General features: G+C 36.7%; 3 protein-coding genes and 2 long non-coding RNA genes across 10 annotated transcripts; 4 read left to right on the top strand and 1 right to left on the bottom strand.

Moving 5' to 3' along the window:
- Positions 1-4,909: 4,909 nt before the first annotated feature.
- On the top strand, positions 4,910-12,199 carry LOC126722140 (probable LRR receptor-like serine/threonine-protein kinase At1g06840). The gene is made up of 10 exons (XM_050425295.1): positions 4,910-5,004; positions 5,365-5,451; positions 7,484-7,552; positions 7,766-8,247; positions 8,871-9,029; positions 9,502-9,791; positions 10,340-10,391; positions 10,502-10,752; positions 11,159-11,293; positions 11,674-12,199. The coding sequence occupies exons 1-10, from the start codon at positions 4,925-4,927 to the stop codon at positions 12,016-12,018; spliced, it is 1,950 nt and encodes a 649-aa protein (XP_050281252.1). The 5' UTR covers positions 4,910-4,924; the 3' UTR covers positions 12,019-12,199.
- A 282-nt stretch (positions 12,200-12,481) lies between these two features.
- Positions 12,482-13,856, top strand: LOC126722906 (uncharacterized). The gene is made up of 2 exons (XR_007654066.1): positions 12,482-12,871; positions 13,200-13,856. It is a non-coding gene; the product is annotated as an uncharacterized LOC126722906 (long non-coding RNA).
- Positions 13,857-22,701: 8,845 nt separating this feature from the next.
- Positions 22,702-45,458, top strand: LOC126722903 (probable LRR receptor-like serine/threonine-protein kinase At1g06840). 6 transcript variants are annotated; one of them, XM_050426058.1, is made up of 21 exons: positions 22,702-22,842; positions 22,997-23,189; positions 26,161-26,311; positions 26,742-26,813; positions 26,988-27,059; positions 27,331-27,474; positions 27,555-27,626; positions 27,720-27,791; positions 28,010-28,084; positions 30,140-30,208; positions 30,379-30,447; positions 30,618-30,689; positions 31,050-31,136; positions 31,391-31,459; positions 31,675-32,156; positions 42,290-42,448; positions 42,837-43,120; positions 43,615-43,666; positions 43,777-44,027; positions 44,418-44,552; positions 44,933-45,458. In XM_050426058.1, the coding sequence occupies exons 2-21, from the start codon at positions 23,081-23,083 to the stop codon at positions 45,275-45,277; spliced, it is 2,841 nt and encodes a 946-aa protein (XP_050282015.1). In that variant the 5' UTR covers positions 22,702-22,842; positions 22,997-23,080; the 3' UTR covers positions 45,278-45,458. The 6 variants fall into 6 exon arrangements, with proteins under 6 accessions (XP_050282015.1, XP_050282013.1, XP_050282016.1 ...); XM_050426056.1 differs by having other exon boundaries at positions 42,831-43,120; XM_050426057.1 differs by having other exon boundaries at positions 22,739-22,846; positions 42,831-43,120.
- Positions 32,562-34,716, top strand: LOC126722905 (uncharacterized). Its single transcript, XR_007654065.1, has 3 exons — positions 32,562-32,820; positions 33,423-33,476; positions 34,449-34,716. It is a non-coding gene; the product is annotated as an uncharacterized LOC126722905 (long non-coding RNA).
- A 4,615-nt stretch (positions 45,459-50,073) lies between the features above and the next one.
- On the bottom strand, positions 50,074-51,198 carry LOC126722138 (uncharacterized). Its single transcript, XM_050425292.1, has one exon. It carries the CDS (start codon positions 51,196-51,198, stop codon positions 50,074-50,076), a length of 1,125 nt encoding a protein of 374 aa, XP_050281249.1.
- Positions 51,199-59,827: the final 8,629 nt, after the last annotated feature.

Below are 59,827 nucleotides of genomic sequence, written 5' to 3'. Positions count from 1 at the left end.
GTTGGTGAGATATTAATTATTTTTTAGTGGAATGTGTATTGTGATTTGTGATTGTGAAATTTTTAATTGGCAGCTGGCTCTTGTGATTAGAGCATCAAGCATGAGGCTTATCTGTTGGGTGGGGTAAGAGGTGGATGGGCACATGGGGCCGGGTAAACAATAATTAAAGCAGTGTAATGTGCACATGGGATGTGTAAATTGTAATGTGCACATGGCTAGCTCTTTTAGTGTAGTGTGCACATGGGATGTGTGCTAGTGCAACTAATAAACAATAATTTAATTAACACTTGTTTTGAAAGAGAATAAGTTAGCATTTTAATTTTGAAATGGTCTAGTAATATGCAAGGTGATATTAATGGTTTCAAAAATTTAATTTTGAAAGAGAATAAATCAGCATTTTATGTCCATTGTTTTGCTCATCAACTTCAATTGACACTTGTTGCCGTTGCTAAAAATCACATTAACATTGCTGAATTTTTTTATGTAGTTAGTAATTTAGTAACTATTGTTAGATGCTCTTGTAAGAAACGAGATGCTCTTCGAGATGCACAATTTGGCAAAATTAAAGAAGATTTAGAGAATGGTATACGTAGAAGTAGATAAGTTTTGAATCAAGAGACAAATCTTAAACGTCCTAGTGATACACGTTGGGGATCATATTATGAGACTATTCTCAACTTGATTTTAATGTTCTTTGCTATTGTTGATGTACTTGAGATTACTGAAGAAGATGGCCTCTCCAACCAAAAAGTTCAAGCTCGATCTATTATGAGGTCAATTCTATCTTTTGAATTTGTCTTTGCTTTGCACTTGATGAAAAACATTTAAAGGATCACAAATGAATTGTCAACAGCATTGCAAAAAAAAAATCAAGATATAGTAAATGCTATGGATCTTGTTAAAGTGTCTAAGCAATGATTCCAAGTGATGAGAGATGATGAATGGATATCTTTATTGACTGAAGTATCTTTATTTTGTACCATACGTGATATTCCTATCTTGAACATAGATGAAATATTTGTTGTTAGAGAGAGGCCGTGATGCAACACCCAACAAAATACAAATTTACATCATTATCGTGTTGAGCTATTCTACACAGTCATAGATATGCAATTTCAAGATCTTAACAACCATTTTTCAGAGGCGAATACTGATTTGCTACTTTGTATGGTTTGCTTGAATCCAAGTGATTTATTTGTGGATTTTGATAAGGAAAAGTTGATACATCTAGCAAAGTTCTATACATATGATTTTCTTAGGACTGATATCTTGGCACTTGACTCTCAACTTCAAAATTACATTTTTGATAGTGCAACAATGACTTGCTTTTAGAGTTTCAAGGAGTTAGTGAACTTGTTGAAAAGTTAGTGAGCACAGGAAAGTATGAGACTTATCCATTAGTCTATTTGCTTGTGAAGTTAGTTTTGACCATTCCTGTCGCTACTACAGCAGTAAAAAGAAGTTTTAGCAATTAAATATATAAAGAATGAACTGCACAATCAAATGGGAGATCAGTGGATGAATGATTGCTTGATTGTGTATATCGAAAGAGATGTAGCTTGTAGCATTGATAATGAGACTATCGTGCAACGATTTCAAAATATGAAAACTCGTAGAAGGCAATTGTAAACTTTATGTATTTATGTGTTTTTTGATTGTTGTTGTTGTCAATATATTAATCTCTTTTTAGTAGATTGTGTAATTTATGCTTCTTAAGGAATACCCTAGGAAAAATTCTTGGAGTTGCCACTGGCCGATACAAACCACTTTCAAATATTGACATATCATCAATCGTGCCGAACATTGGTTGATTCCAAGAGCTTGATGGCATGTTGTTTGTAGGATAATTGGTCATTCTCCCATCCGATGGATACCAAAGTGGATATGTTTCTTGTTCGGAGGGTTGCCCCCCGATACATGGTTATCCATGAACACTACTTTTTTGGTTTAAAAAAACAAAATTGAGAGGAATAAAGAAAAACCGAGATTGAGACTTTTTTTTTTTCTTTTTTTTTTTTTGGAGAAGAAAGATTGAGACTTGAGAGAACTAAAGAATGAGATTGGACTTTGGTGAAAGTATAGCAAAGAGCTCAATAGGTTTGGTTTTGATATGTGGCTTTGGTTTCTTTGGTCTGATGAAAAAGTTGATAAATTGGGATATTTACAAGGGTGAGATGTTGGAAAACTTGTTGGCTAATTCCAAATCAAACTTGAAATTAGATTAAGCTAAGTTATTATGTGGTCATTACTCCAAGCTACGTGTTTTTGACTAAAAAATAGTAATTTCAAGGATAATATTGGCTATAGTGACTTCTTCTTATGACAGCCTAGTTGAGGCTTCATTAATTCGAGGGTTTCATGATATTTTGCGATAATAGGACTAGCTTGTCACGCAGTATTTTAATAAAGCTGTCATGACTCATGATAGCTTTCTTGGAGAAACAGATCACTTGCATATGTTGGGCTTTATGGAGCCTAGTTATGTTTGATCTAGTTGACGACCCGACCCGATCTGAATAATGTTGCATGATTTTTAATGGGAGATTTTCTAAAGCTTAGTCCATGGAGCGGAGGCTTGGGCCAATAGGCTTTAGCTAGAGCGCTCATGGACAAGCTTCCTAGGGCTCCAAGGGCAAGACATTGTGAATCCTATACGCAAGATGTAAAACCGTTTTTTGGTGATTTGGGTTTTGTATTGTCGTTGTTCTTAAGAGATTGAAATATTGTACTACCGCACTTTATATTTTTCCCTGATAATAGTGAAATCCCTATAACTCCGTGGACAGGCAAATTGCCGAATCACGTAAATATTGTCTTGTGTGTGTGATTGTTTTCTCTTTGGCGTGTGTTTTCTCTATTTTTTGTCTCTCATAGGTTGGAAATTTCAGCTTAGTTCCCTACAATTGGTATCAGAGCCTAGGTTTAGGTTTGAGTGGGAGCAATGGCAGAGGAAGTAGGAAAGGCATTTGGAATAGAAAAGTTCGATGGCACAGATTTTGGATTTTGGAGGATGCAAATTGAGGATTATCTTTATGGGAAGAAGTTGCATCTACCGCTTCTAGGGTCAAAACTTAAGACTGTGAAGGCTAAGGAATGAGTTTTTCTTGATAGACAGGTACTGGGAGTTATCAGGTTAACTCTGTGTAGGTCTGTTGCACTTAATGTTGTAAAGGAGAAGATCACAACAGATCTAATGAAGACTTTGTCTAGTATGTATGAAAAGCCATCATCAAACAATAAAGTGCACTTGATGAGGAAACTGTTCAATCTGAAGATGGCAGAGAATGCATCAGTAGCACAACATCTCAACGAATTTAACACTATCCCAAATCAATTGTCGTATGTAGAAATTGACGTTGATGATGAGATTCGTTCACGGATTGTTTTGGCTTCTTTGCCAAACAATTCAGAGGCAATGAGGATGGCAGTAAGCAATTCTATAGGAAAGGAAAAGTTGAAGTACAATAACATACAAGATTTAATTATGGTTGAGGAGATTCGCAGAAAAGATGTAGGTGAAACCTCAGGATCTAGTTCTACCTAAACCTTGAGACAAGAGTCAAAAGCAATGACAGAAATTCAAATTGGGGCAGATCAAAATCTAGAAATTCTAATGGAAGAATGAAGAATGAAGAATGAAGATGATTCTGTTAATGCTATAATAGAAGAGACACAAGATGCACTACTTCTTGCAGTAGACAGTCCACTTGATGATTGGATTTTGGACTCAAGAGTTTTGTTTCATACCACTCCACACCGAGAAATCATTCAGAATTTTTTTGCAGGTGATTTTGGTAAGGTGTATTTGGCTGATTGGATGTTGTAGGTATGGGAGACGTGCGGATATTGTTGCCTAATGGATTTGTTTGGTTACTGGAGAAGGTTCGACATATTCCTAACCTAAGAAGGAATCTAATTTCTATTGGACAACTTGATGATGAAGGGCATGCAACACTATTTGTTGGTGGTACTTGGCAAGCTACAAAGGGAGCCAGAGTACTGGCTCGTGGAAAGAAGACCAATACTCTATATATGACCTCAAGTCCAAGAGAAACAATTGCAGTTGCTAAAGAAGTACTTATACAAGCTTATGGCACCGTAGACTTGGTCACATGAGTGAGAAAGGGATGAAGATGCTGCTGCCAAAAGGGAAACAACCAGAATTGAAATTCGTTCATTTTGACATGTGTGAAAGTTGCATCTTAGGAAAGCAGAAAAAGGTGAGCTTCTTGAAAACTGGCAGGACACCGAAGGCTAAAAAATTGGAGTTAGTACACACTAATTTATGGGGACCTTCTCCGGTTGCATCCCTTGGAGGTTTAAGGTATTACATCACTTTCATTGATGACTCAAGCAGAAAGGTATGAGTTTATTTTTTGAAAAATAAATCTAATATATTTGAAACTTTTAAGATGTAGAAGGCCATGGTTGAGACAAATTCAGGTTTGAAAGTAAAATGTTTGAGGTCAGATAATGGAGGAGAGTACATAGATGGTGGGTTCAATGAGTATTGTGCTACATAGGGAATTAGGATGGAGAAGACCATTCTTTGGACACCACAGTAGAATGGTGTGGCTGAGTGCATGAACAAAACTCTCAGTGAGCATGCTAGGAGTATAAAATTTTCTCTTTACTTTATCAAAGATCAATTTGCTAGCTACTTATACTTTGATTTTAATTTACATAAATTTCAGAGATCTCAGTTCTAATAAGCTAAATGGAACCATACCTCAAAACAGACTTTCTTCGAGTATCACAACTATGTAAGATTCTCCATCTTTTGAATGACATGTCTCTGCTGGTTTTTGTGTTTTGTTTAAAATTATTTACCAAATTTACAAAATATTTGGAAACATCTTTCAGTTTCTGAACATAATTTATGCAAACAATTCCCTTGACTTCTGATATCTATTATTCAAACAATATGCTCAGTGATTTATCTAACAACAATCTTACAGGAACAATTCCGACAAACTTTTCGGGTCTTCCTTTTCTTCAGAAATTGTGAGTAGTCTTCCACTTGCTTTTTTCCTCCTTCCGTAGTTTTAGTTGTTAAATTACCGATTGTTCCAAAATTTTAAGCTTTTGGCGCATCAGAATGAGGAAGATAGTGATCAAACTAACGATCTCCTGTTTTTATACCATGTTAAATTACTGATTATCCCAAAAGCTTAAGCTTTCGGAACAATCAGTAATTTAACAAATTCTATTGTTCAATGTTATAGTAAATCATTTCATATCTTTCTAAATTTGAATTTCCACTTATATCAACAGTTACTTATAAAGTTACCAGTTGATATTAGTCAACAAATTAAACTGTTAATTAATAAATTGCTTTATTTGGTAAATTATTCCCCATGGCAGGTCACTTGCAAATACTTCATTGAACGGTTCAGTTCCATCTGCCATTTGGGACAGTAGGACTTCGAATGCAAAGGGAAACCTTACAATGTAAAATCTGAGTGACAATGTTTCTATTTCCCTTGGTTAAAGGCATTGTTGAATATTAGCATAGAGATGTGTTATATCATGTTGTATATGCTAGAGTGGATGCGAAAGAGGAAGCATAGAGGAGGAACACTGAGAACACGAAGGTTACGTGGTTCAGCCTTACGGCCTACATCCACGGAGGAATCCCTTAAGGGCTACATCTTTATTGTATGAGAGTGTAGTACAATAACTCCTGTATTACAATGAACCCTAACATGAGTATATATAGGCGACTAAACCCTAGACTACTAGTACAAGCAGGAATGGGCTTGGGCCTATTATATTTGGCTAATATGTCTAATATATATCTCTAACACCCTCCCTTAAACTCAAGGCGGAAGCTCGATGAAGGCTTGAGGTTGGATAAGCATGAGAAGATCACTTGAATATGCCTTGTAGAATGCCTTTGAAGAAACCACAATGAAGAATGTGCCAATTGTCCAATTTCGAAGCTTCAAATGAAGAAACGGAGGCCAAAATCGGAATCTACGCGAAAAACTGAGCAAGATAGGCCCTTTTTGGAAATTTTGACTTTTGGTCAAAGGTCAAACCAAAAAGTCAAAGTCAACTAGTCCAGGTCAAAGTCAACAATCAAAGTGCTCATGGGTCAGATCCGGGTGGTCCGGGTCGGGTCGGTCCGGGTCAACGGTCAGCTAGGTGACGTGGTGCTGACGTGGACGACACTGCTGACGTGGCTGATGACGTGTCGCTGACGTGGACTAGGGCTGATGTGGCATGCTGACGTGGATAGGTGACGTCATCCGGTGACGTCACACGTCATTAGCAGCAGCTCTTCGGCGCGTGTTCTATTCCACCGGAGCGTGTTTGGAACTTCCGAAGGCGCGTGGAGGCGCGTGCAAGGGAGATTGATGCTCGGACTTCGATGGTTTGGCAGATCGGCGAGCTACGAGTCCGTCATGGCGGCGCGTGTAACCATAGGAGAATCTGACCCTGTGAAATCGGCGGCGGCGCGTGGAGAAGTCGCTAGAAACTGCGCTAGCGCGTGGTGGCGCGTGCAGCGTCGTATGACCACCAGATTCTCATGCCAAGTGGATCGGTGGACGACAAGGCCGGATTGGCGGCGCGTGTGACTGAGATCCGAGTTGGGAGTCGAGAATCTGCGGCGGCGCGTGTGAGTGTTCCAGGAGCCATTGTCGGCGCGTGGTGGCGCGTGCGGCTGCCGTTGGAGGTCGGGTTTCTGGGTTTTGGTCACGATATGCCGTGGAGCACGTCTGTGGTGTTGGCTTCATCAGGCGAGGCTTGGATTTGCGCAGATCTGATAAGGAGAGGCACGGATTGCTTGGGATTTGGACACAGCAGGGAGCCATGGCGGCTGCGAGATGATGTGGAGTCTAGATCCAGCAGACAAGCATGTGTGACTTCTGTTGGCGGTGTGCACGTGAGAATCTTCTTTGCTTGCTAGAGATGATTTGTTTGATGCCAAGAACGAAGTTTGGCTCTGATACCATGTTGAATATTAGCATAGAGATGTGTTATATCATGTTGTATATGCTAGAGTGGATGCGAAAGAGGAAGCATAGAGGAGGAACACTGAGAACACGAAGGTTACGTGGTTCAGCCTTACGGCCTACATCCACGGAGGAATCCCTTAAGGGCTACATCTTTATTGTATGAGAGTGTAGTACAATAACTCCTGTATTACAATGAACCCTAACATGAGTATATATAGGCGACTAAACCCTAGACTACTAGTACAAGCAGGAATGGGCTTGGGCCTATTATATTTGGCTAATATGTCTAATATATATCTCTAACAGGCATAATTTTCTGTTGGGTGTGTGTGTGTGTGCACGTGCATGCTCTCAGACATCTTGTGCTAATATTGGTACAAATATATTTGATTCGTTTTCCTGATTACAGTACACTCTTTTGTAAAATTCCAAAGTGTAACATCTTGGATTGACTAAATAAGTTTACAAGCATCTAATACTGGATTTTCTAAGCGATTGCTTGTGGCCCTTTGGTATTGCAGGGAGTTGCAGAATAATAATCTTTCAAATATTACTGGCAGTACTGTTCTACCTTCAAATGTCACTGTCTGGTTTGCTTCTATACTTGCTCCCCAATTTGCACTTGCTAATTAGCTTCATGTAGAATTTCATGAGTAAAAGAATGCATCTTAAATTAACATAATTACTTGTTAAGATGTGCACCTTTTGGTTTTAATAATTAAAAAAAAATAAAAATTGGAGGTGTAACAGACATGCACATTGATACAATTAACTTGTCACTTGTTTTGATAATTAATTTTCAGGCTTCAAGGGAATCCCTTATGCAACGGCAATGTAAATCTTCAGTTCTGTCAACCTGAAAATGACACTCAGAGTTTAACAAATTCCACTTCTGTTCCGATCCCTACAGTATGCCCACCATCTTACGAATGTTCCACCACATCCAGTCAAAGTTGTATCTGTGCTGCCCCTTTGATAGTTGAATATCGGTTGAAAAGTCCTGGATTCACAGATTTTCGTCCATACATAGATGACTTTGAAGTGTACATGACAGAAGGTCTTAATTTATATCTTAATCAGCTGGACTTTAAAAATTTATGGGCATGGGAAGTAGGACCTCGACTGAAGATAACCTTGAAGTTTTTTCCTGAGAACACCTCCGTATTCAATAGTAGTGAGGTTCAGCGAATCACGAGCAACTTCACATCATGGAAAATTCCTCTTAGTTACGTATTTGGACCTTATGAACTTCTCGGCCTCGATCTCCTGGATGTTTATAAATCTGGTTTGTCTTGAAACCCCTGTTCGATATGTTTTGCAACAGAGCTTTGTTGAAGTTGGAACTTATGCTTATTTACCAGTTGAAGAATGTACAACTGTCTTCTCTAATGTATTTGACCTACACCTTGAAGTCCTCTATACTAAATAGATAATCTTAGGTTTGTGGCATTATGTTCTGTTAGTGGTTATACCTGTGTTTGAATCCATACAGAGCTGGCCTATGCCTGTCACTCTAAGCAATTGTGTGTCTGTGGGTGGCACATTTTAGTGGAGATCACTTTTTTTTTTTTTTTGCTGCCAACCATTTTAATTTGATCTAGGCAGTTTAGTGCTTTCACCATAGTGATGCTATGTTCAGTGGTATTGTAGATACAGTTGCACTCACAAGTGAATAACTGCAATATCCTCAGCTCAAGAGGTTTTATATTTTTTTCTGGGCAATTAAGTTGTGTTCTATATTGGCCAGGAAGGAAGCTTCTAATTCACACCTGATGTTTCTTATGTCTTCACTCCAAGCATAGATGAACTGTGTCAGGCACATGTTAATTTCATATGTTCATATATGAGATAAAAATTGTTGGATGGTTTTTAAATTTTTTATGCTAATAATTTTCACTAATGTCACAGAGGTTGGCAACTCTCCAAGCTCTGGTATAAGCAAAGGTGCATTGGCTGGCATAGTGGTGGGGACCATTGCAGGTGCAGTTACATTGTCTGTAATTGTTTCTCTTCTGATACTGAGAGTGCACATGAGGAAGCACCATGCAGTTTCAAAACGACGTCATGGTGAGTATCTTATGTTTATGAAGTTAGGATGTTTAGGTTGACATATCACGATTTTTCACTTTCCCTGTATTTGTTTTAATTAGGCCTGTCAAGCTTGCCAGGCTGACGCTTGTCCAAGCTCAGCATGAGGTACAAAGGCCTCAAACTGGCCTGAAATGGTCAATATTATAGCCTCTCTCAACTATTGGTATGGGAAAGCTTCAGCCAAGTTCTGGCTGGCCCATGAATGGAAACATCATTTTGGGATGAAATGTTTTAATGAAAAATACCATTAGACTTGGTAGCATGCTGGCTCGAACCAACCCTAAAATAAATAATAACCACTCAGCCTTTCACTTATAAAGTGAAACACATACACACACAACATATATGTATACAATAAAGCATTCTGATAGTATGCATAATTGTATTAGTTATTTTAAAACAAATGGGCACAGCATCTTTCATTTTTAACATTTGACCTGTATTTAAGTTACAGCGTCTTGGACCACCATGAAAATTGATGGTGTGAAGGATTTCACTTATGGAGAAATGGCTCTGGCGACAAACAACTTTAACAGCTCTTCTCAGGTTGGCCAAGGAGGGTATGGGATGGTTTATAAAGGCATTCTAGCTGATGGTACACTTGTGGCCATAAAACGTGCCCAAGAGGGATCTTTACAGGGTGAGAGGGAGTTCTTGACAGAGATAGAATTGTTGTCAAGGTTACATCATCGAAACCTTGTGTCTTTGATTGGACTGTGTGATGAAGAAGGTGAACAGGTGCTTATTCTTATCTTGATTGGACATATAGAATTTTTTTTACAATAGATTGGATTATCCATCATTCTCATAGTGGAATACACGAACACAAGTTGATGATTCCCATCAACTTAGGAAGTTGATACAATGAAATCATAAGGTCATGAAAGTGGTCAAAGAAAAAATAAATAATAATAATAATGATAATAAGAACAATAGAATAAATCTAACTCAATCTAGAGACATTATATATGAGATGCTGCCAACTTTTTTTTTCCTCTTCTTCTTCTTCATTTCTATATATATATATATATATATATATATATTTTTTGGCAGAGATCTTTATAAATTAAGGATGATTTGATTAAAAAAAAAATGTATCAATAACTTATTATCTCCTTTCACAATGAACTTTCTATAGTACTATTCTTCATGAGCAGTATGTTTCTCCTGCAAAATTGTTTGGCTTCCACACCAAGGACTGTTTTTTTTTCATTCTCTGTGTCTGATTTTGTTTAAAAATATTGCCTGGGAATAAGAGCTTCATGTTAGTATTGTTGTGGATGCAGATGTTGGTCTATGAGTTCATGTCAAATGGTACTCTGAGGGATCACCTTTCTGGTACACCATACGTACACCCTTTAAGTTTGCTTCCCCTAACAAATTTACTTTTCAAACTCTACATCACATTCAAATGAGCTTATTTGTGGTTCATGTATGCAATAATACAGTTAAGTCTAAAGAACCTCTGAGTTTTGCTATGAGATTGAAAATTGCCCTAGAATCATCTAAGGGCATCCTCTACTTACATACGGAAGCTAATCCCCCAATATTTCATCGAGATATCAAGGCCAGCAACATATTATTGGACTCTAAGTATACAGCAAAAGTTGCTGATTTTGGACTTTCCCGACTTGCACCAGTTCCTGATATTGAAGGGGATTTGCCTAGTCATGTATCCACAGTTGTGAAGGGAACACCAGTAAGACACTTATTTATGACATTTTCCAAAATAGAATTATAAACTTTATGAGTCTAGGTTGATGAGTGAATTTTTCCACCTCCTATCATTGATTTCATCATTAGTGTTCTCTTTATTGTGGCACCAGTGCCATATGTTTAGTGTCTATAAGTTTTATATGTTTCTTCATTTGACAATCTAGCCTGGGCTTCCAACCCTTCTTGGTAAAACAAATAAAAATGAAATGATAATAGCATCTTCCATTTCCATTTTTGTTTAAATTATAAATTTATACAATTTGTTTTTTTTTTTAATTAAAATAAATATGTCAAACTCAAACAAGATGAAATAGACTTAATATTGTGTGGTAGTAGATATAACTGATATCTATTTCTTTATTCTCTCATTCTCTACATTAAATTTGCAGGGTTACCTAGATCCGGAGTATTTCTTAACTCATACACTGACAGACAAGAGTGATGTCTATAGCCTTGGTGTTGTATTTCTAGAACTCCTGACGGGGATGTATCCGATCTCACATGGCAAAAACATTGTTAGAGAGGTAAAACATTATAGACTTGTTTGCCTTAGATTTGATAGGAGCCCAATGGTACAATAATTAGGTGATTGGGCATGAAGGAAATTGTTGTTCAGTAATTTATTTTACCCTTGCAATTTAATCCATAATGAAAATTCTCCTCAGCCATATGTCATTTTATACTAGGTGTAATAGTCAAGAGTGAGATCTTCAGTTGCAAGTTTCAGTTTTAACTTCAAAAAAACATTGAAATCTTTTTACAATCCTATGCCAAATAGAATTTTATACAGTGAAGATCACTTTGTCATAATGTTGTTATCATATCATCCTCTAGGCAACCGTGGCTTAAATTTGGTGTAATAAAATGAGCACTTGTATTTTTTGACTGTCTTTATCCATTCCAGGTTAATGTCGCATATCAATCTGGTATGATCTTTTCAGTTATTGATGATCGAATGGGATCTTATCCTTCTGAATGTGTGGTGAAATTTTTGACTTTGGCTCTCAAGTGTTGTGAATATGAGACATATGCTAGACCTTCAATGGCAAAGGTGGTCCGAGAACTTGAAAATATATGGCTTCTGATGCCTGATTCTGACATTAAAACAACAAATCCAATGCTCTCAGGTTCTGAAAAGGCAATGGCTTCACCATCATCATCCTCTAATGTGATGAATCCTTTTGTGTCATCAGATGTACCTGGCAATGACCATGTTAGTGGAGTCATTCCATCCATCACACCTAGATAGGAAACGTTTGGAAAACTGGTTGCATTTGAACCTGAGATTGCCAATGTCTTGAAAATTTGAACTGGGAAATGGTCTTTATGTTCCTCTCAGTTGTTGATGTTGTGGAAAGTCTCTCTCTTAAATCTTCCTTACAGTTTGTTTTGGAAAACTAATGTACTTAGAGCAGTAGATGGTTTAATAATATTGGTAGTGGCGGCACCATGTGCAACTCAAGGTGTTCGTCAGGGTGTTCCTGACTTGAAAAAAAAAATTATATATAATAATTAATTTTTTATTTATTTGTTTACCCTTAGAAAAAAATTAGGAACACCCTCAAATTAAAAAAAAAAAAATATATATATATATATATATTTGTTCTACTTTCAAGGTAAAAAAAAAAAAAAAAAAAACCCAAAAAAAAAGAACTAAAATCTGAAAAGAAAAAAAAAAAAAAAAAAAAAAAAAAAAAACAATGAATGGCAAGCCCAACATCAAGCCCAACAGATTACAAAGGTAGCAAACCCATGGATTCTCAAAAGACAAACAAAAAAAAAAAAAAAAACCCAATACAGAGCAAATCACTTACGCAAACCTAAAGACAAAAACGTCAACAGAGCAACGCCTTACGCCTCAGGCTCAAGCCAACAGATGGAGATCAATCACGTCGCTCGCTCATATTTGGAGATTGATCACATCATTGGAGATCGATCTTGTCCAGAGCACATCACTGCATCAGAGATCGGTCATGACACTTGCTCGTCGTCGTTGCTCGCTCGCTGATCGGAGATCGCTCGTCGCTCACCCCTCATTGGAGATCGCTCGTCACTACCTTAGCCTCAGCCTTCAGGCCTCCCTGCTCCGATGCTCCCTCAAGGTATTTCACTTTACTAACTTCTCTCTCTTTTACTATCTAACTCTCTCTCAGTCTCTCTCTCTCTTTATCTGAAATCATTGAAATGAAATGAATGAGACTTTCTCTCTCTCTCTCTCTCTCTCTCTCTCTCTTTATTCTTTAAGACTAACTTTATCTGATTTTTTTGAACTGTGATTGGCTGAAGCTTTAACTTTATTATATTTTGCCTATTTTTTGACTTTTTGGCTTTATCTTATCCATTGGTGTTAGTGTGTGGTGAGATATTGTCTTTTAGTATAATGTGTATTGTGTATTGTGATTTGTGATTGTGAAATTTTCTAATTGGCAGCTGGCTCTTATGATTGGAGGCATCAGGCATGAAGCTTGTCCATTGAGTGGGGTGGGGGGTGGATGGGCACATGGGGCCAGGTAAACAATAACTAAAGCAGTGTAATGTGCACATGGGATGTGTGCTAGTGCAACTAATAAACAATAATTTAATTGACACTTGTTTTGAAAGAGAATAAGTCAACATTTTAATTTTGAAATGGTCTAGTAATATGCAAGGTGATATCAATGGTCTCAAAACTTTAATTTTGAAAAAGAATAAGTCAGCATTTTATGTCCATTATTTTGCTCATCAACTTCAATTGACACTTGTTGCCATTGCTAAAAATCACATTAACATTGTTGAATTTTTTTATGTGGTTAGTAATTTAGTAACTGTTGTTGGATGCTCTTGTAAGAGACGAGAGGCTCTTCGAGATGCACAATTTGCCAAAATTAAAGAAGATTTAGAGAATGGTGTACGTAGAAGTGGGCAAGGTTTGAATCAAGAGACAAATCTTAAACGTCCTAGTGATACACGTTGGGGATCATATTATGGGACTATTCTCAACTTGATTTTGATTTTCTCTGCTGTTGTTGATGTACTTGAGATTATTGAATAAGATGGTCTCTCTAACCAAAAAGTTGAAGCTTGATCTATTATGAGGTCAATTCTATCTTTTAAATTTGTCTTTGCTCTACACTTGATGAAAAACATTTTAGGGATCACAAATGAGTTGTCAATAGCATTGCCATAAAAAAAAAAAAAAAAAAAAAAAAAAAAGATATAATAAATGCTATGGATCTTGTTAAAATGTCAAAATATCGATTGCAAGTGATGAGAGATGATGAATGGATATCTTTATTGATTGAAGTGCCTTTATTTTGTACCACATATGATATTCCAATCTTGAACATGGATGAAATATTTATAATTATTGAGAGGTCGCAATGCAACACCCAACAAAATACAAATTTACATCATTATCGTGTTGAGCTATTCTACACAGTCATAAATATGCAACTTCAAGAGCTTAACAACCGTTTTTCAAAGGCGGATACTGATTTGCTACTTTGTATGGCTTGCTTGAATCCAAGTGATTCATTTATGACTTTTGATAAGGAAAAGTTGATACATCTAGCAAAGTTCTATCCATTTGATTTTCTTGAGACAGATATTTTGGCACTTAACTCTCAACTTCAGAATTACATTTTTGATATGCGTAATATTGACTTGTTTTTAGAGCTTCGAGGAGTTAGTGAACTTGCTGAAAAGTTAGTGAACACAGGGAAGTATGAGACTTATCCATTAATTTATTTGCTTGTGAAGTTAGTTTTGACCCTTTTTGTTGCTATTACAACAGTAGAAAGAAGTTTTTCAGCAATGAAATATATAAAAAATGAACTACGTAATCAAATAAGAGATTAGTGGATGAATGATTGCTTGATTGTGTATATTGAAAGAAATGTAACTTGTAGCATTGATAATGAGACTATCATGCAACGATTTCAAAATATGAAAACTTGTAGAAGACAACTGTAAACTTTATGTATTTGCATGTTTTTTTTATGGTTGTTGTTGCCAATATATGAATTTATCTTTTTATTAGATTGTGTAATTTATGCTTCTTAAGGAACATCCTGGAGAAAATTCCTAGAGCCGTCACTAGCCGATACAAACCACTTTCAAATATTGACATATGTTAGTTTTTAGACCCTTTAAAACACAATTGGATTAACCTAGTTAATTAGCCAAATTGTTACTTAGTCCAAATTCCAAGTCTAGGTTATCACAATCAAACAATCATATCATGCATAGCAGCGGAAAATAAATAAGACAATGATATGATCACCCAAGAAAACCAAACTGGTAAAAAACTTGGGGAGGATTTAACCTAGCTATCCTCAAGGTAAAAAGCAAATCCACTAGAAAGAATCGAAGTTCATACAATAAGACTTACAAGCCCCCACGCTCGACTTCTTATTGCTACCAACTAGTAGACCTTACTGACACGACCACATGCAAGCTCCGAATCCACGGATTCCTTCTTTCTTTGGCCTTTGCAAAACACAAACACCCCCGTTTGTGACTTTGAGATCCCACTCAAAGGTTTAGCAACACAAACACTCCTGTTTGTAACTCCAAGACCACCCTTGAAGGTTTAGATCATCAACACCTTTGATGACAAGAGAAGGCAGCAATTTCTACAATACCGGATCTTGAGATTCTTCAAAGAATAGCACCGGTAGAAAACATAAGAGAGCTTTTTAGGAACAAAACCCTAAATACAAAAGAGGCACACTCTTTTCTCTCTGAAAAGCCACATAAAAATATGCTTACGGTTTCCTTTATATACTAGGAGAAGTAGATTAGAAACCCTAATCCTAAATGGGCTTGAACTGCTGTTTGGGCTTAATTAAAATTCTGCATAAACGACTTTCGATCGATCGAGCCTGTCTTTCGATTGATCGAACCAGACAGATTATGAAATCTCTTTCCTATAGCTTGTATGTTCTTGAATCTTGACTTGAATCACCTTGAGTATTGTCTAATAATACCTATAGACTCTAAGATCTATATCTAGACAAGTTTGTGTTCACGATTTGCCAATTGTTCTAAACATTTAGAACCTAACAACATATCATCAATCGTGTCGAAAATTGGTTGATTCCAAGAGCTTGATGGCATGTTGTTTGTAGGATAATTGGTCATTCTCTCATCCGATGGATACCAAAGTGGATATATTTCTTCTTCGTAGGGTTGCCCCCATGGTGCATGGTTATCCATGAACACTACTTTTTTGGTTTAAAAAACAAAATTGAGAGGAATAAAGAAAACCAAGATTGAGACTTTTTTTTTTTTTTTGGGAGAAGAAAGATTGAGACTTAAGAGAACTAAAGAATGAGATTGGACTTTGGTGAAAGTACAGCGAAGAGCTTAATAGGTTTGGTTTTGATATGTGGCTTTGGTTTCTATTACAACCAGTGAGCCACAGGTACTTGCGCACTCGATATAGCACCTGTACAACACAAAAGAGAAGACCTTGCAGAGAGCACCAGTGTGGTGTTGGTCAAGTACCCTTTGAAGGTCAAGTTAGAACTTCTTACAACTCTAGAATGCTAGAGAGGAGTGAATTATGCGTATCTTGATTAGTGAGGGTATTGGGGTTTTTATAGTAGTAATGGGTTGACATCTCTTCCTTGGTGCGGAAGTCTTTTCCTTATAAGAGTCTTCTTGGGCGTATTTGGTGGAATCCTTTCCTTATAGGGATCCTTTGAGTAGCATCAAACGTGGAGGGCAAGACATTTCCTTATATATGCAATCGTGGGTAGCAAGTAAACTTGCATCAGGGTCATCAGCATATTTATTTCCTTCAGCCTTACTAGCGTCAGTTTGTTGATGTCGCCAGCCTTTAGATGTACCTCGCAGACTTCCTTCATTCCCTCAATCTAGAACATCATCCGTTGACTCCTACATGAGGAAGATGACGGTTGTAACTGTACCCGTCAGCTTGTGCCTGATGGCTTACCTAAAATGGTCAGCTTTATACCTTGTATGAATAAATACTATTTATCCTCATCATGGTGGATCCCAAAGTGGATATGTTTCTTGTTCGTAGGGTTGCCCCCATGGTGCATGGTTATCCATGAACACTACTTTTTTAGTTTAAAAAACAAAATTAAGAGGAATAAAGAAAAACCGAGATTGAGACTTTTTTTTTGGAGAAGAAAGATTGAGACTTGAGAGAAGTAAAGAATGAGATTGGACTTCGGTGAAAGTACAGCAAAGAGCTCAATTGATTTGGTTTTGATATGTAGCTTTGGTTTGTTTGGTGACCAAACTTATCGACTTTTTCATCAGACCAAACTTTGGTCTGATGAAAAAGTCGATAAGTTGGGATATTTATAAGGGTGAGATGTTGGAAAACTTGTTGGCTAATTCAAAATCAAACTTGAAATTAGATTAAGCTAAGTTATTATGTGGTCATTACTCCAAGCTACGTGTTTTTGACTAAAAAATAGCAATTTCAAGGATAATATTGGCAAGAGCGACTTCTTCTTATGACAGCCCAGTTGAGGCTTCATTAATTCGAGGGTTTCAGGATGTTAGTGTATAGCTTAGACTAGTTTAGCCCATTGGGCTTAGCCCAGTATACTGTACTAGTAGTTTGCTCCTTTTACTTGTATTGCACACATACCTAGCCTATATAAGGCTCTCTATTGTACATTATTATACATATATCAATATACAGACTATTCAGTCTTTCTCTTTCACTTTATATTGTTAACATGGTATCAGAGCCATTCCTCTAACTTTCTGGTTCCTGTGGACATCTTCGGCATTCTTCTGCTGCCCTCGTCTTCATCCAGTAGTCACTGTTAGAAGTGAGTCACCACCGTCACGCCCACAGTCCCTGCAACTCTCGGATATCGTCGTTCTGCTCATCCAACTGCCAAAGTAAAGGCATAGAGAGACAGAACAGCCAATCCCAAGCAAAACCCAACCAAGAACGGCCAGAAACTACATCACACGCGCCTCACGCGCCGGCTAAAGTTTCTGCCTCACGAGCACGCGCTCCACGCACCTCCACATGTCGTCAGTGTCTCTCACGCACCAGCCCCATGCGCTCCATGCGCCTACTCTGCTTCATGTACTGCCACGTCAGCCCTAGGGTAACGTCACACTGCCACGTCAGTCGTTGACCGTTGACTTTGACCAGATCATTGACCGTTGACTTTGACTGTTGATCGTTGACTTTGACCAAAGTCAAAATTTTTCAACAGGACCTGTTTTGCTCAATTTTTCGTGTAGATTCCAATTTCGAGCTCTGTTTCTGCATTTGAGGTCTCTAAATCTCACTTTTTGGTCATTTTCTTCATTATGGCTCAACAAAATGAACGAGATATCATACATCTTATCACTATTATGTTGGATGGTCCTTCTAGTTATCATGCGTGGTCTCAGAATATAACTGTCTTTCTCAAGGGTCGTAAACTGTAGAGAAATGTGACTAGTTCAATTCCTAAGCTAGTACCAAACTCTAAGTCCAAAGCCACAGCTGCTGAAGAGTCTTCCAAGACTGCTGTTACAATAGATGATTATGAAGAACGTCTAGAGGAATAAGAGAGTATTCAGAGTAAGATCTTGTCTGGGTTTATCAATACCTCTATTTCCTCCATTCATAATCTTCTTCCTCGTCTTGAAACTGCTGAGGCTGCTTGGAAATTTTTGGCCGATCGCTATAATTGCACTAATGATTCAAGCTTGGAGTTCCACATTGAATCAAAGCTCTATCAAATGCGCTAAGAGACAGGTCAGTCTATTTCTGATTTTTATTCTCAGACTTCTACTATGTGGGAACAACTCTTTGCTACAGATCCTCCACTGGTGTGTTCTAAGGACATTGAGCTCTTTGTCAAATATCGGGATCGCCGTAAATTTATGCACTTCATGATGGGTTTACGTGAGGATTTTGAGCCTACTAGGGCTTCTCTACTTAGCTGGTCTCCTACTCCTTCTTTTGATGCTGCAGTCAAGGATTTCATTTTTGAGGAGAACTGTTAACCTACTTATCACATGTCATCATCTGATCATGTATTGGCTATACCCTCTCCACAGCCTCCCATTGCTGCATTCACTGCTCCTCCATGAATAAACTCTGGGCGTCCCAATTCTCAGTCTTCCAAAGGTACTCGCTACAAGTTTTGCCATACCAAAGGCCATGACATCTTTGTTTGTCACAAACTGCAGAAATTTGTGCAAGAGCATAATAAAGCTTCTCTTCCTCGGGCAGCTACTGTATGTCCTTTAGATCCATCGGTTCCTACAGGTCCATCTTTGGCTTCCTCACTTACTATGGCTGATATTAAGGCAGTTGTTTAACAGGTTTTATCCTGCACTTCCACTGCCCTTTCTGTCACCTCAGGTAAACAACCTTGGTTTTTTGATACTGCATGTTGTAACCATATGACTCCTGATGAATCCCAATTTTCTAATAAGGCACCCTTAGAACATCCAATCACCATTTACACTGCTGATGGAACTCCTATTCCTGTTAGTCATAAAGGAACAATCTCTTCTCCTTGTTTATCCCTTAGTGACACTTTTCATATTCCAAAGTTGACCAACAGAAAGTTATCCCTCAATTTGCTTTCTGTTGGTCAACTTTGTGAATTAGGCGTAGATCTTCTATTTACTAATCATGGTGTGGATGTGCAGGATCCCCGGACGGGTCAAGTGCTTGGAACAGGCCATAAAGTTGGTCACATGATTGAGGTTCATGACTTAAAGATTCCTTCACAAGTTGTTTCTACAGCTGCTACCACTGCCACCTCCTCACCTGATCTATGGCATGCTCGTCTTGGTCATCCATCCTTATATCATCTTCAGTTGTTAGCTTCTCAAGGTCATTTAGGTTCAGTTTAGTTTCAAAAATTTGATTGTACTTCCTGTCATTTTGGTAAACAAACAAAATTGTCCTTTAATAAAAGTGACTCTTTTTCTTCTCCCCCTTTTGATCTTATACATTCTGATATTTGGGGTCCTACACCTGTTCCCACTGAGGGGGGATCTAAATATTTTGTCATATTTGTGGATGATTTTTCTCGATATACTTGGATTTATCTGCTTCACCATAGGTCTGAACTTGTGTCTATTTACCAAACATTTCATAAAATGATTGGAACACAGTTCAATCGTACTATCAAAGTCTTTCGATTAGATAATGCTCAAGAATATAATGATAAATATTTCTTATCCTTTTTAGACAATCATGGTACTCTTTCTCAGCGGTCTTGTCTTTACACCTCTCAACAAAATGGTCATGCAGAACGAAAACGTTATCACATTCTTGATGTTGTCCGCACCCTTCTCATTTTTGCCTCTCTTCCTGAGTGTTTTTGGAGTGAGGCCGCACTCACTGCCGTGTACACCATTAATCGTATTCCTTCACCAACTACATATAACAAATCACTATTTGAGCTTCTCTATGGTCAAACTCCTGACTACTCCTCTCTTCAGGTTTTTGGTTGTGCTTGCTTTGTCTCTCTTCCTCCTCATGAACGAACAAAGCTCCAGCCTCGTACTCGTCTTTGTTGTTTCCTTGGTTATGGTGTGTCTCAAAAGGGGTTTCGCTGCTATGATCCCATTTCTCGTCGCCTTCGTGTCTCCCGTCATGTTGAGTTTTAGGAACATCGTCCTTTCACGAGTCTTCAGTAGTTTCCTGCATCTTCTTCCTCAGAGTCTCCCATTTTTACTGATCTTTTCCTCCCTCTCTATCCTGAACTTGTGGAGGATTCTTTAACATTGGCAGCCTCTCTAGATGACTCATCTCCGGTTTTGTCTCCAGCATATGACCTACCTGTCTTGGATCCTGTGGCACCACCCTTTCTTGAGTCTCCTTTTGGTCCTGAACTTCGTCGTTCCACTCGGGTAAGCATTCCTCCCCCTTATCTCACTGATTATCACTGCTCTTTTGCTTTTGCCACCCTCTATGAACCTGACACCTATCGTGAGGCCCATATTAACCCTCTTTGGCAACAAGCTATGAATGAAGAACTAAATGCCCTTCATAAGAATCAGATGCCCTTTATAAGAATCACACTTGGGATATGGTTGATTTGCCTCCTGGTCAGTCTGTAGTAGGTTGTAGGTGGGTTTACAAGATCAAGACCAAGGCTGATGGATCTGTTGAACGATACAAGGCTCGCCTAGTTGCCAAGGGCTTTACTTAGGAGTATAGTATTGACTATGAAGAAACATTTGCTCCTGTTGTTCGCCTTACATCTATCAGGCTCCTCGAGCTTGGTTTGAAAAGTTTAGCTTAGTTGTTGCTCAGCAGGGTTTCACTTCGAGTCCTCATGACATTGCTCTGTTTGTCCGAAGATCCTCTGCTGGTATCACTCTTATTCTTCTTTATGTTGATGATATGATTATTACTGGAGATGATTCTGTAGGTATCCGCTCTCTTCAGCACTTCCTAAGTCAGTATTTTGAGATGAAAGATCTGGGCACTCTCAGCTATTTTCTTGGGCTTGAGGTTACCTCATCCTCTGATGGATACTATCTGTCCCAGGCTAAATACGCTTCTGATCTTTTCTCTAAAGCTGGTATCACCGATAACAAGACTGTTTCCACTCCTTTAGAATACAATGCAAAGCTCAAACCTTTGGATGGTGAACCTATATCTGATGCTACTCGCTATCGTCAGTTGGTTGGCAGTTTGATCTATCTCACTGTTACTCGTCCGGATATTTCACATGCTGTGGGTATGGTTAGTAAGTTCATGGATGCACCTCGTTCTGTCCATTATGCTGCTGTTCTTCGGATTCTCTGATATGTCAAAGGCACACTTTATCATGGTCTGCATTACTCCTCTCGATCTTCTCTCGAGCTTCATGCTTATTCAGATGTTGACTGGGCAGGTGATCCGACTGATCGATGCTCTATCACAGGTTTCTGTTTCCTGTTAGGTACTTCTCTTGTCTCGTGGCGCAGCAAGAAGCAGGATGTGGTTTCCCGTTCCAGTACTGAGGCTGAGTATCGTGCCCTTGCCGACACCACTTGCGAGCTTGTTTGGCTAAGTTGGCTCTTTGCTGACATGGATGCTCCATAGCCCACTGCCACTCCTCTTTATTGTGATAATGGTAGTGCTATTTACATTGCTCATAATGATGTCTTCCACGAACGCACCAAGCATATTGAGATCGATTGCCACATCACTTGCCAGCATCTCAAGAAAGGAAATCTCAAGTTATTCTCCATCTCCTCTGCTGACCAGCCTACTGATATCTTTACCAAGACTCACCCACCTGGTCGTCTTCGAGATCTTATATCCAAAATCCAGTTGGCTTCCTCCTTGCCACCTCGAGTTTGAGGGGAGATGTTAGTGTATAGTTTAGACTAGTTTAGCCTACTGGGCTTAGCTCAGTATACTGTACTAATAGTTTACTCCTTTTACTTGTACTGCACACAAACCTAGCCTATATAAGGCTCTCTATTGTACATTATTATACATATATCAATATACAGACTATTCAGTCTTTCTCTTTCACTTTATATTGTTAACACATGATATTTTGCGATAATAGGACTAGCTTCTCACACAGTATTTTAATAAAGCTGTTATTACTCATGATAGCTTTCTTGGAGAAACGGATCACTTGCATAGGCATGATAGCATTGATAATAAGACTATCATGCAACGATTTCAAAATATAAAAACTTGCAGAAAGCAATTGAAAACGTTATGTATTTGCATGCGTTTTGATTATTGTTATTGTTAATATATGAATTTCTCTTTTTATTAAATGGTGTAATTTATACTTCTTAAAGGACACCCTGAAAAAAAATTCCTGAAACCACCACCATCGATAACAAATTCTTAAAGCTAGTTATGGTGACCTGGTCAGAAACATGTGCCACCTTCCACAACCGCGTGGTCCCCATTTTCAAACTTCGTTTTCTTCGTTCAAATACTCATCTGTAGCATTAAATATCTGCTTACATCATTCTAGTAAGTATTTCTTCGTTTTTTGTGATAACCTTTACAAATATGTACAATTTAATTATTAATGGCAATTTGGCTGCTTTGTTTCTTCTCAAGCTGTAACATGGGAGTAGAGCCTTGAGTGATTCTCTTATTTTATATTCTTCTCGGAGCCTTGTAGGTTTAGTTTTGCTGTACTTAACTTTGAGTTCTTTGATTGTTCATTTATTTAATTACCTCAGTTAAAAAAGTTATTTTTAGATAAATTGAATTGCTTTAGAATTTGATTGTGTTTGTTTGAGTTTTGACGTAGTTTGTTTCTTGTTATAAGGTGGAGCACTGGGATTCTACCACAAATTCCAGTCTTGGGTACTAAGAGAAAGTTGAGAGTTCTAGCTCTCTCTGTGTTAGTGGGATGTATCTGTTAAAAGCTTGGACGTATGGATTACTTATTGTTGCATGGTTGTGTTGTTCCTCACTACTTATCAGAGCTCAAGATACTCGGATTACCAACCCGGATGAAGGTGATTTTGCTTAGTTTAATTTGCTGTTCTGTTAATTGCAATTTATGATTCATAAGCTTTTTTGCAATTAAGTTTTCACACCGGTCATGTGTAATGCCCCAAAATCGTAAGCAATAAAAGTTTATTTAATCTAAATAATCCATAAAAATATTAAATAAAAGAAACCAGCAACTTTAAATCTCATCACAAATGTCAGAGCTCTAATTCACTAAAAACATCCTCAAAATAATTCTCCAATACAATGTTTAATGCCATAAAAATAATAATAAAATCCTCAGTTCCATAAAATAGTTCTTAACTGCTGTCTCCTAAGAATCTCTACTCCAATAATCCCTCTAATGTATCTGTAATGGGAAATAAAGGGGGATGAGATAACTCAATAAGTAGAATTCACTAACATTGGGGGTGTGGGAACAAACCTTTCAAATAAATAATTCTTATAACAATTTCATAACTTGTAACTCATCAATATTTATCATCAAATACTTCATATATATATATATATATAATATCTTTACATTGTGAGCCATCATAATATATATATATATATATATCAATACCATCATATAAACAAATTCCTAGGCTTTTCTCATGGCTAACATTTACGCCCCGCTGACAGGGTTGTGATGTCCCCTTTTTGGGACTGGAACCTTCTTTACATCCCTTTTCTTAAGGATGACTTCTTTGGAACCTAAAGGTGCACTACCTTGTTAAGGAGCTTTCTTTTTAGATCCTCAATAGTATACTCCCTTGCTAAGGAGCTATCAAATATGCACTGTTCCCTTTTTTGGGACTGTCCCTTGTTAAGGAATAGTTGCAGTATGATTGTCCCTTACTAAGGACTAAATACAATACTGAGCTTTTAATCACGACTTGTCATTGGTTTTCAAAACATATTCAATATGCTCACAAAAATAATCCATTCATAATTCTAAAAAATATAAAGATATATACACGCATACAAGTTTAACTAAATTAAGGTTGTCCCACCAGTTTTTCCTAAAACGAATAGTAAATGAGCACATCAACCATTTATAAAATATCAATTTATATATCGAATATCAACATATTTCTTTGATATAAAATAGTTTAATAATCGACATTATTTTGGGAAAACCCTCAAAATTAGTAAACACCACTTACCTCTTAGTTACAAAAATAAAGGAAATCAACATCCCTTAAATCACAACAATTTAGTAGAATTAGAACCTAGCAACACCAAAAATAGGTTCTTCAATACACAATTTCCCACTTAAAAAAAAAAAAAAAAAAATTCTATTTTCACACTTAAACGGTTTTATCCTAAATAATATTGATATATCCAAAATTCTCCATTTATTCACCTAACTATCCAATTCACTTTCAGCTTTGATAAGATTTTTGGACTTAAAGATATTGTTGCCTAATTAGATTTTTCCATTAACGTCATCATAGGTATTCATGAAACTTCAATAGGGCCGAATAATAAATATCTAACCAACCTGAATGTAACAGCCATATTATTTATTCATATCCATTCACTCTAACATTACATCTATCCAATTAGGGCCGAATAATAAATATCTAACCAACCTGAATGTAACCGCCATATTATTTATTCATATCCATTCACTCTAACATTACATCTATCCAATCTAATATTGGATGCCACGTATTGCCTTAATTTGTTGCTTAACATTCCCTCTTAACGTCGCTGGATGTCTATTCACTCTAATAAATATATATATATATATATATATTCAACCTAACTTTGGTAGCCACATGATATATAACCTATCTGATCAACCTAATATTTATATCTATTAAACAAAAGTAGAAGCCACATATTATAGTATTCTTAATTTATCAATTTGGTTGCCTATATTTTTCCCTTAATGTTGCTGGACTAGTACTTGGACCATAACAAAAGTGTGATGGTTTGACGGTCAACAATTGAGGCTATATGCAATTACATATTAACCAAAAGCACCCTTTGCCCATTAAAATAATCATAGTTTTAGATCCAAGATGGCCATATACGGATATACATATAAAACCACAAAGCAACCTTTTCCCTTTCACTTGATAAAGTCCAAGCCTATTACTCTATTAGGAACAATTTCAAGGCTTGTGGCCCTTTCGTAACATATTGACTATTCCTTATCTAATATAATACAATTATAGGAGCCATTTTCTATTAGTATAATGATAGTCAAGGTTCATGACAATTGCTAGCGATTGACTATTCAAACTTCTTAAATTTAGAGCAAGACAAACCATACCTGAACTACTTGGGCATAGTCGTAGAGAAGAAAAGAAACAGCTCACTCATGTGTTGCGGCTAAAAACAAAATGAACTTTCTTATGTACATACACGTATAATTTAAAAGGTAAAAGGTTAGGGTTATCAAGGCCCATATATTTACTTATGTCACCTCACTTGAGCTTCATATCCCATAATATTTATTTTATTTTTAATATCTTATGCCCAAATCAATTTAATCCATTTAATTGTGGGCCTCCTTTATAATTTATGTACAATAATTAAATTGGTATCAAAATTATGGGGTGTTACATCATGGGCACATGTTTTCTAAAAATTTACCCGTGAACTCTCTAACAAGTGATTTCATTTAGGGAAATGCTAAAGATTGTGACACATCGGTTTGTAAGGCTTATGTAATAAAATTTATAATATACCTAGCATCGCTATTTTATTTACAGGAACTTCACATATCAAATACTCACTTCCCCTAAGTCATAACTGATTATTGTTGAAAATAGTTGAGCTGTAGTTATTTGATTGTATATGCTCAAAATGTGGGGCTGCTAATTACAAAGTTGATGTACAATGGTTAAACAACTTTGCCTTTTCCTTTCATGTGGAAACCTTGATACTAGAATTAGAGAAACACATGGATCAGCGAAGCTAGTGAATTTTCTAAATGTTCATGTTGATGAAATGACGATTAACATTTGTATTCTTTTGCAGTGAAGGCATTGCAGGCCATCAAGAGCAGATTGATAGATCCCAATAGGAATCTGCGTAACTGGGATCGAGGAGATCCATGTACATCAAAATGGACAGGGATTGTGTGCTACAATACTACATTAGAAGATGGATATCTACATGTAGATCAATTGTATGATTTTAACCTTTGCTATTTTATTTCTATCAGGGAGCAATATTGATTCGAATAATGTTGCATATTCTTCCACTTAGAACACTTTTCTTTCTTTATTTCTTTTTGTTAAATATTAGCATAAGAGATACATATTACTAACACTTTTGTCCCCCTTGCATGATGAGATATTTCGTATTCCTTTTATCTCTAGTCATATTAGTTGATGAAGGGAATGAAATTCCTTGGTTCTTTAGTTCATTTAAGATTCAAAAAAATTATTGGGACTTGATCTAATAGCCCCATGTTTCCCAATTTTTCTAGAAAATATGGTTCAGATATAAGACTATGAAAGCTTTGATACAACTTTTCTATTTACTGCATGTAGGAATTTCTGTTGAAGAACTAATGTGGTGCTTTAATAATTCCTTTCCGGGCTGCCTTTCTGCAGGGAATTATTAAATATGAATTTGTCAGGAAGTTTAGCACCAGAGCTTGGCCAGTTATCGAATTTGACTATATTGTAAGGGAAAGCATATCTGAAAGCTACTTTTCTGTGCTATGATACTTTTTGTTATTCAAAGTTTTTGGTTACCCCTTTCACTTCATGTTCTGGATCATTGTTATTCTCACCCCCATTGTAGCATTTGATGTACTTATCCTACTGATATATTTTTCTCTGTCTACTCTGTTGAAGGGATTTTATGTGGAACAACATAAGTGGGAGTATACCAAAGGAGATAGGCAATATTACGTCTTTGTTTCTCTTGTAAGTTGAGCAGCTTCTCTGTTGGATAGGTTAGACATCCAATATTGCAGTCACAGGATTACATGCTTAGACAATTAAGAAATGCAGATATGCTACTAGTTTGTGCATTTCAAAGCCTTTGAATTCTGAATAATATAGGAAATAATCCTTGTATCTGAGCGAATTTACTTTATATGTCGGCACTTTTCTGAATACATGATATTTTAATATTGCAAATCTGCAGTACATTGCTTTGTCTCTAATTCCATTTTCAATATTTTGTATGTTCCAGGCTTCTGAATGGAAACCAATTAACAGGTCCCTTGCCTAAAGAGCTCGGTTACCTTCCAAACTTGAATAGAATACAAATTGACCAAAACCATATATCAGGACGACTACCTAAATCATTTGCATTCTTGAACAAAACAATGCACTTGTGAGTGTGTTTCTGATGCTATAGTGTCTAAAATCAGTTCTACAATGATTAACCCTTATACTTCTCTTTTCTATGAGCAGTCACATGAACAACAATTCGATCAGTGGGCAAATCCCGCCTCAGCTATCCAGATTACCAAGTCTTGCTCACTTGTAAGTCGGTAACTGGTTATCTTGTATATTATTTGTCTCATCTGTCAGAACAATCTGTGAGATCAGTGACCATCTTCAACTTTTGACCTGCAGCCTTCTTGATAATAATAACTTATCAGGGTCTCTTCCTCCACAGTTCTCCGAAATGCCAAATTTACTGATACTGTATGGTTTCTTATTTCCTGGAACATATATATTTTTATTTTTTATCACTTAAAAATGTCATTACAATTACAATTAAGATTTCTGAATTTATTTTATTTTTCTTTTTCTTCTCTTCTTGAACAAGGTCATGATTTCTAATTTTCCTTTTTCTATAATCCAATAATACTTAAGCAATCTTTTCTCAAGTTTCTTGATGCTTCATTTTCTTTGTTTTGCAGCCAACTTGATAACAATAACTTTGATGGGACTACAATTCCAGCTTCTTATGGCAACATGTCTAAATTGCTGAAGTTGTAAGTGTTTATTATTATGTTATTGTCTTGTGTTTTTAACTAGGTTTCAAAAGTAAAGGTGGATTGAGGTGCTAGCCTTGAGGTGTGAGGCAAAAAGGTTTTGTTTATTATTTTGGCAAAAATGCAACACTGAAATAAATAGGATGTTGGAAATTGTCTTAGATTCTTATTTTGACATAGTTTGGATTTTCTTGGTGTGAAAGGAAAAATATATTCTTTGTAAAAGTAGTAATTTGATTTATTTTATCCACTAAAGAATAGGTATTGAAGCCTTATATAGATAGCACTGTGAAATGTTTGGTGGCTTTGGCCCAAAAGGCCCTCCCCATATGGGGAGATATTAAGAAGACTAAGAAGAACATGAGTGGGTTTCATTGAATAGTAGCTTGCTAGTTCTTTTGGGGTTTAAGGATACCCACCTATGTGACTTTAGAGTTTGGCTAATGTGTTACTGTAATAACATCATATGGTGTATTTTGATTTTGGTACTAAAAGAGTGTCAAGTTTGGGATTTGTTGTTGAGAGTTTCTTTTGGGTGTATTGGGATATGGGTTAGTTTGTGTTTGTTAAGTCAGTGAATATTGTTTGTAAGAGTTAGTGATTTTGGTTTGTGATTTGTGGTTGTAGTTCATATTGTTTATAGAGGATTTTAGTTGTCTTACCTGTGGATCTAGGCATAAAGTTGTTCAAACCACATTAAACATTGTTGTCTTGTATTGATATTAATTTATAGTTTGTGTAAATGCACACCGAAATTTTGACAAGCTGTTATCAAAGCTAGGTTGATCCTAGTGTGGTCCAAGAAAAGATTTTTTGTACAAGTTTGTGATTGGTTTGATATAGGTGCACACAAGTTTGGCTTTATAGATGGAAATGATGATCAACTTATTTGAGGAAAAACTTTTTAGACTATGATGGAATTGTAACGGAAAGAATGAAGATTACTTGATGGAATTTGGGTTCGTGTAGTGATTTGAAGAAAATTTTCTCCCATTTTGACTTGGTTTTAGTTTTCTTGGTGTGGGAGGAAAATTTATTCCTTATAAAAGAAGTAATTTGATACTTCTTTTCCACCAATATATACTAGCACCTTATATATAGAAGACAGGCTCTAAATGGTTTTGTGGTTTTCTCCCAATAAATCCTACCATATGGAGGAGATAAGGGAAGACTATTAGAAGAACACGAGTAGGTTTCTTCGAAGAGTAGTTTGAAAGGGACCTGCATGTGAGACTTGAAAGTTTGTTTATTGTGTTACTTTGAGAGTATCATTGGGTGTATTGGGTTTTTGGATAGTGAATAGGTCAAGTTTATGAGTTGATATTCAGAGTTTGTTTTGGTGTATTAGGGTTGGGATTTGTTTGCATTTGTGAGAAGTTTTGAGTGTGTTGGTATTTGTGAAGGTTGTGAGTATTTTTGTGAGAGTGTGAGTCTAGTTTCTAGGCATTAGTTATGTGTTGTAATCCATATTCTTGATAGTGAATTTTTGCTGTTGTTTGTCCATGGATGTAGACATTGAGTTTGCCAGACCTTGTTAAATATTGATGTCTTGTGGTGATGTTTATATTTTTAGTGTGTGTGGATGTTTATATTTTTTATTTTTGAATGTTCTTCGGCAAGCACCAAATTCCAACAGACCGAAAAACTAGCAAAATATATAAAAAAAATAGAAAATTGATAGAATGGCATACATTTTGTTGGAAATATATAAATTATTCAAACATTGATTGAAAAGAAATTAAATGGGAATGTTACCTAACTTAGATTGTGGTGTTTGTTAAGCCAACTAAGTAGGCATATAAAGGTTTTTTTTTTCTTTGAAACTTCTAGGCCACTACTACACTGAACAAGTTAGGCTTGCTTTAATTAATGATTAATCCTTGGAAGCTTTATGCAATGTTCCATACCAATTTATGTAATCAAATATAAAAAATGTTTCATGTTATTTGGAGCTTTATATGCTTGCAAGATGGTAATCAAGGAGTATGCATATCCGCATCACATGATATTTCTTGGCAAGATTGATAATATTTGTGTTTTGGTTGGATTTTTTAGGAGTCTTAGGAACTGCAGTTTGCAAGGACCAGTTCCTGATTTGAGTCGAATACAACAGCTTGCTTATATGTTAGTTGCTTTATTCTATTTTCCTTTTTTAATATATTTGACGCTGATTATGAATGAGGTTTTGAGTCAGAAAGATAAATGCACCAGGCTGAATAAAATTTTCTCTTTACTTTATCAAAGATCAATCTGCTAGCTACTTATACCTTAATTTTAATTTACATAAATTTCAGAGATCTTAGTACAAATCAGCTAAATGGAACCATACCTCAAAACAGACTTTCTGCGAGTATCACGACTATGTAAGATTCTCCATCTTTTGAATGACATGTCATCTACTGGTTTTTGTGTTTTGTTTAAAATTATTTACCAAATTTACAAAATATTTGGACACATCTTTCAGTTTTTGAACATAATTTATGCAAGCAATTCCCTTGACTTCTGATATCTATTATTCAAACAATATGCTCAGCGATTTATCTAACAACAATCTTACGGGAACAATTCCGACAAACTTTTCGGGTCTTCCTCTTCTTCAGAAATTGTGAGTAGTCCTCCCCTTGCTTTTTTCCTCCTTCCATATTTTTAGTTGTTAAATTACCGATTGTTCCAAAATTTTAAGCTTTTGGCGCATCGAAATGGAGAAGACAGGGATTAAACTCACGACCTCCTGCTTTGATACCATGTTAAATTACTGATTGTCCTAAAAGTTTAAGCTCTTGGAACAATCAGTAATTTAACAAATTCTATAGTTCAATGTTATAGTAAATCATTTCATATCTATCTAAATTTGAGTTTCCACTTATCTTAACAGTTACTTATAAAGTTACCGGTTGATATTAGTCAATAAATTAAACTGTTAATTAATAAATCGCCTTATTTGGTAAATTATTCCCCAAGGCAGGTCACTTGCAAATAATTCATTGAACGGTTCAGTTCCATCCGCTATTTGGGATAGTATGACGTTGAATGCAAAGGGAAACCTTACAGTGTAAGATCTGAGTGACAATGTTTCTATTTCCCTTGGTTAAAAGCATAATTTTCTGTTGGGTGTGAGTGTGCACTTTCATGCTCTCAGACATCTTGTGCTTATATTGGTACAAATAAAGTTGATTCGTTTATCTGATTACAGCACACTCTTATGTACAATTCCAATGTGTAACATCTTGGATTGACTTCAATAAGTTTACAAGCATCTAATACTGGATTTTCTAAGCGATTGCTTGTGGCCCTTTGGTATTGCAGGGAGTTGCAGAATAATAATCTTTCAAATATTACTGGCAGTACTGTTCTACCTTCAAATGTCACTGTCTGGTTTGCTTCTATACTTGCTCCCCAATTTGCACTTGCTAATTAGCTTCATGTAGTATTTCATGAGTAAAATAATGCATCTTAAATTAACGTGATTACTTGTTAAGATGTGCTCCTTTAAGTTTTAATAATTAAAAAAAAAAAAAAAAATTGGAGGTGTAACAGACATACACATTGATACAATTATCATGTCACTTGTTTTGATAATTAATTTTCAGGCTTCAAGGGAATCCCTTATGCAACGGCAATGTAAATCTTCAGTTCTGTCAACCTGAAAATGACACTCAGAGTTTAACAAATTCCACTTCTGTTCCTATCCCTACAGTATGCCCACCATCTTACGAATGTTCCACCACATCCACTCAAAGTTGTATCTGTGCTGCCCCTTTGATAGTTGAATATCGGTTGAAAAGTCCTGGATTCACAGATTTTCGTCCATACATAGATGACTTTGAAGTGTACATGACAGAAGGTCTTAATTTATATCTTAATCAGCTGGACTTTAAAAATTTATGGGCATGGGAAGTAGGACCTCGACTGAAGATAACCTTGAAGTTTTTTCCTGAGAACACCTCCGTATTCAATAGTAGTGAGGTTCAGCGAATCACGAGCAACTTCACATCATGGAAAATTCCTCTTAGTTACGTATTTGGACCTTATGAACTTCTCGGCCTCGATCTCCTGGATGTTTATAAATCAGGTTTGTCTTGAAACCCTTGTCTGATATGTTTTGCAACAGAGCTTTGTTGAAGTTGGAACTTATGCTTATTTACCAGTTGAAGAATGTACAACTGTCTTCTCTAATGTATTTGACCTACACCTTGAAGTCCTCTATACTAAATAGATAATCTTAGGTTTGTGGCATTATTTTCTGTTAGTGGTTATACCTGTGTTTGAATCCATACAGAGCTGGCCTATGCCTGTCACTCTAAGCAATTGTGTGTCTGTGGGTGGCACATTTTAGTGGAGATCACTTTCTTTTTTTTTTGCTGCCAACCATTTTGAAGATAGGCTTGATCTATGCAGTTTAGTGCTTTCACCATAGTTGTAACATCCCGTGAGTTTAAAAAAATAATAATTAAAATAAATAAAAGAAGGTAAGTCAGATTTTTGTGGACCAAGTGTGCCCCCCACCTAACCCCACTACCCATCACACAATCCACTCCCTCTTTTCTCTCTTTGGCCGGTCACTCCCACTCTTGTTCTCCTTTTCTTTTTCTTTTTCAGTCAACACAACACACATACACACACTCCTCTCCCTCACCCTCCCACCGGTACATTCCTCATCCTCACCTCTACCATTTTTCCGGCAAAATCACTAGAAAATCCTCAAGAACATCACACCTTCACATAAGTTAATTGAGGTAAAAGTCTTAATCTCTTTTGATGAGTATTATGTTCTTATTTGAGGTTATTTTACCCAAGCTTTAATAATGATTTTCATGTGATTTAAGAGCTTTGAAAATGATATTCATGTGTTATATGTATGGGTTTTGGTCTTGGTGGATGTAATTGTTGAGTGAGTTCATGCTTTTTACAATGTTGGGTATCTAGGGCTTGTTATGGTGAAAATTTAGGGGTTTTGAGGTATATCTTGTGAAATGATATTGTGAATATATTTATGGTTTATTTGGAGCTAGTTAAAGATCTAAATTGTTTGTTTGAAAGGATATTGTGATTTTGGTGTCATGGGTCTCTTGATGATGTTGTGAAAACCATGTGGAAACTATTTATAAATTATTGAGGTTTTGATGTTAGAAATAACACCTTGTATGATTCATAAGTATAATGGGAGTCTATGTCTTGTAAAGTAATTGGTTGAGAAACTTTGGAGATGGAAAATATTATTTGTGAGGCTAAATCTAGGCTTGCCTAATTTAGTGCTTATTTGGCAATTCCTAATATGTAGCTAGATACAATTTCAAGCTTTGTGCTCATTGTGATAGATTTGCTTGACATTGTTTAGGTTCTAGCTAATCTCCCCTTGGAGCTTGGAGAATTAGGATTTTGCGGTTGCTAGGTAAGTAGCTTTTAATGGGCATTTTTGAAAAATAACCATATCTTATAAATATTGTTTTTGGGTCAACACATTTTGGAAAATTAATGGTGGAGCTATGTTTTTCTAAAAGGTGTTGTGTTATGACCCTACTATATATGATTATATATGAAAATACATATTCTTATTACATATGGGGGATTTGCATGATTTGTTAGCAAAGAAAAGACTAGCATCTTTGATTAAATTCTAGAAAATGCGTATTATGGATTTATTGCATTATTTGCAAAAATATAAAGATGCTTTATCTTGGCCTATGTTAATTGGGAAGTTAATACAAAATCTCTTTGGCAAGAAATAAGTTGAAGGCATTGAGAACCTTGTGAATATCTTGGGCATTCAAATATTTTATGAAACTACTTAGAAGTGAATTATGTATTTTGAATTAAAGTTATGTGAGCTCTTTATGTTCTACCCATGCGCTGTGACATGTGATTACTCGGTGATTACCTAGCTAAATACTATAGTCTGTGTGACATTAGTATCTTAGCACCCGTCCTTGTGATGGTTATTAGTTCCGGCTTTGTGTCGGCGATGAGTTCCGGCTTTGTGTCGGCAGTTTAGTTCCGGCTTTGTGTCGGCAATGAGTTCCGGCTTTGTGTCGGCGATTATCATGTGGCCTTGGGTTAGATTTTCTGGTTTGGAACGGTGTTGTTATTGCTCATAGTATAGTAAGTAGTTTCATGTTGAGATATTTTGAGGAATATATAGTATGTAATCTCATGAGAACATTTTGAGAAGTTTTGTGTTGTGTCAATTTATTCATTATTGTCATATTATTTAATGGAAATGGTTTTGTAGAAACTATTTGGAAACTCCCGAATTAAAAGCATGATTTGTAAATTGTTACCATCATGAAACTTGCATTTCCCCACCCCCTTTAATTATGCTACTTACTGGGGTTTGTCTCATTCCATTATTTTTATAACTTTTCAGAGTAGGCAACAATCTTTTGAGACAGCTTTTTGGTGGCTAATAGTAGTTAGACTAACTACTGATGGAGGCTGAATTTTTGTGTAATGGATATATTAGATGGCGTACATCTTAGTCTAGGCTTGACTCATTCTTTTGTATTATAGTGGTTATGACTGTATTTCCACTGTTGGGACAAGCTGTTGTTACATAATTGTTGTTTTCAGACCTCTATTCTTTTGTGGCCTATGGTCCTTGTAATTAATGCTTAGAGCTCTGACTTACTCTGAAAGTATATTCTATAGGATGATTATGATAATTCTTGTTGTTGGCACTTGATAATGATTATGTGGATTGAATTGTCAAAAAAGGAAAAATTTACAGGTAATTGAGACGTCTCTCTCATGTTTTGGACCCTTTGGGGTTTGGGGCGTGACAGTTATGGTATCAGAGCTTAGGTTATGATTCTGTAGACTTTGAAAATAGGAATTAATTTTGATTTAAGTCAGAGCATTAGGGGTTTGATGAATTCTTAATTTTGTTCCTTTGTTTCAGCTTCCACCTGCTATTCTTTTTCCTTACCTATCTTTTCTATGTTAACCTTCTATGTTCCCTTGTGATTTACTTGCTTGTTTCTTGGGTATAGGTATAAGTACCTTGGTACATTATGCCTCCTAAAAAGAAAGCACGTAAAGTAAGGCATGTGGATGAGGTTACAGCTCCAGAGCATGGCCATAGGCAACGCCAAGAGCGTGAGAGATCTGTCACTCCTAATGGTGGCGAGATTGATGAGGTGGCAGATAGGATTTATGCTAGGATTGCTAGAGCAGTCCAAGGTGGTGAACGTAGGAGGGGAGATTGCCTTTTTGGGGAGTTTCGTAAGCAAAACCCTCCAACTTTTGATGGGGGACCTGATCCTATGGCAGCAGAGAATTGGTTGCTAAAGATGGAAAAATTACTGAGAGCCCTTGAATGTACTGATGCTCAAAAGGTGTTGTATGCCACTTATGCTCTTCAGGGTTCTGCTGATAGATGGTGGTCAAGCACTGAGCCATTGTTGAGTACGGAGTTGGGAAGGGGCACTCCCATTACTTGGGAGAAGTTTAAGGAAGTTTTCAATAGGACGTACTTCCCCGATGTAGTGAGGGACCGTAAGGCAAGAGAATTTTCTGATTTGGTTCAGGGGGCTATGACAGTGGAGGAGTATGTTGCTAAGTTTATTGAGCTCTCTCGCTTTGCTCCTTACTTGATTCCGGATGAGTCCAAGAAAGTGAAAAAGTTTCGGGAGGGCCTTGATGGTAGGATTCGCCCTCTCATTATAGCCTCTGGAGTGGATACTTTTACGGAGGCTGTGAAGCGGGCAATGAGTCTTGAAGAAGACTTTAAGTACAACCCCATTTCCAAGGAGAGTGAAAAGAAGCAAGGGCCCTTTAATTCTCAACATGGTAAGGGTCAAGGGCATAAGAAAGGATTCTTTAAAAACTCGGGTAATAGAGGACAATCTTCTAGGCATAGCAAGAGTGCCTATCCTCAGTCTGGTGATAAGAAGTGGCCTTGCAGTTGTTGTGGTAAAACCCATGAGGGTCAAACTTGCATGGAGGGAGTAAAGCTATGCTACACTTGTAAGCAACCCGGACACTTTGCTAGGCAATGCCCAACTACCAAGGGCTCGGGTTCCTCTTCCTCATCTCAAGTTGCAAAGGGTAATGACAATGGGAAGAAGGTGCAAGGTAGAGTGTATGCCTTGACTACTCAGGATGCTCAGGCCACAGATACAGTGGTGGCAGGTATACTTCCTTTGTTCTCTGCACATGCTAAAGTTCTTTTTGATCCTGGTTCTACACATTCTTTTGTTTCTTGTGCATTTGCTAAAAATCATGACAAGAGCCCCGAACTACTTGACTTTGAGTTATCGGTTTCTACCCCTGTTGGTGATACTTTGTTGACTAATCTTGTGCTTAAGTCTTGTATTATTTGTATTGAGGGTAGAGAGTTATTGGCTGATTTGGTGTTGTTAGATATGCATGATTTTGATGTCATTTTAGGCATGGATTGGTTGGCTTCTTACCATGCTAGTGTGCATTGTTTTGAGAAAGAGGTGGTGTTTACGCCTCCAGGTGAATCAGAATTTCTATTTAAGGCTTCATATTTGCCTTTTATGCCTCGTGTGATATCATGCATACAAGCAAACCGCTTGCTTAGAAAGGGATGCCAAGGATTCCTTGCTAGTGTAGTGGAGTTACAAAGTGGAGAATCGGAGATAGGAGACGTTCCCATTGTGAGGGAATTTTCAGATGTTTTTCCTAATGATCTACCAGGGTTGCCCCCGGATCGTGAGATTGAGTTCTCTATTGATCTCCTTCCTGGCACTGCACCTATTTCTAAGGCACCATATAGAATGGCACCCTCAGAGTTGAAAGAACTTAAGGAGCAATTGGTAGAATTGTTGGACAAAGGGTTTATTCGCCCTAGTGCCTCGCCTTGGGGAGCTCCAGTTTTATTTGTCAAGAAAAAGGATGGGTCTATGAGATTATGTATTGACTATCGTGAGCTTAATAGAGTCACCATAAGGAATAAATATCCTTTGCCTCGTATTGATGACCTATTTGATCAGTTGCAAGGAGCACAAGTCTTTTCTAAGATTGATCTTCGTTCTGGTTACCACCAGTTGAAGATTAAGGGTGAGGATATACCAAAGACGGCCTTTCGGACTAGATATGGTCATTATGAATTTTTGGTGATGCCGTTTGGATTAACAAATGCCCCTGCTGCTTTTATGGATTTGATGAATAGGGTGTTTCATGAGTACTTAGACCGATTTGTCATTGTGTTCATTGATGATATTTTGATTTATTCTAAGAGTCAAGAAGAGCATGAAGAACACCTGAGGATTGTTTTACAGATTCTAAGAGAAAGAAAGTTGTATGCTAAGCTGAAGAAGTGTGAATTCTGGTTGAATCAAGTAATGTTCTTGGGTCATGTGATATCTAAGGATGGAATTACAGTGGATCCTAATAAGATAGAAGCGGTGGTTAGTTGGGATAGGCCTACAAATGTGAGTGAGGTTAGAAGTTTCTTGGGCCTTGCTGGTTACTACAGAAGATTTGTAGAGGGATTTTCCTGCATTGCAGCTCCTTTGACACAATTAACTCGAAAGAATGTTAAATTTGAGTGGACGGAAGAATGTGAGAAAAGCTTCCAAGAGCTAAAGCGGAGATTGGTCACTGCTCCAGTGTTAACTATCCCTTCAGGTACAGGAGGTTTTGTCATTTATAGTGATGCTTCTCATAAGGGACTTGGTTGTGTGTTGATGCAAAATGGGAAGGTTGTGGCTTATGCCTCTCGTCAGTTGAAAAATTATGAGAAAAATTACCCCACTCATGACTTGGAGTTGGCTGCAGTTGTTTTTGCTTTGAAAATTTGGAGACATTATTTGTATGGGGAAAGATGCGAGATTTTCACTGATCATAAAAGTCTAAAGTATTTCTTTACCCAAAAGGAGTTAAATATGAGGCAACGGAGATGGTTGGAATTGGTTAAGGATTATGATTGCTCTATTAACTATCATCCTGGTAAGGCTAATGTTGTAGCTGATGCTCTTAGTAGAAAGCCTTCAAGTTTTTCAGCTGCCTTGCTAACCACTCAAGAGGAAATTATTTGGGATCTTGGAAGGATGGAGATTGAGGTTGTTATGGGCCATTCTGAGGCCTACCTGGCTAGTTTGAGTGTTCAACCAACCTTGGTGGAAAGAATTAAATTGTCACAGGCCAATGACCCACATTTAAAGAAAATCATGGATGAGGTGCATAGTGGAAAGAAATTTGAATTTTCTATCTCTGAGGATGGTGCTTTGAGATTTGGGAGTAGACTTTGTGTGCCAAATGATCCGTTGATTAAAAAGGAGATTCTAGAGGAGGCTCACTATTCCCCATATACAATACATCCGGGTAGTACAAAGATGTATCGTGATCTTCGTGAAAACTTTTGGTGGAATAATATGAAAAGGGAGATTGCTCACTTTGTAGAGCAATGTTTGACTTGTCAGCAAGTTAAGGTGTCGCACCAACGACCCTCGGGTTTGTTGCAACCACTTCCTATTCCCCAATGGAAGTGGGAGGAAATCACTATGGATTTTGTTTCAGGATTGCCGAGATCTCCTAAGGGTCATGATGCTATTTGGGTGGTTGTTGATAGAATGACAAAATCAGCTCATTTTCTCCCTATTCGGATGAACTACTCTCTTGATCAGTTAGCTCAGCTCTATGTTGATGAGATTGTGAGACTTCATGGAGTACCTGCTACTATTGTTTCAGATAGAGATCCAAGGTTTACTTCTCATTTTTGGGGTGGTGTGCAAAAGGCCTTGGGTACTAGATTGAACTTTAGCACAGCTTTCCACCCTCAGACAGATGGACAGTCTGAAAGGACTATTCAAACTCTAGAAGATATGTTGAGAGCATGTGCATTAGATCTTAAAGGGAATTGGGCTAGTCACTTACCTTTGGTGGAGTTTGCTTACAATAATAGTTACCATTCAAGTATTGAAGCAGCACCTTATGAGGCTTTGTATGGGAGGAAGTGTAGATCCCCAATTTGTTGGGATGAGGTTGGAGAACGAAAACTCTTGGGGCCAGAGATTATCCAGAGAACTTGTGAAAAGGTAAATATGATCCGTGATCGCCTACGAGCAGCCCAAAGTAGACAAAAGAGCTATTTTGACATTAAAAGGAAGGCTTTGGAACTTGAGATTGGAGATAAAGTTTTCCTACGGGTTGCACCTATGAAAGGGGTAATGAGATTTGGCAAAAAGGGTAAGTTAAGCCCTAGGTTTGTGGGGCCTTTTGAGGTCTTGGAGAGAGTGGGTGAAGTTGCTTATAGAATTGCCTTACCACCGGTCCTGTCAGGAATTCATAATGTTTTCCATGAGTCTATGTTGAGGAAATACATTCCTGACCCTTCACATGTTTTGAGCTATGAGCCTCTTCAGATTAGAGATGATTTATCATATGAAGAAGTTCCAGTAGAGATTTTGGACCGTAAGGAGCAAGTGTTACGCAATAGAACAATACCTTGGGTAAAAGTGCTTTGGAAGAACCATTCAGTGAAAGAGGCATCTTGGGAGCGTGAGGAGGATATGTTGTCAAGATATCCAAGCCTTTTCCAAGATCAAGGTACGTAAAATTTCGAGGACGAAATTTTTTAAGAGGGGAAGATTGTAACATCCCGTGAGTTTAAAAAAATAATAATTAAAATAAATAAAAGAAGGTAAGTCAGATTTTTGTGGACCAAGTGTGCCCCCCACCTAACCCCACTACCCATCACACAATCCACTCCCTCTTTTCTCTCTTTGGCCGGTCACTCCCACTCTTGTTCTCCTTTTCTTTTTCTTTTTCAGTCAACACAACACACATACACACACTCCTCTCCCTCACCCTCCCACCGGTACATTCCTCATCCTCACCTCTACCATTTTTCCGGCAAAATCACTAGAAAATCCTCAAGAACATCACACCTTCACATAAGTTAATTGAGGTAAAAGTCTTAATCTCTTTTGATGAGTATTATGTTCTTATTTGAGGTTATTTTACCCAAGCTTTAATAATGATTTTCATGTGATTTAAGAGCTTTGAAAATGATATTCATGTGTTATATGTATGGGTTTTGGTCTTGGTGGATGTAATTGTTGAGTGAGTTCATGCTTTTTACAATGTTGGGTATCTAGGGCTTGTTATGGTGAAAATTTAGGGGTTTTGAGGTATATCTTGTGAAATGATATTGTGAATATATTTATGGTTTATTTGGAGCTAGTTAAAGATCTAAATTGTTTGTTTGAAAGGATATTGTGATTTTGGTGTCATGGGTCTCTTGATGATGTTGTGAAAACCATGTGGAAACTATTTATAAATTATTGAGGTTTTGATGTTAGAAATAACACCTTGTATGATTCATAAGTATAATGGGAGTCTATGTCTTGTAAAGTAATTGGTTGAGAAACTTTGGAGATGGAAAATATTATTTGTGAGGCTAAATCTAGGCTTGCCTAATTTAGTGCTTATTTGGCAATTCCTAATATGTAGCTAGATACAATTTCAAGCTTTGTGCTCATTGTGATAGATTTGCTTGACATTGTTTAGGTTCTAGCTAATCTCCCCTTGGAGCTTGGAGAATTAGGATTTTGCGGTTGCTAGGTAAGTAGCTTTTAATGGGCATTTTTGAAAAATAACCATATCTTATAAATATTGTTTTTGGGTCAACACATTTTGGAAAATTAATGGTGGAGCTATGTTTTTCTAAAAGGTGTTGTGTTATGACCCTACTATATATGATTATATATGAAAATACATATTCTTATTACATATGGGGGATTTGCATGATTTGTTAGCAAAGAAAAGACTAGCATCTTTGATTAAATTCTAGAAAATGCGTATTATGGATTTATTGCATTATTTGCAAAAATATAAAGATGCTTTATCTTGGCCTATGTTAATTGGGAAGTTAATACAAAATCTCTTTGGCAAGAAATAAGTTGAAGGCATTGAGAACCTTGTGAATATCTTGGGCATTCAAATATTTTATGAAACTACTTAGAAGTGAATTATGTATTTTGAATTAAAGTTATGTGAGCTCTTTATGTTCTACCCATGCGCTGTGACATGTGATTACTCGGTGATTACCTAGCTAAATACTATAGTCTGTGTGACATTAGTATCTTAGCACCCGTCCTTGTGATGGTTATTAGTTCCGGCTTTGTGTCGGCGATGAGTTCCGGCTTTGTGTCGGCAGTTTAGTTCCGGCTTTGTGTCGGCAATGAGTTCCGGCTTTGTGTCGGCGATTATCATGTGGCCTTGGGTTAGATTTTCTGGTTTGGAACGGTGTTGTTATTGCTCATAGTATAGTAAGTAGTTTCATGTTGAGATATTTTGAGGAATATATAGTATGTAATCTCATGAGAACATTTTGAGAAGTTTTGTGTTGTGTCAATTTATTCATTATTGTCATATTATTTAATGGAAATGGTTTTGTAGAAACTATTTGGAAACTCCCGAATTAAAAGCATGATTTGTAAATTGTTACCATCATGAAACTTGCATTTCCCCACCCCCTTTAATTATGCTACTTACTGGGGTTTGTCTCATTCCATTATTTTTATAACTTTTCAGAGTAGGCAACAATCTTTTGAGACAGCTTTTTGGTGGCTAATAGTAGTTAGACTAACTACTGATGGAGGCTGAATTTTTGTGTAATGGATATATTAGATGGCGTACATCTTAGTCTAGGCTTGACTCATTCTTTTGTATTATAGTGGTTATGACTGTATTTCCACTGTTGGGACAAGCTGTTGTTACATAATTGTTGTTTTCAGACCTCTATTCTTTTGTGGCCTATGGTCCTTGTAATTAATGCTTAGAGCTCTGACTTACTCTGAAAGTATATTCTATAGGATGATTATGATAATTCTTGTTGTTGGCACTTGATAATGATTATGTGGATTGAATTGTCAAAAAAGGAAAAATTTACAGGTAATTGAGACGTCTCTCTCATGTTTTGGACCCTTTGGGGTTTGGGGCGTGACAATAGTGATGCTATGTTCAGTGGTATTGTAGATACAGTTGCACTCACAAGTGAATAACTGCAATATCCTCAGTTCAAGAGGTTTTATATTTTTTTTCTGGGCAATTAAGTTGTGTTCTATATTGGCCAGGAAGGAAGCTTCTAATTCACACCTGATGTTACTTATGTCTTCACCCCAAGCATAGATGAACTGTGTGTCAGGCTCATGTTAATTTCATATATTCATATATGAGATAAATATTGTTGGATGGTTTTTAAATTTTTTATGCTAATAATTTTCACTAATGTCACAGAGGTTGGCAACTCTCCAAGCTCTGGTATAAGCAAAGGTGCATTGGCTGGCATAGTGGTGGGGACCATTGCAGGTGCAGTTACATTGTCTGTAATTGTTTCTCTTCTGATACTGAGAGTGCACATGAGGAAGCACCATGCAGTTTCAAAACGACGTCATGGTGAGTATCTTATGTTTAGGTAGACATATCATGATTTTTCACTTTCCCTGTAATTGTTTTAATTTGGCCTGTCAAGCTTGCCAGGCTGACACTTGTCCAAGCTCAGCATTATAGCCCTCTCTCAACTATTGGTATGGGAAAGCTTCAGCCAAGTTCTGGCTGGCCCATGAATGGAAACATCATTTTGACTTGGTGGCATTCTGGCTCGAACCAACTCTAAAATAAATAATAACCACTCAGCCTTTCACTTATAAAGTGAAACATATACACACACAACACATGTATACAATAAAGCATTCTGATAGTATGCATAATTGTATTAGTTATTTTAAAACAAATGGGCAAAGCATCTTTCATTTTTAACATTTGACCTGTATTTAAGTTACAGCGTCTAGGACCACCATGAAAATTGATGGTGTGAAGGATTTCACTTATGGAGAAATGGCTCTGGCTACAAACAACTTTAACAGCTCTTCTCAGGTTGGCCAAGGAGGGTATGGGATGGTTTATAAAGGCATTCTAGCTGATGGTACACTTGTGGCCATAAAACGTGCCCAAGAGGGATCTTTACAGGGTGAGAGGGAGTTCTTGACAGAGATAGAATTGTTGTCAAGGTTACATCATCGAAATCTTGTGTCTTTGATTGGACTGTGTGATGAAGAAGGTGAACAGGTGCTTATTCTTATCTTGATTGGACATATAGAATTTTTTTTACAAAAGATTGGATTATCCATCATTCTCATAGTGGAATACACGAACACGAGTTGATGATTCCCATCAACTTAGGAAGTTGATACAATGAAATCATAAGGTCATGAAAGCGGTCAAAGAAAAAATAAATAATAATAATAATAATAACAATAGAATAAATCTAACTCAATCTAGAGACATTATAGATGAGATGCTGCCAACTTTTTTTTTTTCTTTTTTTGCAGATTTCTTTATAAATTAAGGATGATTTGATTAAAAAAAAATGTATCAATAACTTATTATCTCCTTTCACAATGAACTTTCTATAGTACTGTTCTTCATGAGTAGTATGTTTCTCCTGCAAAATTGTTTGGCTTCCACACCAAGGACTGGTTTTTTTCATTCTCTGTGTCTAAATTTGTTTAAAAATATTGCCTGGGAATAAGAGCTTCATATTAGTATTGTTGTGGATGCAGATGTTGGTCTATGAGTTCATGTCAAATGGTACAATCAGGGATCACCTTTCTGGTACACCTTACATACACCCTTTAAGTTTGCTTCCCCTAACAAATTTACTTTTCAAACTCTACAACACATTCAAATGAGCTTATTTGTGGTTCATGTATGCAATAATACAGTTAAGTCTAAAGAACCTCTGAGTTTTGTTATGAGATTGAAAATTGCCCTAGAATCATCTAAGGGCATCCTCTACCTACATACGGAAGCTGATCCCCCAATATTTCACCGAGATATCAAGGCCAGCAACATATTATTGGACTCTAAGTATACAGCAAAAGTTGCTGATTTTGGACTTTCCCGACTCGCACCAGTTCCTGATATTGAAGGGGATTTGCCTACTCATGTATCTACAGTTGTGAAGGGAACACCAGTAAGACACTTATTTATGACATTTTCCTAAATAGAATTATAAACTTTATGAGTCTAGGTTGATGAGTGAATTTTTCCACCTCCAATCGTTGATTTCATCATCAGTGTTCTCTTTATTGTGGCACCAGTGCCACATGTTAAGTGTCTATAGGTTTTATATGTTTCTTCATTTGACAATCTAGCCTGGGCTTCCAACCCTTCTTGGTAAAACAAATAAAAATGAAATTATAATAGAGTTTGTTTAAATTATTAATTTATACAATTTATTTATTTTTTTATTAAAATAAATAAGTCAAACTCAAACAAGATGAAATAGACTTAATATTGTGTGGTAGTAGATATAACTGATATCTATTTCTTTATTCTCTCATTCTCTGTATTAAATTTGCAGGGTTACTTAGATCCGGAGTATTTCTTAACTCATAAACTGACGGACAAGAGTGATGTCTATAGCCTTGGTGTTGTATTTCTGGAACTCCTGACGGGGATGTATCCGATCTCACATGGCAAAAACATTGTTAGAGAGGTAAAACATTATAGACTTGTTTGCCTTAGATTTGATAGAAGCCCAATGGTACATTAATTACGTGATTGGGCATGAAAGAAATTGTTGTTCTGTAATTTATTTTACCCTTGCAGTTTAATCCATAATGAAAATTCTCCTCTGCCATATATCATTTTACACTAGGTGTAATAGTCAAGAGTGAGATCTTGAGTTGCAAGTTTCAGTTTTAACTTCAAAAAAACATTGAAATCTTTTTACAATCCTATGCCAAACAAAATTTTATACAGTGGAGATCACTTTGTCATAATGTTGTTATCATATCATCCTCTAGGCAACAGTGGCTTAAATTTGGTGTAATAAAATGAGCACTTGTAGTTTTTGACTGTCTTTATCCATTCCAGGTTAAGGTCGCATATCAATCTGGTATGATCTTTTCAGTTATTGATGATCGAATGGGATCTTATCCTTCTGAATGTGTGGTGAAATTTTTGACTTTGGCTCTCAAGTGTTGTGAAGATGAGACATATGCTAGACCTTCAATGGCAAAGTTGGTCCGAGAACTTGAAAATATATGGCTTTTGATGCCTGATTCTGACATTAAAACAACAAATCCTATGCTCTCAGGTTCTGAAAAGGCAATGACTTCACCATCATCATCGTCTAATGTGATGAATCCTTTTGTGTCATCAGATGTACCTGGCAATGACCATGTTAGTGGAGTCGTTCCATCCATCATGCCTAGATAGGAAACGTTTGGAAAACTGGTTGCATTTGAACCTGAGGTTGCTAATGTCTTGAAAATTTGAACTGGGAAATGGTCTTTACGTTCATCTCAGTTGTTGATGTTATGGAAAGTCTCTCTCTTAAATCTTCATTACAGTTTGTTTTGGGAAACTAATGTACTTAGAGCAGTAGATGGTTTAATAATATTGGCAGTGGCGACACCATGTGCAGCTCAAGGTGTTCCTTAGGGTGTTCCTAGGAACACCCTGACTTGAAAAAAAAATTATATATAATAATTAAATTTTTTTTTATTTGTTTACCCTTAAAAAAAATTAGGAACACCCTCAAATTAATATATATATATATATATATATATATATATGTTCTACTTTTAAGGTAAAAAAAAAAAAAAAAAAAAAAAAAAAAAAAAAAAAGCCCAAAAAAAATATGAACTAAAATCTGAAAAAATAAATAAAAAAAATAAAAAATTGTAACTGAGCTAACGGCAAGCTCACAGATTCTAAAAAAAAAAAACAATGGATGGCAAGCCCAACATCAAGCCCACAACAAGCCCAACAAATTACAAAGGTAGCAAACCCATGGATTCTCAACAGACAAAAAGGAAAAAAAAAAAAAAAAAAAAACCAATACAAAGCAAATCACTAAATCTGAAACCTCAAATCACTAAATCAGGGATCACTAAATTAGAAATCACTAACGCAAACCTAAAGACAAAAACGTCAACAGAGCAACGCCTTACGCCTCAGGCTCAAGCCAACAGATGGAGATCAGTCACGTCGCTCGCTCGTCTTTGGAGATCGCTCATGTCGTCGGAGATCGGTCTAGTCCAGAGCACATCGCCGCATCGGAGATCAGTCATGATGCTTGCTCGTCGTCGTCGCTCGCTCGCCGATCGGAGATCGCTCGTCACTACCTCAACCTCAGCCTTCAGGCCGCCCTGCTCCCTGCTCCGGTGTTCCCTCAAGGTATTTCATTTTACTAACTTTCTCTCTCTTTTTCTCTCTAACTCTCTCTCAGTCTCTCAATCTCTCTCTCTTTATCTGAAATCACTGAAATGAAATGAATAAGACTCTCTCTCTCTCTCTCTCTCTCTCTCTCTCTCTCTCTTTATTCTTTAAGACAAACTTTATATGATTCTTTTGAATTGTAATTGGCTGAAGCTTTAAATTTATTAATATTTTGCCTATTTTTTGACTTTTTGGCTTTATCTTATCCGTTGGTGTTAGTGTGTGTTGGTGTTGGTGAGATATTAATTGTCTTTTAGTATAATGTGTATTGTGTATTGTGATTTGTGATTGTGAAATTTTCTAATTGGCAGCTGGCTCTTGTGATTGGAGGCATCAAGCATGAAGCTTGTCCGTTGAGTGGGGTGGGGGGTGGATGGGCACATGGGGCCAGATAAATAATAATTAAAGCAGTGTAATGTGCACATGGGATGTGTGCTAGTGCAACTAATAAACAATAATTTAATTGACACTTGTTTTGAAAGAGAATAAGTCAGCATTTTAATTTTGAAATGGTCTAGTAATATGCAAGGTGATATCAATGGTCTCAAAACTTTAATTTTGAAAAAGAATAAGTCAGCATTTTATGTCCATTGTTTTGCTCATCAACTTCAATTGACACTTGTTGCCGTTGCTAAAAATCACATTAACATTGCTGAATTTTTTTTATGTGGTTAGTAATTTAGTAACCGTTGTTGGATGCTCTTGTAAGAGACGAGAGGCTCTTCGAGATACACAATTTTCCAAAATTAAAGAAGATTTAGAGAATGGTGTACGTAGAAGTTGGCAAGGTTTGAATCAAGAGACAAATCTTAAACGTCCTAGTAATACACGTTAGGGATCATATTATGGGACTATTCTCAACTTGATTTTGATGTTCTCTGCTGTTGTTGATGTATTTGAGATTATTGAAGAAGATGGCCTCTCCGACTAAAAAGTTGAAACTTGATCTATTATGAGATCAATTCTATCTTTTAAATTTTTCTTTGCTCTACACTTGATGAAAAACATTTTAGGGATCATAAATGAGTTGTCAATAGCATTGCAAAAAAAAAAAAAAAAAAAAAAAAACGAAGATATAGTAAATGCTATGAATCTTGTTTAAGTGTTTAAATAACGTTTACAAGTGATGAGAGATGATGAATGGATATTTTTATTGACTGAAGTGTCTTTATTTTGTACCACACATGTTATTCCGATCTTGAACATGAATGAAATATTTGTAATTAGTGAGAGGTCGCGATGCAACACCCAACAAAATACAAATTTACATCATTATCGTGTTGAGCTATTCTATACAGTCATAGATATGCAACTTCAAGAGCTTAATAACCATTTTTCTAAGGTGAATACCGATTTGCTACTTTGTATAGCTTGCTTGAATCCAAGTGATTCACTTGTGGCTTTTGATAAAGAAAAGTTGATACGTCTAACAAAGTTCTATTCATCTGATTTTCTTGAGACAGATATCTTCGCACTTAACTCTCAACTTCAGAATTACATTTTTGATATGCGCAACATTGACTTATTTTTAGAGCTTCAAGGAGTTATTAAACTTGCTGAAAAGTTAGTGAACACAGGGAAATATGAGACTTATCCATTAATTTATTTGCTTGTGAAGTTAGTTGTGACCCTTTCTGTTGCTACTGCAATAGTAGAAAAATGTTTTTCAGCAATAAAATATATAAAAAATGAACTGCGTAATCGAATAAGAGATCAGTGGATGGATGAATGATTGCTTGATTGTGTATATTGAAAGAGATGTAGCTTGTAGCATTGGTAATGAGACTATTGTGCAACAATTTGAAAATATGAAAACTTGTAGAAGACAACTATAAACTTTATATATTTGCGTGTTTTTTGATGGTTGTTGTTGCCAATATATGAATTTATCTTTTTATTAGATTGTGTAATTTATGCTTCTTAAGGAACATCCTGGAGAAAATTCCTGGAGCCGTCACTAGCCGATACAAACCACTTTCAAATATTGACATATCATCAATCGTGTCGAAAATTGGTTGATTCCAAGAGCTTGATGGCATGTTGTTTGTAGGATAATTGGTCATTCTCTCATCCGATGGATACCAATTAAAGTGGATATGTTTCTTGTTCGTAGGGTTGGCCCCTTGGTGCATGCTTATCCATGAACACTACTTTTTTGGTTTAAAAAACAAAATTAAGAGGAATAAAGAAAAACCGAGATTGAGACATTTTTTTTTTTTTTTTTGGAGAAGAAAGATTGAGACTTGAGAGAACTAAAGAATGAGATTCTTCGGTGAAAGTACAGCGAAGAGCACAATAGGTTTGGTTTTGATATGTGGCTTTGGTTTCTTTGGTCTGATGAAAATGTCGATAACTTGGGATATTTATAAGGGTGAGATGTTGGAAAACTTGTTGGCTAATTCAAAATCAAACTTGAAATTAGATTAAGCTAAGTTATTACGTGGTCATTAGTCCAAGCTACGTGTTTTTGACTAAAAAATAGCAATTTCAAGGATAATATTGGCCAGAGTGACTTCTTCTTATGACAGCCCAGTTGAGGCTTCATTAACTCGAGGGTTTCATGATATTTTGTGATAATAGGACTGGCTTGTCACGCGGTATTTTAATAAAGCCGTCATGACTCATGATAGCTTTCTTGGAGAAACGGATCACTTGCATAATGTGAAAATTTTCTTAAGGGAAATTGTGTTGGCCATTTTGTTTTCGTGCACAATATTAGGTCCACGTTTTAATAATTTTGAAGAAGTTTCTTAGAACAAAACTTGGACTAATCCCTTTCTATGATCAAATTAATTCCGTGTTCCTAATAATAATCATGATTCCCAACTTTAAAGTCCAACCCAGGGACTCATATCAATGGTACAAAACGAGTCTAGTAAGTTGGAGTAAAAACTTAAAAGTTTAAACTAAATCTATTAATTACTTTTGCTCTCTTTTTTTTTTTTTTTTTTTTCTGTCAATTTGATCTATCTTTTTTCTCAATTTACTCCTTCAATTTCTAGGTTATATTCATTATTCAACACGGTTCTTTTATTAACATCAGCTAATGTTAATTTGTTAATAAGTAGTAATTAATAGTGATGTGACAAGGCGCCTACTTATTATTAAAGTCAGTGATATAGGATTAAATATAAAACCTAATTTTGACTTTTATAAAATTAATAAAAAAAGAGGTCATGTTAACGAGAGCACTCGTTAGCATTTCCCTTAATAAAAACCCTAGCTTTGACGCAAAGTAAAGATTTAAACCATTTGATTTGTAAAATGTTTTGAAATTTCACCATCAGTCACAAAGTCTTCAATTTTATGAGGGAAAAAGTCCAAAAAGTTGAGCTTGTTAGACCATGCATTTAATATAATTAGTGGAACAATTAGCATTTATTAGGCATTTTAACTTTTAAGTATCAAGTTATATTTTACAACATGCCAAAGGAATGAAGGGATACTTAGGCCCCAATTGGCCAATGAATATGAAAAGGGAAAAATGGAAAGTGAGAAGACAAGATTAAGTTCCACCTCGAGTGAGTTTCCCCCTCGAATACGGAAAATGGCCAATGAACTAAAAAGTTCAAACTACATTCATTCGATTACTTTTGCTTTTTTGGTTGCTGTGAATTTGATCAATCTTTTTCTCAATTTAATCTTTCAATTTCTAGGTAATATTCTACACGGTGCTTCTATTTGACATTGGCTAATGTTACCATGTTAATAATGATGTAACAAGCACATGTAATTTTTTTTTTTTTTTGATGAACATAAAATTTTATTGACAAACCAAAAAGAAACAAAGGCTAACCAGTAGCTTCAGCAGCTAAGAGTTCAGAATTAATTACATCCAAAAAAGGGCTAGGAGCATAACCCTGACCAAAACATCCAGATAAATTTTTCCCAAGGCACCAAGAAGCTAAAACATGGGCTGCTTTGTTTGATTCTCTTGGAGTCCACCTGAAAACAAACTTCTTACCATGGAATGCCAGCAAAAGAGTATCAGCTGTAATGGATGAAATTCTCCAAGGCACTTCATCAAAGGGGACTTTGAGAGCATCAATGCAGGCTTTGGCGTCGCTCTCAACCACTACAAACTCAAACCCGTGGTTAACAGCAACACAAGTCGCCAAATTAATGGCTTTAGCTTCAGCTTGGATGGGGATGTTGGTTTTCACCCGTTTGGACATGGAAAAAATAAAATCCCCTCTCCAATCTCTCGCCACAATGGCAATAAATGAGTGATCTAGCCCCACCGCCGCATCACAATTTATTTTAACAACTCCTTGCTCAGGCCTGATCCAAGAATAAAAAGGTCTAGGCAACACTAAGGGAACATCAGTGAGTGCAACACGGTGTTCAAAAAATTTTTTTAAGACTACTTGGATTTCTTTATTTGGGGAGAATTTACTTCCTTTGTGAATAGCTTGATTTCTAGCAAACCACAAATTCTCCAACACCAAAGCCCCGAATAAAAGGAAACCCTCCTTGTCAAAAGAGCGAAGGGAAGAGACTTGGGGGGATAAGAGAAAGTTTATAAACTGACCTGGGTAGTCAAACTGCATTGCATCTGGTCTGCAGCCCCACTCATTACCAGCCCACAAAAATCTTGCAGCATGACAGTAGACAAATAGATGTAAGGAGGATTCGGGTGAGGCATCACATAGGGGACACTTAGGATCCATGGCTGGAAAGAATCTTGCCAATTTTTCCTTGGTTGGAAGAATATCTGAAGCCACTCTCCATAAAACCATCTTAAGTCTATCATGAATTTTTGATTTCCAAATTTTTGACTTCACCCGGTCAAACTCATTGGGCTCAGAATGATCAAGAAGTTCCTTATATGCCGACTTCACTGAAAGTTTGCCATTATGGGATTTTACCCATACCCATTTGTCCTCCCTATGACTCACTTTGACTGGAATTTTCATGATAGCCTTGGCTGATTCTGCAGTGAATAATTCATAGAGTTTCGACTCATCCCATCTTGATTTATTTGGTGATAGAATTTGAGACACCACCAAGCAACTAGATAGCTTATCAGGAGACAATGGTACCAGTTTATAGTTAGGAAGTCAGGGACCCAAGGATCTTCCCACGTGAGAATGACAAGCACATGTAATTAATTACAAAACATATACAATTTTTTATAAAAAAACTACAAGGCGGGTTCTTGTTATTAAATTCAGTAATATAATATTAGATATAAAACCTAGTTTGGACTTCGATAATAATAAAAAAAAATAAAAAATAAAAAAAAAATCCTAGTTTTGAAACCAAGCAAATATTTAAACCAATTGATTTGTAAAATTAAAGTTTAGAAATTTCACCATTCATAAAAGAGTCTTCAATTTTATGAAGGAAAAAATGTTCAAAGTTGAGCTATTATACGAAGTTAACCAAAAAAAAAAAAAAAAAAAAAAAAGGAAGAAGAAAGAAAGAAAGAAATGCATGATAAAAAATTACGGTAAAAAAAAGGGTTAGTGGTCATTCAACCTATCTTAATATTGAAAATGCTTTCTGCCGTTTATTCTAAAAAAAAAAAAAAAAAAAAAAATAGAGACTGAAGATAGACAAAAAAAAATATTGAAAATGCTAAAAGTGATACATATTTGTGAATCTCGTACATATTTAATAACAACACAACTCATATCCCTATGCACCCAATCAATCATTCATTTACTCGAAACTTCTTAGTTGTCCATTAACATTATACTGAATAGATGTAACTGGAAATGTGATCTTCTATATTGACATTCTCGATATCATACGAAGCAAATATTTAAATAATTTGCGTTATAAAAGATACTATACTGAGTGCAATGTAGAAATTTCACCATTTCCAAAGATACTATACTAGTTTAGAAAATATTTTTAAAAACTTTTATGGAAAAAGAAAAAATCAATTGACTTTTTTGATGGCTTTATATTTTTTCAAGAAAGTGGTATAAAAACTTACTTAAAATGGGTGAGGTTTGGGTCCAATGTCCAGTTGTACTGGACCCGTTAAAATTATAACACGTGTCTACTTTTAAACATATGTTATCATCTCACCCACCTAAAATTGTGCAATAACAATTCCTTAAAGGCACCTGTTAAACAAACCCCTACATCAAATTATTAAACCGGTAAATGACTTAAACACAATGTTGTATCCAAACCAAAAGTGGAAATACCTACCAGAGGAAGAAGAATAACTCTTTCTTTCTTTTCTTTTTGTTCTTTTTTTTTTAATTATTATTATTTTTTTTAAGGAAAGAAGAAAAATAAAAATCAAGAGAGTGAATCTTAATAAGGTCATTTCATTCCGAAAGCAAAAATTTCAACTATGTAATTCGAAATTAACATTTGGATTAATCAAAGTATCATAACTTTAAGGTCTCTATAAAAAATACTGTATACAATCATTGCTATTATATATGACTAGGGGCGTAGGTACATATAGTCTTGGGGGGCCATCCCCCTCCCCCCGGGAAACTTTTGAAATCCTCTTATAATGCTGTATAAAAATAAATTGGGCCCCCTACAAATTGTAAAGATTGGCCCCTCCAAAAAATTTCACAAAACCTTCATTTTGTCTATGTAAGAAAATTGGTCTAACATTGTTGGATAAACCACCTAATACATGAGTCAAGACTACTCTTAACTCAATTTAAATCATAATAACAGAAAAAGTAACCAAGTGGCCCACCTACTTGCACAACATGCCAAGAACCTGGAGTTTCCAAACTATTGCATAGAAGATAGTTTCTGGTTTTAGAGTTCCAATTAGCTATGAATGTTCATCATCTTCATAGTTCATTCTAATTTTTTTAATGTTATTTTTCTTAGTTCTCTTTACTTTGTTTTTGGATAATGACTTTCCTTTTAAAAAAATGTCATAGAGCTCTATTCATTGTTAGTTTTTATGTTATTTCCCTTTAAAATATAACTGTGACTGCATTTAGCCATTTACAATTCCAATATTTAGTTAGTTTCTCAAGTGGACTCCACCCAAACAATACACACACTTTTACCAAAATCTTATAAATCCCTAATCTCCAGGTGTCTTTCTTTTTATTTTTTCTAAGAATAGAAAAAGGACGGTGTTCCTATTGTTTTCAATTGTTAAATGCTATGCATGTTGCTCAAATTGGTGTGTTTTTCTTTTTCATTGTTAGCCTTCAAATTCATTTATTCAAGTCCCATCATTATCATTTTACACAAAATTTGATCCTTTTCTCATATTTCCAATTTTTTCTTTCATTATCATCATCTCATTTTTATATATATTTTAGTTGATTTTTTGTTTTCCTTTTGAATCCAGGTGCCTTATAAGTTGTACCAACATTGATATGTTTCTACAACATAATTTAGGTTGCAATAAAGATAAGATACATTCTTAAGTCTTAACCTCCTCCCAAATTTGAAAAAGGGAAAATTTGTTAAGAATTTCACTTTGAAAATGATAATGAATGGTCATCATCAAGCACAATTCTAATAGGAGATGCTAAGGATTTTTTTTTTTTTTTAAATTATATGTTTATAGAAAATTGAACAATTTTTAATCTGATTTGAGCTTTAAAATGCCCAAGTAGAAAATCTTAGCTACGCCCATGTATATGACAAAAAATAATAATAGTTACAAATTATTACAATAATAAAAATATTAATTATAAAAACAGTTATATATTTCTTTTCTTTTTTTAAAGAAAATTCTATGGTCACGCTCACGTATTAATCCATCCAAGACCATATTAAACACATTATTACAATAATAGAAGAAAAGTTTCTAAGAAACACTAAAGAGAAAAAACAAAAAAGCCAAAAACATGAGTACCACATCAATTTGTAAAATTGATGATTTGAGAGTTCTCGGTAAGTCCAGTGGCTTCTCCTCTCTCCTTCCTGTAGCATAATCTGTCCCTTCCCTTGGAAGGTGGGTACGTCCCCTATAGTAACTGAGTTTACTATTAGGGCTTCAGTCAAGTTTTCTGTGAGTTTAGTGGGTATTATGGCATGGACGAGCTTGCTCAGAGTTGGAAAAACTTGTCTCTGTCAGAAGTGGAAGGGAGAAAAGTTGATTTATCAAGGAAGAAGAAAACGGGGGATTATGTGGTGGCAGCAAAATTCCTTACTTGTCGGAATATTAACATTGAGGCGGTGGCTCTCACATTCCTACCAATATGGAAAACTAGAGGTAACTTTGAGGTCAATGATGCGGGAGGTAATGTGTTTCTCTTTGATTTTGAACTTGAAGTTGATGCTGAGAAGGTAATGATGGGTGAACCTTTGGCTTTCGATAGGCACTTGGTTGTCATGGAGCGTTATGATGGTTCTACCCCGGTTCATGATCTGAAATTCAGTACCATGTCCTTTTGGGTTCAAATACACGACCTTCCATTCTCCTTTATGTCAAATGAAGTGGCTTTCAGTATTCGGGAAACTCTTGGGGCTGTTTTAACTCCGAAGGATTCATCAGAGATGAGAGGAAGTAACTTCATGCGCATAAGGGTTGCTGTTGACATTACAAAACTGTTATTTAGGGGGTGAAGAGTCACATGGGACCAGGTTTTAGAAGGATAGGTATCTTTCAAGTATAGCGCTTACCCAACATTTGTTACTAGTGTGGACAGCTTTTTCATAATGATAAAGATTGTATCCTCTGGCTTCAAAGTAAAGGGACATTATTGGTGGAGGAACAACAGTTCGTACAGTGGATTCATGCAACCCAGTTTAACCAATTGAAGAAAACAACAGTTGAAGTGCAAGGCTTCGAGGAGTACGCCCAGAGATCAAAAGCGACGTCCAACAGAATCATGGTGAAAACGAAATCGTTGAAGGGAGCATCACCGGTGAACAATGATCAAACAAGGACTCAGAGTGCGGCTAGTCTGTCCGTTGTTACATCTGAGAATGGGACAACGGCGGTCACCGGGGTCATAAAATCAAATCCAGCCATTCCGGATTTTGAGGAGGTTTTGCGGGATATTGATGATTCTATCAATGCTTTCTCAGGGCTTTCAAATTCAGATTTGAATAAACCAAATCTGCATGAGGAAAAAGATGGAATGGATGACACTTTTGGATGTCCCGGTGTTACAGGCAAAAAACACGTTGGTTTTGATTGGAAGACTGCGTGAGAATGGGGGTAAGGATAATCACAATGAGCTGATCTCGGTGGGCAGTTTCCATGTAGGGTGGACAGCTGGAGACGGAGATAAAAAAGGAAGGAAGAATGGTGGCATCCGAAGTAATGATAAGATTCATGGAAAAAATAAAATTTATCCCAAGGAAAACGTAACAAGCCAAATCATATCAAATAAACCTAGTGGGCCAAAGAAACTTAAGAAAGGAACGTGGTCAAGGATTTTGTAAAGGCCCAACTCTACTCGAGACATGGATTGCACGGTTGAAGATGTAGGCCCAAAACGCAAAGGCAGTAAGCTATTACTGAATGAAGAGGAGGTTCTGGAGCATGTAAAGAAGTTTAAATTGGAGGAGAAGTCTATAGCACCAAGCACTATTGTGGTTAACCATCTAGGATCGGCGGAGGTTGCTGAGCAAGCCCGCTGGGTCCAATGAGTCTCTTAAGCTGAAACTATTGAGGGTTTGAGAACCTTCAGGCAATTAAGGCTTTGGAAAAGGTTGTTTCCAAAGAAGATCCCAAATGTCTTCCTCATGGAGACGAAATCGGACTTGGAATGGATGATTATGGTACGAGAAAGATGCAAGTTCAAGAATGGCCTTATTGTTCCTAGTAAAGGGAAAAGCGGTGGGCTGGCTTTGTTTTGGAAGGAAGAAGTACAACTTGATATTCGGACGTACTCTCAATCTCATATAAACGCATTGGTGTATGGTGGAGTGGATGTGGGCTGGTGGCACCTAATCGGGTTTTATGGTGATCCAGACACGAATAAAAAACTAGAATCTTGGAAAAAACTTGGACATCTAAGTGGGACATCAGAATTGCCATGTTTAATATTGGTGACTTTAATAAGATTACAAATATATCTGAGAAAGAGGGAGGAAGTGATAGGCCACGGCAATAGATGGGAAATTTTGTGGACACCATTAACTGGTGCAATCTTAAAGATATGGGCTTTGTTGGACCAAATTTCACTTGGTTGTACCAAACTACTGGTGGTGTTCAGATTCAGGAACAATTGGATAGAGCTTTAGATATGATTGGGTGGTTGGAACTCTTCCCTGTTGCCAAACTCTTCCACCTCACTTCTTTGACTTCGGACCACTCTCCTTTATCCTTGCACCTGGAAAGGAGAGCCCGTAAGTGAAAAGTGGGACATTTTTCGGTTTGAGTCAATGTGGCTAAAGGAACCTCAGTGTGAAGATGTTGTCCATGAAGAATGGGAGGAAGGTATGGCAATGGATTCGAATTTCTTACTCACCACATGCTTGGAACTATGTAGGGTTAGATTGGAGGATTGGAACAAGTTGGAGTTTGGTCATGTAGGCAAGACCATTTCCGAATTGTAGAAACACTTAGAATGGCTTGAGAGGCAGCCTACTTTGTCGACAAACATTCGATCCATGAAAGCTACTCGGGTGAATCTAAATTGCTGGTTAGAAAAGGTCCCATATCAATTGGTTACAAAATGGAGATAGGTCCCATATCAACCTGCTATAATAAGAACTATATTGAAGGCTTATTGGATGAGAATGGGCAATGGCAGGAAGATGAGACTCAGGTGGTGGACATTGTGGTGGATTATTACAGTAATCTCTTCCAATATAGTAACCCCATGGAGTTTTTTGAAATACTGGAAGCAGTTTAACACAAGATTAGTTCAACCATGAATTAGAACCTCACTAAAGATTTTAATGCATATGAAGTGTTGTTGGCTCTGAAACAGATGTTCCCTTTGAAGGCGCCTGGTCCTAATGGCATGCCTCCATTATTCTTTCAGCATTTTTGGCCAAAGGTGGGTGAAGTGGTAACAAAGATAGTCTTGGATTTTCTAAACTTAGGTATTGCTCCTCCAAACTTTAATGAAACTCATGTGGTGCTTATTCCAAAATGTAAAGAGCCGAAGAAAATTACTAATTATAGACCCATTAGTTTATGTAATGTGGTGTATAAAATTACATCCAAAGCTTTTGCTAACAGGTTGAAGAAGATTCTTCCTTCTATTATCAGTGATACCCAAAGTGCATTTGTGCATGGTAGGTTGATTACTGATAATGTTCTTGTAGCTTTTGAGACGATGCATCATATCAGTCAGAAGAAAAATGGCAACTTGGTGAAATGGCTCTAAAATTGGATATGAGTAGATCTTATGATAGACTTGAACGGTGTTAGTTGGAAAAGATAAAGCAGAAATTGGGTTTTGATGACAAATTGAGGGCCCTAATTTTGAAATGTGTTACCTCAATCTCTTACTCTTTCAAGATTAATGGCAAACCACGAGAGAGTGTCATTCCTAGTAGAGGGATCAGATAGGGAGACCCACTATCTCCATATCTCTTTCTCCTATGTGTAGATGGATTATCAGCCTTAATAAAGAAGGCAATGGACCATGGGCAGATGGGAGGACTGGTGGTGTGTCGAAATGGTCCCAAACCGTCTCACCTATTTTTCGCTGACGATAGCTTGATTTTTTGCAGAGCTTCCCTAGAGGAGTGCAATGCACTTCAAAGGGTGTTACTGTTCTATAAGAGTGCATCAGGTCAGCAGTTAAACCATGCCAAAGCCTCTCTATTTTTTAGTAGCAATAGGCCAAGACAGATCCAGGAGGAGATTAAAGATAGGTTTGGTGCTCAGTTTATCAAGCAGTATGAGAAGTGGCTAGAAATAAATGAAACACTTTCAATGACATTAAAGAAAAGGTGAAGAAAAAGCTTGCTGGGTGGAAAGAGAAGTTACTGTCTAAGGCCGAAAAAGAGATTTTAATCAAAGTAGTGGCCCAAGCAATTCCAACCTATACTATGAGTTGCTTTAAAGTCCCTGATTCTCTCTGTGAGGAGCTAACAGGCATGATACGAAATTTCTAGTGGGGTCAGAGGTAGGATGAGAAGAAGATGACGTGGCTAAGCTGGGATAAATTGTGCACTCCTAAGGCAGACGGGGGTTTGGGTTTCAAGAAATTAAAAGAATTTAACTTAGCATTATTGGCGAAGCAGGGGTGGTGGCTTCAACAAAGACATGACTCTCTTGTTTATCGGGTGCTCAAGTCTAAGTATTTTCCAAACTGTGAGTTTTCTCAGGCCTCTTTAGGAAGTAATCCATCTTACACGAGTATCATGGCAACACAGGCGATAGTGAAACATGGCTTGCGGTGGAGGATTGGAAATAGGGAGCAAGTACGGGTATGGGGTAATAAATGACTACCAACTCCCTCCACTTATAAAGTCACTTCTCCTAGAATGTTTCTGCAAGCCCAAACACCAATGAGTGAGCTAATAGATAAGGAGAATGCAAGCTAGAAAATAGAGGTGATTGATGCTTTGTTTTTACTACATGAAGCAGAGGTTATTAAAAGTATTCCACTGAGCGTGCATCTTCCAGTAGATAAGCAAGTATGGGCGTGTAGTTCTAATGGCGTTTTTACGATTCGTAATGCCTATTGGGTGGCTGTGGAAATGTCAAAGGCCAGGAATTGTGGTTCGTGCTCAGATGATAGCCAGAATAGGAGGTTTTAGAGAAAGATTTGAGAGCTACCTACTCCACATAAAATCAAACACTTCACCTGGAGGGCATGCCGGGATATCCTCCCTACAAAAGCAAATTTAGTTAGGCGGCAAGTGTTAACGGATGACGTGTGTGATGGTTGTAAGTTGGCCTCTGAAAATTCGAATCACTATTTCTGGTCTTGTAAGTTTGCTCGGGAGATGTGGGAGTGCTCAAAAATGGTGCTGCCTTTCAAACCTGACTAGTTATGCAGTTTCAAAGACTTAATGTGGGGCTTGCTAATGGAGGCAGATAGCTCACCGGAGAAGGTAGCAAAGGCGGTGACATGTGCCATGCTTTATGGGATAATCAAAATTAAGTCAAATTGGGTGGCCAACGCAAGTTGGGTTTGGCTCTCGTCCAAAAGGTAGTACAATTTTTGGAGGAATATTATGTAGCAACGAGTACTGCCACGGGTGCAAGTGTGCCGAGTATTCAACAGATATCATGGGTTCCTCCACAGGGGTTGGTGTACAAGGCGACTGTGGATAGGGCATTTTTTTAGACCCGAAGGCAGTGGGTATTGGCGCTGTCATTAAGGATGAAAATGGAAGTGTTGTGGCAGCTTTAAGTAGGAAGATTTATGCATCGTTGGGCGCTGTTGAAGCTGAAGCCAAGGCTTTTGAAATGGGGTTACAATTTGCTAAGGATGTAGGTGTGCGTGATCTAATTCTTGAAGGTGACTCCCTCAATGTGTATCGTGCTCTTGGCTTGACCTCACCTCCCCCATCAGTTGATGTTGTGATTATTGGGGTGCAAAAAGCTTGCTCAGAGTTCCGCTATGTTGGTTTTTCCCATGTTCGACGTTAAGGAAATAGACCAGCCCACCTTTTAGCAAAATATGCCAAGGACATTGATGATTATTGTACTTGGATTGAAGAGAGTCCTTATTT

Source organism: Quercus robur, chromosome 4 (genome assembly GCF_932294415.1).
Source record: "Quercus robur chromosome 4, dhQueRobu3.1, whole genome shotgun sequence".
NCBI classification, from domain to species: domain Eukaryota; kingdom Viridiplantae; phylum Streptophyta; class Magnoliopsida; order Fagales; family Fagaceae; genus Quercus; species Quercus robur.
This window is presented reverse-complemented; position numbering and strand designations above follow the sequence as displayed.

Bases quoted from the DNA above. Each gene is read 5' to 3' on its own strand.
- LOC126722140 (XM_050425295.1), top strand. From the start codon at position 4,925: ATGCTCAGTGATTTATCTAACAACAATCTTACAGGAACAATTCCGACA. The intron at 8,248-8,870 runs GTTTGTCTTGAA...CTAATGTCACAG, and splicing joins CCTGGATGTTTATAAATCTG to AGGTTGGCAACTCTCCAAGC. The intron at 10,392-10,501 runs GTACACCATACG...GCAATAATACAG, and splicing joins TCTGAGGGATCACCTTTCTG to TTAAGTCTAAAGAACCTCTG.
- LOC126722138 (XM_050425292.1), bottom strand. From the start codon at position 51,198: ATGAAAATTCCAGTCAAAGTGAGTCATAGGGAGGACAAATGGGTATGG.
- LOC126722903 (XM_050426056.1), top strand. From the start codon at position 23,081: ATGTATCTGTTAAAAGCTTGGACGTATGGATTACTTATTGTTGCATGG. The intron at 27,060-27,330 runs GTAAGTTGAGCA...TGTATGTTCCAG, and splicing joins ATTACGTCTTTGTTTCTCTT to GCTTCTGAATGGAAACCAAT. The intron at 27,792-28,009 runs GTATGGTTTCTT...TTTGTTTTGCAG, and splicing joins ATGCCAAATTTACTGATACT to CCAACTTGATAACAATAACT.